A 60,948-nucleotide genomic window follows, 5' to 3' on the forward strand; every position below is an offset into this window, starting at 1 on the left:
CAACTACGCGCGAATAGCGCGATTTATTCGCGCCATTCGCGTTTGGTCTGAACACAACATTAGAGAAACAATATTAAACGCATATTTAAAACATGACATGGTGACATAGGCTTTAAAATCGAACTGATAAAAAAATCATATTTAACAAACAACATAGATGAAGAATGCTGAGTAAAAATGACATTAATATATGAAGCTGGTGTACATATATATGATAGTCAAACTTTTTTTCTCAGTGTAAAACATATTTTTAAATTCAAGGTAGAAATGGAGTTTTAAACAAAACAACACTAAAAAAGTCAAGCTTATATCAAGCTTATTTTATATCCACTGATGCACACATTGTGTATATCAAAAAGAAACAATTCACAACCACAACAGAAGATAAACATAAGTCTATGTCGTTGAAAACAATATAAACAAAACAACAGCAATAAAAAAGCTTTATTACTGCAGTGTATTAGACAAAGAAAAAGAGAAATGTTTTTAAAAAATACACTGCAACATGACCAGAAACTCATTAAACAATCCAATTAAAATATAGTTTTGCATGCCATATAACAAAGGATTTTACGACTGTAACCAAATCTTGCCAATGATGGACAGAAACACAATAATTGTGATTATGTACAAAACAATGTAGGCCACATCTATAATTTTTGCGGCTCTGGTCCACAGTGATGACTTTTTTCCAATGTCAATCATACATGTTGGCTCCTCATTTTCACTGGTTTCCAGAGAGTTATTCACGTCATTTACATGATCTGTGGAAACCAACACAAACCATGGCTCTTCATTAATGCCTATATTTCTGTTGGTATATTTCTTTAAATGTCACCCCGAACCACATAAGTAGCACAGATATAACTTTAGCAAAAGTTCAACAATTCATTGTATGGGTCAAAATTATAGATCTTTCTTTGATGCCAAAAATCATTTGGATATTAAGTTAAGATCACGTTCCATAAAGATATTTTGTAAATTTACTACCATAAATATATTAAAAAAAATGTTTGAGTGAGTGGATGCAGCAAATTGAGAACAAAATCACCAGAAACACGCCTACAAACTTCACTTGCAGCTGCCTGCTCTATGGGAATTAACAACTCAAGTTTGGTATCTATGTAAAGTTTGGAATTTCAGCTTTTGGGTTCATCTATTCTTCACAACACCCTTAAGCCAGTTAAGAGCATTTATTTCCCTCCATAAGTAATATACATTGCAATAGGTTGTATTTCGACAAATTAAAAGGAAATTTTCTCTATATTTTTATTTATTTTGCATCTTCAGATTCCAGATTTTCAAATAATAATATCTCTGCTAAAAATGTCCAATCCAGGTAAACCCTACATCAATGGAAATCTTATTAATTCAGCTTTCCGATGATGTATAAATCACTTTTTTTTTGCTGTCCAGGGTCACATTAGATTCTAGATATAAACTCATTAAAAATAAAACCTTTTTAACTTTAACTGACCTATTTGATAATTTTTTTCCAATTGAATTGTATTTTTCAATAGTAGGCGTCTATTATGATATGCAAGGTGAAATTGTAGGTGGTTTTACTTTTGTATGTTGTGTGGTTGCTACTATAATCCATAGTTGTAGCTGTTGATGTCTCCACTGACTTCTGTCCCCGTCAGATTTATTTTATTATTTACTACAGTATGAATATTAATTTGAGAAGACAAAAGAAAATGCTCGTCCATATTCAAATACTGAGAAGACACTTACCATTTTGACCAGTTTCAGCAGCTCTATTTTCCAATGGTGTTGCTGATTTGGCCTTTTTTCCTTTAGCAATCAGAATATTCACTAAAATGGTTTCAAGAATGCTAAAGCCAATAAGTGTGAAAATTACACCGCAATAAACCCCTGTAAAAACAGCAAACAAAATTAGCAACAAATACATTTATAAACCAATTATAGTAGGGTCTGTTTGAATACTCGATTGTGATTGGAAGGTGGGTATTAAAACTGTTTAATTCATAGGTAGTTCCAGTCAGTTTGATCAATCTTGGAAATTAATTTACAAAAAGGACACTGTAAATGTCAGTGACAGCTTTAACATGGCAATTGTCCATGGTATAAGTAGAAAAATCCAAGGCTAGCCTTGCATTAAAGGATTTTATACTCTTCGCAGAGTGTGGTTCTTGCCCTCCACGTAGTGCATTAAGATCCTTTAAGAGATAGTCCATGGCTAGCCTTGCATTACTTATACCACAGGGCCTTGGAATGCTACATTCTGATTGGCTGACGAACGTTCAACGTGTGTGCATTATTTTGCAGTAAAATGCACAAATATGAAGTAGCTCCAGATTTGTCGACCTAATACAGTTCCATATCACTGCGCCAAGTATAACTGAATAAGGTTACACTGTATCCTACTGTCCTCCACTGAATCAAGACTAAATGAATAAAGACTAAGAACAAATAAAATGACAGGTAATTTCCATCTGAAATAACTAGTAAAATGTATGGACGAAGTGTACATCAAAGGCAATCCACATGACACAACCAGCGGGTTAAAGATAACTCTTAAAATATAAAAAACAACAGCTTTACTTGTTTAATGATTCGCCTAAAATCAAACATACATATGTGGAAGAGATAAATGGCCTTTAAATACACATCAGCAAGCTTTCTATGGCACTGTGAGAACCATAGCTGGCACAGAGAACTTCACTGATATGTCCAGGTTGTTGAATACGGCAAAAACAAAAATCGATACTTGGCTTTTCAAAATGAAGCAAACGCATGGGCATATGCGCCGTGTTGGCTGTCTTCCATTTGCTCGCTCTCTGATAATGGCATACAGGCATAAGCAACAGCTTGAGATGAGACGCGTAATAAAAATAAGCCCAATTAGAAATAAGTACATTCCAGGATTTATACCTTAAAAATGTATTGACTGCAAAATTCAGAACAAATTGTAACCGTAGAGGAATAATTGGTCCGTTAAATTCTTCAAGGACCAGGATTAAACGCTAGACTATGTTTATGTTTGCTAATATAGTGAAATGTGCTTGTAACGGGGTTCAATAAAAGGAAGGAAGGAGGCAGGAACCGGCAGACATTTAAAATAAAGTTTTAATATAAATAATAACAGCTGGCGGCCCCTCACGGACGACCGCCGGCGAAATAACATAAATACAAATATAAACACAGACGTAAAACATGGTCGGGCCCGGTCCTCTCTCATCGACGGTCCGGTCGCTCGTTCCTTTAAATAGTCCCAATCTCCTACGTGATTGGAGACCGGTGCGCGCACAACTGGCGCTCACTAACAATTACTCACCGGCCTCGAACCACGGTCTCGCCCCGCCTACTCCACTTCATAACCCCATCACTCCTCACAAGCCGGGGGGTAACCCCGAGACTGTAGATGCTCCCTTCCCCTCCCTCGGGGGGGTGGGGGTTGGGGGGTATGCAGCAACGAGACGAGACTACGGAGACGGGAGCCCTCGGAGCGACCGGAAAGAGAGAGGGGAGAGAGGAAAAATAATTATAGTCCGGTTCCCCGACATGCTGTCGCTCAGTACTCAGCCCAGCCGAGAGGCTCTTCCTCGCGGTGCTATGCGGTGGTGCTGGACGTCCGGTGGACGGCCCGATCCGCCTCCTGGCGGTTGGCGATGGCTCCTCCGTGTGAGGGCAGCGAGTCAGTCCGCCGTTTCCTGCTCATCACCTTCATGGCTGTTGGCTGCAGGATTCCGGCTCGCAGCCAACGGCGCTGACTCCTCCGCTCCCTCTTGGACGGCCGCCACCCCACCTCGGCCCAGGAGCACGCCAGCGAGCTCTCCGTCCCAGCCGAATTCTCGCTCCAGAACCACCGCCTCGGGCAGCCACTGGTGGACGTCGCTCGTCCGGGCTGCCCGAACTCCTCAGCACCGCGATGCCCCTCAGCAGTTAGGGCTCTCTGACAGCATGTTTCTCCTTCCTCCCGGGTTTCGGCACCAGTGTAACGGGGTTCAATAAAAGGAAGGAAGGAGGCGGGAACCGGCAGACATTTAAGATAAAGTTTTAATTAAAATTATAGCAGCCGGCGGCCCCTCACGAACGACCGCCTGCGATAGGGTGACCACCCGTCCCGCGTAGCGCGTGCGCGCACAGCGTTTGAAGCCCAATTCATGCGTCCCGCAAATTGAGACCGTGTCACGCATAATCAAAGCTTGCTCAAAAAAAAGTTGGTCGCTCTATATCCTCGAGCCCCAAGCAGCCAAGCGAACATCCCTTGACAGTTCAGCATGCTACTGTTGCCACACCCACCCCTCAGTTGAACTGCTGACTAGGTTGTTCCGTTGTTGTTGTCATGATAGCGAGCGCACATTCACATACTGGGAAGGAACTTTAAAATGCGCGCTCCAATTTGAAAAATGGAGAAAGAGAGTCTGAGCCAGGGCCGATTCTAGGTTTTCAATATAAGGGGGGCTCAGCCTCCAATGAGGATATATATAGAGAGAGAGCCACACTCTAATCACCACATATTGTATACGGTACTAAAATAAATAATTAAGAAAGAATATGCAGAAAAGCATAAATACAAGTTATCGTTATTCAAATGAATATCACATTAATCGGTCAATCTGCAACATTTATATTTCAAAGTGACAACAACAGCCACAATCCATAAAATAAATGTCACAATCAACTGCTGAATCATTATTTAGGAAGAATAACTTATGGTGCTTTCATTTCGCTTGAGGTAACGTTAACAAATAGTTAACGAGAGGTGAACGCACATAAAACTTTTAAACAGTGGAAGGGAAAAGGGTCTTGTATCGCTTCCACATCATATTAAGATGCATTTATAACAAAGAATGGCAAAAATGCAGATGTCATGTTAATGAACACACCTTTTAAAGTTACTCTGCTAATGACGTTAACTCCAATGTGCTACTGTGTGGACTGAAGAATGCGCTAAATAACGCAGCCTAACGCCGTTTTCATAATAAGAGTTTTAAAGGGGGCTATAAAGCGATCTCGAATTCTTGTACAGATTACATTACACACAATATTTTAGGGGGGCTGAGCTAGAACTTTAGGGAGGCTTTAGCTCCCCTAAAAAGGGCCTAGCAACGCCACTGGTCTGAGCCATTAATTAAAAAGAGAAGGTGTGGGTACAAGAAAGACTGGGAAAATAAAATAGCTAAAGTAAATCGTAAGTGGAAGTGCATTTGTCAATTCATTGAATGTTCAAAATATTGTGAATCTTTATTTTAAAAAAATATACATTGGCTGGCCTATTCAAGAGCATACATCAGCAATTACACATGTTTAGGGGAATAGGGCATTATTAATATACCATGTAAGGTGGTATGTGCTAGAAATGGGTAAACCACTAGTGAGTCTGTCCGGGGGGTGGGGGCACCGCCGCGCCAGGCAGTGTCCCACATTGTCCCTCAGAAACATACCCCTTGTCCCCCCTTGGGCTTATTAGCAGGTGGTCACCCTAGCCAGCGAAATAACATAAATTCAAATATAAACACAAATGTAAAACATGTTCGGGCCCGGTCCTCTCTCATCGACGGTCCGGTCGCTCGTTCCTTTATATGCTCCCAATCTCCTACGTGATTGGAGACCGGTTCGCACAACTGGCGCTCATTAACAATTAATCACCGGCCTCGAACCACAGTCTCGCATCGCTTCCTCCACTACAGTGCTGTATACAGGTGAATACATTTTATAAATAGATAGAAACCTAATGAAATGGCTTTATACTTATACATACGACCCCCTCATTTACAGTCATGTCCCCTCAAAAATAAAATTCTGGTAATACGCTACTGGTTAGATCAGTATGTTGGCTATGCCAAAGTTTTGGTTATTGACAATCAGGACTTACCAATTAATGGGATATCACTGGATGAAGCGGTCAGTCTGTCATTAAGAACTTGCAGCAGCACAGATATGGACAGGAGTAAAGTCACTTTAAAGGTCAGCTTGTCTGCTTCAGCTGCCTTTATGAAGAAGGAGGCCACATCCAGCACCAGGAAACAAAATACTGGAAAAATTAAGTTGATGACATACACTAGAGGTTTCCTCCTGATGGTCATCTGAAATGTAGAAATAAATAACTTTTACGATATAATATTATATATTATTAGTTTATTTTTCTTAGGCTAATGGAAAAAAATATACATGACTTGTGGGTGAGTTTAATATGTTTTTTATTGTGAAATTATAAGTTTCTTAAAGGGTAAAGTCACTCACAACTGGTATTTTTCAACGACAGGCAGGACCAAGCACTCAGACTGTATAAGTGTCTTCAGATTAAATACGACACTTTGTCTATTCACTTTCGATGGTGTTTCATGATATTTGTTTAGTTTTCTTGTGCGATTTCAGCAAGACAAAAATGTGAAATGATTACCAGTGAGTGAGATTATTGGGGCTGAATTCAAGAAACTCTTCCTAAAACAAAATAAGACTGTCCTTTGGATAGGATAGGATAGGATAGGATAGAATAGGAAGTTTGTAAGAATGTTCATCAGTGCTATTTCTCAAATATTTTTTAAAGAACATCTAAATTTTGGTTGTAACATAAAATGATATGTTTATTCAATGATAACACTCCCGCTTGTGTTGTAATGCAATGAATCTGGGCTGTAATTGAGATGAGATGCAACTTGATCTGGAGATTATAACGCCACAGTCATAATAATTCCCATGTAGAGACAAAGTGCTTTGTTAACCAAACCTGGACCATGTCTGATGCACGAGGAGTAAATGTTAAACTCCCATACACTGTATGCGAGCAGTGCAACAAATGACCATAGAAATCATAAATAGCAAGGCGTTTATTCTATAGCATCGCATCCAGGGACAGAATTTCTGTTTATAATGGGTTCTAGTCTTTTGCCACTGCTTGTGGTGTGATGTTAAACAGGGTGTTAATGGAAATGGATTGCAGGAAGCTTTCCTGGCAGAATTAAAATGTCAACCTGACATTCATCCTCGTCTCTAATACATCCCTGAGTCACGGCCATGCGATTTTGTTTTTTGACATCCACAAAAAACTATTAACACATTCTGGACTTTTTGTGGATAGTTTCAATGCCGAGGCCATTTTTGGTACAGCTTAAGCAGCACACAGTTTATAACTTTGTTTCTGTGTGGATCTCCAGCTCTGTCTCTCGCCATATCGCGACAATGCCTCTCACGCGCTGAACTTTCGATCATTCTCTGCTGGAGTTTGTGTGTAGATTGATGAAGGGTAATTTGGGTTTTCGTCTGCTTGTTCACATATATGCAGTGTCCGAGATTACTTCTGCCATGTTATGATTTTATGGCGTATTTAAGTCTTTCTTGCTGGCCAGGGAAATTCCACCTTACTTTGTATGACATATGGGAGAAGGGGTGTGTCCTAAAACAGAGCCGATTCGAAAGCTGATTCGTGCCTCCACGTGTGTGCATTTTTTGACTCAAGTGACAAATGAATAAAGCAAAGCATTTGGCAAATTGACAAAGAAAAGCAACTGGCAAATAGTTTGAAAAAAACATTTGTGCATTAAATGTATATATTTATTTATATATTTAAAAAAAAAAAATCATTTAACTTTTTATTGTTCAATTAAACTACATTTTAAAACACAAATTAAATAAACCATATTAAATAATTATATTAATTTCTCAATTTAAAAAATGTATTTATTTGTTTACATGTTTATGTTTTAATTATTAAATTGATCAATTGATTCATCATTTTATTTCTAATCGTCACTCCCGGTCCTCCATACTAAAGAATTGTCCGACTTGATTAAGCCGTATGCTCCACTGAGAGTTCGGGCAGTGGTGGCCCCGATGCTCTGGAATAGCTTGCCCCTCTACATTAGACAGGCGCAGACACTTGTTGTTTCTAAATCTAGTCTTAAAACCTATTTGTATAGTTTAGCATTTGACACTATGTCTGAGCTGCTTCCACGTATTGATTTATTGTTTTTTTCTATTGACCGGTTTTATTATTGATATTTATATTCCTATATGCATGTACAGCACTTTGTTAAACACTTGGTGTTTTTTAAAAAGTATTTTATAAATAAACTTTGACTTTAAACTTTAATTTGAAGATTAAATGGGAAATTATTAGATTGTAAAGTACATTTTAAAACATTAATGTCATGTGCGATTAATGGTGATTAATCACAGAAAAATTTGATGTTTAATCAGATTGATTTTTTTAATTGATTGACAACACAATTTTTTATTAAAAGTAAAAAGGCCTAAATACACTAGCACATCTTTTTATTATATAGATATTTATTGATCTTTTTAACTCTAGCGTGTTATTAGTTTAATTGAATGTTTATATATTATTAGGGATCCAATGAATATGTCAGAAGAACTGCCTCAACTTCATACACATCCAGAAGTTGACCTCAATACCCAGATAAAACAAAAAGCGTGAGATGTTTGTCCCTTCATGCACTCCGTAGTTCGCGGTACATTGTTTTCAAGTGATATTTTAAAAAGTTAGCAGCCTGCCCTGTATATTCAATTCCAACAATTTTTTGGATTATCTGCTTAATAAAACTCTAATAATCTTTTGAAGGCCAATGGGACTGCAACAACTAATCAATGAAATCGATAATTATCGATAATGTAAATAGTTGTCAACGAATTTCATTGTCGATAAGTTGGTCTGTGATGTCACTTGCGGGCTGCACAATTTTGAAGTCAAACGTGTTTCTCTGTGTACGCGTCTCACCGTGCAGAGCGAGTTGCGCTGTTTTAAAGTCTAATCGATTATCAAAATATAAAAAAAATACTGAAATAAAACAATAGATTTCCGACACAAATACAAAAAAAAACTAACCAAATATTGCTTTCATTGGATCAAGCACTAGGTGAAATTTACATCATCTACCTGTCGATGAGACTATCCATCATCTGCTGTGAGCGGAGTCAGTGAACCCAGACTATGAGCGGTAAATGGAAAACCCGAAGCGGAGTACACGGATCTCTTGCAGAGTGAAAACAAAATGCTTTCAGCAGAGATTTAAGTCCATTCCACTTAACTCATCAGTCTATCATGCAGTTCTCAGTGAGGCAAGACAGATATCTGCCAAAACGTTGCACAGAAGCACAGTATAGGCGCACAATTGTAAAATAATAATAATATATTTTCAGGAACTTCAAGGCCCCTTATATGCCATGATCGAATGTACTCAGTTACCCTAGAGCAACTTTATGGCACAGGCCTGCACAAAATGGGCCTCAATAATGAAACAAGCCGAAAACATGCATATGGTTGTTTCCAACAAAACTCTGCATTTATCAAATTGGACATGAGCGGTTGCTCCGATCTAATCTCACGACAGGTCTCAGCTAGTGTATGCGAGTTTTTAGAAAAGCGGAAGGTCAGTATATGCTTTACTCTTTTGATAACTGATATCCCTTCTCAGGCAGCCCCCAATGGAGGACATCACTTAAGAAAGCATCGACTCGCCATCAGCAGACCAAGAAGAAGCAGCCCTGATTGCTGCAACATTCCTATCGGATCCAATATTCACGACACAGCACTGCTTTTAAGTTTTAGTCCTTTAACAAATCAATCGATCTCTGCCTTGTTCACGAAGGAATCGTCTGAGAAATGAAATGAACAAATGCTTCATGTTTTTCCCACATGAGCTGGAACGTCTTTAAAAATAAACTTTAACCCTGCATTACTAATGTTGAAATCTGAAGGAAGGTTATGCAGCGACTGAATTCTTCCAGAACCGGAGGTGGCACAATATTTAGCTATCTTTAAAGGCATGTTTGTATATCGCTTGCTCGCTCAATCAAGTTCCGTGCCATTTCAGAATTGTAATGCTCGAACCAGTGGGCGGGGCTAGAGAAGTAGTTGTTGATATTTTTCTACGGAGGCGGTGTTCAACCTATCATAGATAGATGCATTCCAGAACCTGCCATTCGCTGGCCTGGTGTGAATAACAGACTTTATCTCAGTAACAAGGGCATTTTCAGTTCTAACACTTACATGATGTTCCCGTGAATACAATTCCCTCTTATATATCAAAAACTCAGGTTAAAATTGTGATTTTAATTTATCACTCCTTAAAGAGTGCTTTCCTGTAGCTCAGTGGTTAGAGCATTGAGTGGGTTTGATCCCAGGGGATAGCAAATACCTATGTATAAATGTATAGGATAATGCGATGTAAGTTGCTTTGGATAAAAGCGTCTGCCAAATGCATGAATGTAAATGTAAGAAAATAAAGAATTATTTTCATTAAGAAAAACTGAATAAATCATTATATTTGTTCAATTTTACAAGGACAGTAATTTTATTAATGAATAATCAATGATTGTAAGCAAATGCACACAAAGAACATGGAAAAATTAAATGTAAAGCAATCGCGAGCGGATGAAGGGGGACAACTGTAATGGTATGTAGACTTGGGACCAGTGTTGGGCGTAACCCGTGTGTTACGTAATCTGATTTTTTTTTAAGTAATGAGTGATGTAACGCAGTTACTTTATAAATTTACATATCAACAATCAGGTTGTTTTTTAAAGTAACTCGAGTAACTTTTTGGTCTAATCATTGATTTATATAAAAAATCTTTAAACTGCAGAAATGAAATTCTGAATTAAAAGTTGTGTAGACATGATCGCGCGGATGCTTGCGCAGAAACAGTCGCTTGTCAGACATAGGCAGTGTTGCCATGTCTCCAATGCTGCAGTGTTTTCCGGCTTGATTTTTGGTACGCAAATCTGGCAACCCTTGACACAGCGATGGGAGGCCAGAGCTCAGATGTCCACCATGGACACTATGCCTGCAAATGGGGTCATGCTCAATAGATTACTTTCATATCGTGAAATTAGCGTGTCACAAGACGCAACAGTAATCAATTGTCCTGCAAATAACAATTTGTAGGACAATTTTGTCCAGTTTGGAAGATAACTTTCAGATCACTAAATTAGCGCAAGTCATGACACAGCAGCAATCAATGGTCTCATGCCTCGGGAATGTAAACATAAGCTGTGTTCGACTGTTTGTGGCTCTGCATGCACAGACAGATCTGCAGATTTAAATGGGCATTGTCACTGTTAGAAGAAGGGTTGGGGAGTCGGCACGCTAGCACGGGAGAATGAGAGGAAACAACTGTCATCTGTTAGTTTCCTCACCAAATACCAGCATATATACAACATATGTTATATATGTCATTTCCCTCTCAAAATAATCGTACTAATATATGATATATATTAATCAGCTCTCCTGTAGCTCAGTGATAAGAGCATTGCGTCACCAACGCAAGGTCGTGGATTCGATCCCAGGTGATTTCACCTACCTATGTATAAATGTATATGTATTTTGGATAAAAGCGTCTGTCAAATGCATAAATGTTAATGTAATTATAATTTCGGTAAACACTATCAAGTTGTTTTGGCTCAACAAAGTGCTAAGCAATGCAAAATGATAGTCTTGGTTACGGATGTAACCTCAGTTCACTGATGGAGGGATCGAGACGTATTGGGGTTCGTCTCAAGAACCTATCAACATCTAAGAAGTTTAGAAAAGGCCAATGAAACTGTCGAATGACATTTGCATGCCAGACTCCGCCCCCACATATTCTGGTATAAAAGGGAGATGGAGTGCTGCATTCATTCACCTTTGGGCTGAGCCGCCAGAGACCTCTCTCGACCTTGCAGCAGGCGGCACTCATTGTGGCATTAAGGACACAAAGACGATCCCTTTCTGTCTGTTTCTCGACGTTGTGTCGAAAATAGCACGTGACCCACCTAGGAGGGTGGGTGCCGGCCGCCAGCCTTACCCTGAAAGACTCAACCTGTGGTCGGATTTAAGTGGAGGCTGTAGAACCTTGCAAAAGTGTTGGGCATGGCCCAACCTGCAGCTCTGCAGATGTCTGCAAGAGAGGCACCCTGAGCCAGTGCCCACGAGGAGACTATACTCCAGGTGGAGTGAGCTCTCACTGCCAGTTGGCACGGGCGATCTTGGGACCGGTAAGTTGTAGTCATGGCATCCATGATCCAGTGCTCCAATCTCTATTTTGAAACAGCCCTCCCCTTCTGGTGACCTCCAAAACAAACAAAGAGCTGCTCAGAGCTCCTGAAGCTCTGTGTGCGCTCCAAGTAGAGGCGCAATGCGCTAACTGGACACAACACGGATGATGTTGGGTCGTCCTCCCCAGTGGGGAACGCCTGCAAGTTCACCACCTGGTCTCGTGTGGGGGGTGGTGGGAACCTAGGACACGTAGCAATAGGCAATCAGTGGACGTAGGCAATCAGTGGACACGCAGAATGCTTGTGGGTCCCCTACCCTCTTGTTGGAGAAGAGCACCATCAGTAGAGCCGTCTTCATGGTGATGTGAGAAAGAGTGGCATCCACGAGGGGCCCGCCAGGACCACATCAAGGTCCCAAGAGGGTAAGGAGGGCGGACGATGTGGATTCAGCATTCTAGCGCCCCTTTGGAATCTAATGATCAGGTTGTGCTGTCCTAGAGACTTAACAGCGACTGGGTCGTGATAAGCGGTACTCGCGTCTACATACACTTTCAGTGTGGGAGGGGAAAGATTACTCTCTACTCTCTCTGAAAAAATAGCACGTTCCCGCTCGAAAAACTCTGTGGGAGAGGGAGGAAAATGTATACTTCAGCGCAAGTTCCGTCGGGAAGACTTAATATCATATCACTTACTACGTGTAGACCAATAATCAATCATCACCTGACACTTGGAGTATATAAGATCGCCACTTATCCTTTGTTAGAGTTCGCAGTTGAAGCAGCTGATATTAACACACTCCGACCAGTCATGACCAAGGACGTTACAGAGGATAATCATGACTACACTGCTTTTGATTATCATGCTAGGCTTACTCGACTGCAACCTTTTTAGCTCATATAGGACTTGCTTTCCAGAACTTCTGGGTTGTTTAATACATTCCGTCACTCAACTCTCATATAGTGATGGCAGGTGTTTCGTTCAAAAGTCTCAAACACTGCAACGCTGTCTCAAACTCCGAGATGCGTTCATGTTAAAGGTTTCAAAGTACTTTAATATGATCAACTTCTTATGCAGCGCTTGTTCCTTAAAGTTACCACAATTTCGACTTGATTTAAGCATCCATAAGACCCAATCACAATGGTCTCGATGGGACTATAGTGCATGGTTACATCGGATCCCTTTCTGGCGGATGTTCAGCAAAGGTCAGCATGATGATTTCGACAACTGATCCCAGTTTCCAAACTCTTTTCCGAAATGTCATAGTGTTTTAGCATTCATCATGTCATGTTGTTCTATCGGAGGATCGGTCATACTTCCCTTTCAATAACTGCAGAGTTTAATTATGATGCAAACTCAAGTCACGTTTAAGGTATTTTCATGCATGTACTGGAGGCGTGGTCCTTTTTCTCAATTATTAGTCTCGATCACATTCTATCAGCACTGTAGTTTCGCTCTTGGGCGTGGCGGCTTTATCTTCATGCTGTGGCATATCATGGTTTTCATTTATTTTTGCGGCCGATCAAGGCTTTCGTCTATTTGCTCCGGCCTGTCAAGGGCTTCGTTCATATTGTGGCCTACAGAGGCTTTCGTACTGTGATAGGTATCGAGGCCTTCACACCTTCGTTGCAGACTATTGAGGCCTTTGTCCCATGTAGTGGCCTATCGTCATTCATTTTCCACAGGATATTCAACAGTCCTCATTTACAACCGTATCTCCCTACGGTTCACCCATACAATTTTATGGACACAATGAAGTGCTCTTTCACAAGTATCATGGTTATATGTAGCTTCGCTAATGATTTGGCTGGTTTTCATAATTATCAAGTATTTTCATGCATCTACTGGTGGTGGTGGTGTCTTGTTTTCTCTTTCATTATTCTACAATCACGTTCCTACTAGTCCGTGCAGTCGTTCATATGCAGGTTGAGGCTCCATCTTCAAATCTTCATGGGATAATTTGAGCAGACCTCTATTGGCTACAGTATTAGTTCACAGGGTTCGACAGCAGCTGGAGATAACTGGGGAGAGCAGGCAGTGGGCCAAACCACTGTAAAACTTAAAACATTCTTTGAGTTTGTATTTTCTTCTAATTACAAAATTAGTTTAGGTAAACATAAATATATTTATGACAAAAGAGAATACGAGTTTAATTGATTTAAGTTTAATTGTCCCCCCGGGATTAACTCCTATGCCCATATGTACGACCCTCAAGAGATCATCATTCCACAGTTCTTTGTGTTCAAGGGTGTTAATGGAATCTGACTCCTTCCACATTGCAGCATAGCTCAGTCTGACCACTGGAAGATGTGTCTCCACTGGACTGCTCACACGAGCTTACGGAACGTAATTATCACTAATACAGCCTCCTTCCAGATAACTTGGCATTAGAGTATTCCAGGGGTGTCTGAAGTTGAAGATGGATCAAAACTCACCGGCCCTCCAGGACCAAATTTTGACTTCTGTACTTTGTATTTTGTCAGTTTATGTGGATATTGGTTGCCTTTGGTATTATATAGCTGTTTATCAAGTAGATAGCAGATAACCAGTGTTGGGAGTAATGCGTTACAAAAGTAATGTATTACGGCAGCGTATTACTTTTTGCTGTAACACAGTAGTGTAAGGCATTACTAATTAATTTTCATTAATATTTTACTCTGTAAATGTCCAGTAACGCATGCGTTACAACAAACGTGACACTAACAAATCAAAAATCTGTGAAAGTAAGTTCTATTTCCTGTTTGTGCATAGACGAGTGTGGTGTCATTCACCTCCCTCTGGGTGGTGGAACTTTGTATTTTGTATCTTAATGTGTATTTATACTCGGATGATTACCTGGCAACTCCAGGACCGGAGCCGTTTAAAAAAATGTGGGGAACGAGTGTCTGACAAGCAGGCTACAGGGAGGGACGCGGGATCTCAGCTCTTAAGCAAATTTATGAAGAGAAAACACGTTTCTCCACAATTTCCGTGCAGGGCCTCAAGCACACATGGTATCTTTTAAAAAGGGACACTCCACCCAAAAATGAAAATTCTGTTATGGATAACTCACCCTCTAATTGTTCCAAACCTGTATACATTTCTTTGTTAAATTCAACACAAAGATATTTGGTAGAATGTTAGCAACTGAAATAATTTCTTGATTTCCTAAATCCCCCTAAACATATTTTGAGTTCAACAGAGCAAAACATATATATAATACCTCGGAAACCCTTCAGATAAGTAAATATAGTAATAGAAACTTCTTTTGGCAGTTGTTCATTTTGATTTGACACCAGAATATAATTGGGCTAGTTTTCATTCCTTTTGGGCGGGTTTCAGGGGGCATTGGGGTGCTTTCAGGAAGCTACTTAGAAAGATCCCTGTGACCAGCAGCAATGACAAGGTAAGCTAACGTTTACATTATGACTTGCTAGAATTCTATATATTCTAGATCAGTGATGGGATGGGACTATTTTGTATTGAAATACCTATTACTTTTTTATTGTATTTTGTATTTAAATATGTTTAATCTTCGTATTTTTTCCAAACTAAAATTCTTTTTACCAATCAACTCCTTATTAGACTGCATCGATGGGCAGTGTTTCAAATGCATCCATTTGAAATACAAAATACTATTTTAATATTTGATTGCATTTAATCTTTGTATTATTTTGTATTATTTTTTGTATAGCCTAGTTAATAAAAAAATCAGCAGTCAAATAATGGGTTGATTGGCAGAAATTTTTTTTTATTTTGAAAATACAAAAATACAAAGACATTTTTTAAAATGTTAAATTCTACTTCTGTAGTTATCTTGGTGAAAGTAAATCAAAAGTAAAACAGGAGTCATTTAACGTTTTAGAATTCGGAGACAGTAATATTGCAAGGTAAGTGATTACTTTTGAATTACAGTAACAAGTAATCTATAAGGTATTACAGTTTGTAAATAACGTGCACAACACTGCAGATAACCCAGGTAATTAACTCTCTCCAGTTTACATATTTCTTATTGTATCTTATCGATTTGTATTGGTAAAGTGAAATTGCCCAAATTTAAATGGAGGGAGATGTCATCTGATACACATATACACTCATTCACTCATTAAAAATGAAGCATTGTATTATGTATGGTGACTAGCAGGCCAAGGACCAATCAGCGTTGCCATGGCAACGACTCAATCAAGCCGCCACACCTGCCAGTCGTCAGCACCTGAACCCCATCATGCTCACGCTATATAAACAAAAGAGAAAGAAGAGACGCAGGGCTTGTTCTCTTAAATGACACTTCTTGATTAACATTGTGTTATCTTCTTTAATACAGAGTCTAGTGGCTGACGAATGGCAGACACTTCTAGCTACCCACACAGCACCAAACTTTTACACTCCCGGAGCCTCACCAAGCACGACCACACATGGGAACTGGATGAGCTAATTCCCCTACAACTAACACCACCTGTTTCAACCTCTTCCATATTCAATAAATCTCCCTCCGGGCCTGTAAAATTGAAGTACTGTGTCTGCTTTGCTTTCTGCCCGCTACAGTACAAATATTATTAGCATCATGAATGATTATGATGAATTGTCTGCACAGTACCTTATAAACGACATTGCCTCGGTAATTGAGTAATTGTGTTATATCGAGAAGTTGCCACTCTCCTGGGATCTTAAAAGACTGCGTGTATGCAGAAGTACTGTCTGAATAGCCGTACATGTTTATCTCGAAGTCTGTGGGCAAATATTAACAAAGGAATAACATTTCAATTTGAATATTTATTTATGTTACATTGAAGTTAAACACTTCTAAATGTCACTTATAACAATTATATTTCATATACAAGTACACATGTATGCTTTCAACCCATGGTCGTACCTCCAAATTTACTGTTTTTCACACAACGAAAAAAGCTTTATCTTTTATGAATGGATAATTATTGTGTGTGTGTGTGTGTGTTTGCACTGATTTCAGGGTTTTAGATTTACCTCTATAAGTGTAGGGTCGAAAGGTTAGATTGCAGACTTGTGTATCAAAGGGAAACCTGTACAGATCCATGCTACAGGCAGTGGTCAGAGATAAAATTTCCTCCATGCTTACAGAACCCGAAGAGTGAACCTCGACATATTGAGACTCTGCTGCTGCAAATTCTGTCTTGATACTAAAAGATCAAAACGAGATATGAGGCTGGATTTTTGAAACTGTTCTTAAGACAAAATATAAATTAATATAAAATATAGGAAGTTCCAAAAAAAGGTTCCTAAGTGTGATTGTCAAACATCATTTAAGAAGTTCTAAAATTGAATATCTTCATTTTTTTCTTAGAATAAATAACATGTTTTGTTAATCATGATACTGAGGTTACTATCCAATAAACTTTGTTTGTAACCAGCGCCTTACATTCTTATGTATATACATATTAGTGTGTGCTGTGTTAAAAGGCATTTACAAACGCATGCTTAATTGTTAGCTAGCATTATAATATATGCATTAATATGCTTTTGTGTGTTACGGCGTCATAGCATTTGTGATCCTCTGCCGTTATCCTAGAATAAATGTAAAATAATGTAAGGTTTAAGACAACTGTGAGGTATCCTTTAACTTTAAGATGTTACTTATCACAGCATTTGTTTTGAGAACTGGGATTCATTCTAAATTTTTAGAATTTCATTCTGAAATAACGAAGTTTACAACAACAAGAAAAAAGAAAAGCCAAAGTTAACAACACACCAAAATTAAGAAACCAACGAAAAAAGCTCAATCAGATGGAGGCAGATGCTCCAGTGAACATAACAATCTATACACATGTTTCCATAGGCGAGGTGAATTGCTGCACTGTCAATATATAATTAAATCAAATCCACATGCTTTGTACAAGTGCACAACTTGCAGTAGGTATGCCTATAAAATCAAAAACATAATGGTCCGCTGCACAGTCACATTGCTTATATTTTTGTTGATGTGCTGTGTCCTAATGTTGTGCACTTTGTTTTGCTTTGTACATTTCATTGGGCTGTGCACCTCTGAATGACTGTAACTATCCATATTACTCAAAGTTGTCATTAATTGCCAAAAACACTTTGAAAGTTCTTACCTTTCTTGAACGGCAATGTTTGGAGTCCAAAACAAATCTTTTCTTGTTGCAAATGTATAAATGCCACAATATTTTGAGCTGTCCCAATTCATCCTCATATCACTCCAACCCTAGAAAAGTGTTTGAAGATACAATTGACAATAAAATAAAGTGTAATATCATACAGTACATGGTGAAAGTTTATCAATCTGAGTAAAACTTATTAAATAGTTTTAAAACACTTACAGTGTACATTTTTAGTTGTGTTGTGATGCTCTGTGATTTTTCATTCTGTGGTTAAAAGCAAACGTTTAGTGGTGAAACTTTTTGACATTTCATGTTCATACTGCAATGATTAGTATGAGAAGGTAAATCATGTATCATACCACATCTGTGATGGAGGTCACAAACAGGAGTATATACATGCTAATAGGACCATTATTTTGAGTTACGGGCCGAATGTACTTCACCAGACTTTTGTCATTAAACAGGCCAAGATTTTCAAAAAGTGCAGCATGAGCATTATTATATTCTGAAGAGTTGCATCCTTGACCATCAGACACCCAACCTGTAGAAGTCACACATTATTTAATACAGTTCATCATATTCTGTAAGCAAAAATTAGTACAAAAAAATCTGGTAAAAACTTATTTGTTAACATTTCAAATGAAGCAGACATTTAAGATTGATAACAGTTAAAACATATTATATTGTTGATGTAAGAAATTCATCTCTAATGAGTTTCTAATTAGGGCTGATGCCACTAAGTGTTGAATCCATTAGTTCCCTTTCTGTCGGTCTCTCGACGTTGTGTCGAACCGACAGATAGGGTTCGCCCTTGAGAACCTATCACTTCGTGCCGAATGAAATGGAGATGGCGGTCTAGAGGGTTAAACCACTGAACTGCTAAATCAAAAGGTCGCTGGTTCGATCCCAGCAGCCACCACCAGTGTGTCCTTGAGCAAGACACTTTACTCCATGTTGCTCTAGGGGGATTGTCCCTGTAATAAGTGCACTGTAAGTCGCTTTGGATAAAAGCGTCTGCCAAATGACTAAATGTAAATGTATGTAAAATGAAATTTGCATGCCAGACTCCGCCCCCGGATATGAACTCTAAGCCGAATTACTGCTGGATTCTCGCCACTTGATGCAGCGGACTCTCCCTTTCGTGCGGCGTCTCTGCAGTTCCAGAAGTGTTTGAGTTTTTTCTCTAAAAGAGCAAATTTCTATTCTCATGGGTGCAATACACTCATCGAGGAGGGGGATGGAGACGATGGCTGCCTCAAATGTTGGGATTCCAGCACGCTGGGGCAGCCGTTGAAGATAATTTCTGTCCGCACTGTGGGCGGTTCATGTTTCAGATGTTGCATCTCAAGGGTTGCGTTGTGTTGTGGGGACTGTTCCCAAGGGACTCAGCCACCACCTTGTCTGCTTCCCGTTCTGTGACAGCAGTACCTACGTCCCTGCCGTCCACTACGGCGAGCAGCGACGGTGATGTGAGGATTACTGTGAGCGTTAAATCCGTCACACACTGGCTCGCGGACTGTCGGCACCTCGTCTCGCCTGACCGTTCCCCAAGAGAAGGTCTCACCGTCTTGTTCCTCAACCACGTATCTGAAATGCTGCGTGATGATGAAATGTCCCTTGCAGCATCGGGGGGTGACTTACTGGCATCTGAATCCGACGATTCCTTGCAGCTCCCTCCTCCGGGAACAAGCTCAGGAAGAAGCGGATGTCAGAATGTCAGCTATGCTTTCCCAGGCCTTTCTTTCTTTGATGGTGGGGCAGGTGGAACGTGCCGTCGGCAGACGGCAACCACCTGGGGGGCTCGATCTAGACTCCCGTCCAAATCGTGTAGGTTTTCTCCGGTGACCTCCTCTCATGAAGCCAACAACAGCCCACTTCAAGGAGTTTTTCTATCCCTCTGGTTGTTTTTCACAGCGGCTCTCACCCTCTTCACGACAGTGTTTTTGCAACTCGAAGTTTCGTCATGACCAGATGCAACGTCGAGTATACTCAGCAGCCCTCAGCACTCGCGTTGAGCTGTATCGCCAGGCAGGTAAGTCAGCAGAGCCGATCTCATCCACGGGGGCATCCCCACGGCCAGAGATCTGCACTGCCAGCCATCGAACCACCCCCATGGCAAACAATGAAGCAGATCGTACCCCTAGTCCCCCTGTCACGGTCCCTGGGTGCTTGGCTCAAGCTTCCAACATCGTCAAGGTGGCTACGACAAATGGTCCTTCTCGGCTACTCGATCAAATTCACCAGACCTCCGCTCAAGTTGCGAGGCAACCACTAAACCTTGATCAGAGGCTGGGATGCTCCCGTCATACGGGACAAGGTCACCATCCTATTGGCGAATCTGATTGAGACCTTCCCTCCAGCAGAGATGTTCAACGGGTTTTAAAGCCTGTACTTCATCATCCCCAAATAAGGCTGAGTTTTGTGCCCCATCCTAGATCTGTGTACCCCGAAAAGGCACCTGCACAAGCTGCCTTTCAGGATGCTCACGCAGAAGCGCATCCTGGAGTCTATCAGATGTCAGGATTGGCTCATGGCAATCGCTGAAGGACTCTTACTTTCGTGTCTCAATTCTACCTCGTCATCCAGAGAAGACCCACGGAGTTGCACGACCGGGAACGTGTTGTCCTTTCTACAAGAGAGACTCGAGACTAACCTCTCCCCTTCCACACTGAAAGTGTATTTATTCGCTATTGCCGCTCATCACAACTTAGTTGCTGGAAAGTCTCTGGGACAGCTTGACCTGATCATAAGGTTCCTAAAGTGCGCGAGAAGATGGAATCCACCTCTTCCACGCTCAGTACCCTCTTGGGACCTTGCCTTTAGAGGCCCCCCTTCGAGACCCTAGGAGACGCAGCTCTTCCTCAATTAACGATGAAGACCGTTCTCCTGATAGCGCTCGCTTCCATCAAGAGGGGAGGCGACCAACAAGCATTTTCTGTGTCCCCTGATTGCCTAGAATTTGGGCCCGGCGATTCTCAAGTGATCCTGAGACCCCGGCCTGGCTACGTGCCCAAAGTTCCCACCACTCTCTTTCGGGACCTGGTGGTTTACTTGCAGGCGCTCCCCACTGGGGATGAAGACCCAACCCCATCTGTGTTGTGTCCAGTACGCGCACTGCGCCTCTACTTGAACTGCATGCAAAGCTTCAGGACCATTTGGCTGTTTCCAAACAGAGAGTAGCGCACTGGATTGTGGACGCTGTCACAACAATGTACCAATCCCAGAATCGCCCGTGCCCACAGTGAGAGCTCACTCCAACCGGGGTATAGCCTCCTCATGGGCAATGGCGAAGGTCGTCTCTCTGGCAGACATCTGCAGAGATGCGGGTCGGGCTACGTCCGACTGTCAGCCCGCGCCTTGCATGGCAAACATATAGGACCGACAGCCGGTAGGGCGTGTGCATGCGAAAGGACCCCCCCATAGGTGGGTCAGTGTAATACTTGGCCTCCGTTCTTCCCCCCACGTGGCAAAAAGAACAGGCATTCCATCCATCACTAAGCAAGCACCCCTGCGGGCGCGCAGGCAGATTAGCCCTGCCCCTAAGGCCGGGTACCTTCTGAGTTATCGACATATAGCTCTAACCGGACCTAGTCCTACCAGACGTTGTAAATCCCCCACTCGGGTGGTTCCTTCTGATGTATCCTCAAGATTGGTTTCCACCTTGACAACGCATGACCTTCCCTAGGTGGACCTCCACCTCTTAGTTAACTACTTCAGTCTGCATATTTTTCCCATGAGCTCTCCCCTGACGTCGAGACCATGCAGGTGTCTCCACTAGAACTCCTCCCTATGGTAGGAAGTGGTCTCTGTAGAGCATTCCCCATTCGAGGAGTGCATTTACCCAGTGGACTTATGGCTCTACCTTCGGTCCTCACGGGCGGCGGCCTTTGTTTCTCTTACAGCGAGAAGCCGCCTGTGAGGACCGAAGGTAGAGCTTTCCCAGCTTTTCTAAAAGCTCTGGGACCCTCTGCCTACAAATCCCATAAATTTTCATTCTCTCTAATTTTGAGTGTTATTTATGCAAGACATAATGTATCTGCCAAGGTGAATTCTGCTATAAAAACTGTCTGGAATCCAAAAAAAAATCACATAAAGAACTTTCATGAGAAAAGCCCAGTTTTCTTTCAGTTTTAAATATGTTCATACGGGATGAACTCGCAATTTGGCTAAATTATTTGTATATTTAATATCATACTGTTCATGTAAATATTAGGCTGATGTTATGTCCCAATTCAGGGACAAAAGAGTTTGTGGGTGACCAAGTTGAAATTCAATTTAGGGGTTAATTGTAAGTTAACAGGACTTGTAGTACCCGAAATACAGTGTTTTGTTTCAGCAGTCATGGGGATTGGACACACCTCGGAATGTTGCGACTAAAACCGTGTCTACACCTGACGCGACATTACATGACAAAAGACATTAGAAACGCATTTTAAACGCACCCATTTTAATATTACATTTGTCCACACTGAATTTGGCTGTCCCGTCCGGTGTAGACACGATGTAACAATTAGAATCAAGTATTCCAAAGTGCTTCATAAAAGACAATGCAATATATAAGATTTTTGATCGGACATTATAACGCATTAAGAATTTAGGCTACATAGAAAGTAGCTACATATTCTTTAAAATTAACCCAACACAGACACATACTACACAGAGAGGTAATAAGGACAAGACTCTATTCTCGTTTTGTAGTACTTTCAAATTAATGTGTTTTATCTGAGACAATGAAAAAATACAAACATTATTCAAAGTATAATTATTTTTAAAAGACTTACAGACTAATGAAAGAGACAAAATGAGCCATTGTAGGTACATGGTCAGCAGTTCTGCAAAATCTGCCCGAGAATGAAGATTGACTCCCACTGTCATTTGCACATATTTATACACTGTTAGTGCAAAACACGCCCCACTTGCTGCTGTTGTTCTTTTGTTTTTCCCCTAACAGAAATACAATTTCTATTTTTGTGTGCTTCAGAACTATATTCTTTGGTTCTAACCATTGTGATGAATGTTTAAGGGGGTTTGGGTGTGTAACTTACATTTATTCTCCTGTTCAAAAAGGAGTTATAACTGGACATCAACATATTTCTAGTCACCTGGTGTGCTCATAAAATGTAAATATTAAGGGGAATAAACTTGGTACATATTTTAGAGATATTTTAAAATAATTGTGGCCAGCGGGTATGAGGGAATCTTTTTTTCACAATGTTATATCTTTACCCACTTCCAATTGTTTTTATTTAATGAAATGTTGGATTTTGTAGATTTTTTAAATAAAAAGAGTCTTTAGATTATGGAACAAAATGTACCGCATAATTAAACAGAATTTACAATAGTAACTAATTGTAACAATAATGTACCTCTACAGTAAACACCTCTAGGTAATGGGCAACAAAATGCAAGGTTTGGGTAATAAAGGGGTAAGAGTAATTAAAATTTTAAAAATATGTATTTATGAGGAAACTGCATGTCATATAAACATCAAAATCAAACCACTCTTGAAATACTTGATAATAGTCTCAAAAACATTGATATTGCACATTTTACACATTAAAGGGACAGTTCATCCAAAAATAGAAATTCTGTCATCATTTAATCACCTTCAAGTTGTTCCAAACCTGTATAAATTTCTTTGTTCTGGTGAACAAAGAAAAAAGATATTTGGAAGAATGCCTTTACCAAACAGTTCTCGGAATACTTTGACTACAATAGGAAAATTGCTGAATCATTTTTTTTCTGTTGAACACAATTGAAGATATTTAGTAGGACAGCAAACAGTTCTGGGACACTTTTGACTATTTTATTTTTTCCTGTTATGGGAGTCAATGGGGTCCAAGATCTTTTTGGTTACTAGCATTCGTAAAAATATCTTTCTCTAGTTTGGAACAACTAGAGAGTTATTCATGACAGAATTTAAATTTTTGGGTGAACTATCCCTTTTAAACTCATGAAAATAACTCGTAAGTAAAAGACATACCTTGTGGCCAAAAATCCTAAAACCAATCAAATTGAAATTAATCCTAAAGTCAAAATGTAAAGAAATTGTGCAAAACTTAACACATCATTTCCCCATAGTTCATGTTTGCTGTCATAATAAAATAAGAAGCCTACAGTTAATTATTATCCACAGTAGTTTATTTATTGTTACACCGTGATAAGTATCGTTTTATAGCAGACTGCCGGTCATGCATTGCATGTAATATTAAAATAGTAACCCCTTATTTACTTACCCCTTTATTCCCCAAACTTTATTCTCCTTACAGATGTGTACATTATTGTTACAATTAGTTACACAGTAAAATGTGTTTAATTATGCACTACATTTTGGGACATAATCTAAAGCGTTACCAAAAGATTGAAAGGAGAAACAATTTAGAAATATTATGCAGATATATGAGCCTTATTTGCTCATATTTAAAAAGGGTACCAACAATTTATCAGACTTTTTAAAATAAGTTATAGATTTATACTGTGGGTCCTTCCTTCGAGGTCCTGACTCTCTGTGCCCATTAAAATTTCGATTTAGGGTAGGGGTGTAACATTATTGGCCTCCTTATCATCCCCATATGTACTAATTGGATTCGTAAATCTGTCTCCTCTCCACCAATAAACTGGTCTGTGGTGGGCATTCTGGTGCAATATTGCTGGCATCGCATCGTTGAGGTGGATGCTGCATATTGGTGGTGGTTGAGGAGATTCCCCCCTTCCATAAAGCGCTTTGAGTGTCCAGAAAAGCGCTATATAAATGTAATGAATTATTAATTATTATTATTATTACTGTACTGTATCTGTAAAAGTCTGCTACTTTTGTGTGATTTAATTGGCTGACCCAAATCTTAAAGAGACACCCTGTGGTTTTCCTTATTTAAAGGTCTAGTCTCAGTGCATATAGATGTAATAAGAATCTTTTCTTGGGTCAGTCAGGACTTGTGAGGGATTGCTGAGTTGTTGACAATAAACAAAAACAGCACTTGTCATTAGTGAAAAATGTCTGAGAGAAAAAAAATCTTCTGTTGATTTCAATATGCAACGTTAATAAAAAACTGAGAACAATGACCGAAAAAGATGACTGGATGACTTTTAATGGACCCACCATTTTGTTAGCACCTGCCAAATCAGCCTAACGTTCCTCTTAATTTACCAACGTATCAACACCTGCGGGATTTTTCCTAAAGTAACACGAGTTTAACAAACCCCTAAAGTAAAGAAAATCCTTCTTTGTAATTGCAAAATGCATGCAAAATTGCACCACCAATGACTAAAATAAATATGTATTTAGGGTGAAATGCTGCAGAGTCTTTACAATTAGTGCTGCAGAAAAAGACAAACAATTATTGTGTTGAATTAGAATGCATCAAGTGATGGACCCTATAATTTTAATGTATTGTGTCAGTTTGTTTACTAGCAAACAATTTCTGGGCATTAAGGGATTAGTTTAAGATTAGTCTGAAAAATAAATAATGCAAAACATTTTATACACACGCATAGTCAAATTCACAAGAACGAATCGATTTAGAAATATAGTCCATTGCATAAGTCAACAAATGCTCAATGGTTGAAATAGTCACGCATACTGTCTATACATTTCTATTGGACTTTTATTGGGCCTTTGTACAGCTACTCTTTTGCCGCCCTATTTTTTTTATATACAATAAAATTGTCTTTTAATATCATTTTAACTTACTTAACTTCGAAAATTAGTTGAAATGGAACGTGGGTTCTGTTAATGTTGGATATTTTAAACTGTATTCTGTGTGTTTACTCTTTACTCTTTTTCTTTTTACCCATTATGTAAGCACTAAAAATATATTTAGTAGCATAAAGAAATATCTTACTTGTAATCAAATATCTTTTTTTAAATAGAATAAAAATTATTACTGAATGTTCTTTAACATATTGCAAGAAATCACTTTACATGTTCAATGTCAATTTAAATTTTAAAATAAATTTAAAAGACATGGACCCTCATTCATGTGGGTGAAAAGACAAGGAAATTCCATTCACATTTAAATCAATGTAAATCAGCTCCCAAATGAGATATAAATGAACTCAAAACACTTTCAATAGACCAAAAGCTTGGGTGGCCATGGAATCCAGCTGTTCAAAAGGTACCACAGAGCTAGTTTTGGGTGTTATTGTTCAACTTTTCATGCAGGCTTCTGTAACTGGTCTGACTCACTGATATGAGTGTGCCTTGATCCGGATGTTTACAAGAGGACAGGAACAATGACAAGACCGGAAAGAGAGAGTATGGCGAGCCATAAGTCCCAAAATAGTCTCTCTCCAAATGAAACATGGGGTCCTGTCATGATCCCGCCACTAGGCCAAGAGAAACATGACCTTCTGTGACACTGACTGTGAAGCTTACCCTTAATATTTATATTAATTAAGTATGCAGTGTTATGAATAACAAAAACAATATATTGATTAGTATTTACGGGGAGGATAAAATTGTTTTTATGTAGTCAAATTTTCTAGACCTTGTGTGAACTCTAGCAGCTGCATTTTGAACTTACTGTAATTTGTTTAATGATGATTTAGGACAACCACTAATTAGTGCATTACAATAATCTAGTATTGAAGTCATACATGCATTAATTACATTTCTGCATCAGAAAAACACAAATTTGGGAGTCATTGGGAGTCGAATTTCGGTACAACATCGGAAGGAACCGATGAGCATAGTTGCCTTTATGAAGAAGCCTGTGAACACAGCCAACGTGGAATTGAAGTCAGTCTCGCGATGATCGACTCGCTTTGCCTCCGGACAGATTTTTCCTCTGGAGCTCATATTTCAGTTCAGCGTCAACACGACGAGGAGAAATTCTAATAAGTCACTTATCTATGCTGATTTTCCACAGAGTTCAGGCCCAATCCGATTGCGCGTCCTTATTATACATTATTTTATTGGTCAGCTCAAACTGTGACGGTGGGGTATGAGAGCCATCCACAAGTCTTCTAAACATAATTTCCACCCATCGTCTAAAAAATCACCGCTTCTTTTTTTTCTTACTTTCTCGCTCCTCCACATCTCGCAAAGTAAAATAACTATCTGTTATTATGCAACATTTTCAACAAAAATGATGAGATATAGTAGCCTTCTCTTAGTTATAATAATGATTATTTTGTTTAAAAAGGAATTAATTGATGATCAATATTATACAGATAATACTGTAAACACACCGCAGCTCTTGTGTTTCTCATCATTTGAGTGCAGATATTATGTAAAATTAATTTTGTATTGTGCAGTGTAAACAGCTTTATTCATTAGACGTTTTTTTTTTGCGAAATGAAACAGAAGTCAGGCATCGTTTAGTGAGGAATGTTCTCAGGCCGCTTTCATTATAGGCTTTTATTTGTGTCAAGTTGAAATAAATAGTTTAATAATGTGTAAAGCATAAATAAAATCAAACGCACACACATACTATATAAAAGGCAATAATCAACAATCATTTTTTGTTTTAATCTTGCAGTCTTCTGTAATGAATGGCTGTTTTTTTATTTATAGAATCATAAATCATTTAAATACTGCATGTATTGCAGTCATATATTGCAGTGTTTGTTGAATTTCAAAAAATCAAACCTCAAGAGTGAAAGTCAACATTATGAAAGACTGAGAGCATGACGATGTATTCATTTAAAAAATCTAAAAATAAAAAAAAATTAACTGAAAACAATTAAAATTAATTTTAATTATTTTTTAAAGATGTTTCATATGTTTGTCAAATTTAAATTGTGAATCAAAAACGATGCCTAAAAATATAGATATTCTTTCCATTTGTTCATTTAAAAGTTCAGCAACCTAAGCTGATGACTTGGCACATATTACTATCATCTGCATAGAGCTGACATTCAACATCAGGACAACAGAATGGAAGATCATAAACAAGCAAAAAAGTAAGGGACCTAAAATTGAGCCTTGTTGTATGCCCATTTTATCACTCATAAACCCTGATTTTGTATCCTCAAATTTTGCACACTGCTCCCTTTGATTTTAGAATAAACCACTCTATTGATTGTTTGCTAAAATCAAATGTACTTCCCTTTGATAAAAGAAAATTGTGGTTGACTGTGTCAAGGGCTTTTTATAGGTCGATAAACACATCACCGATCACATGCCCCTTATCCAAATAGTCCCTAGCCTTTTCTAATAAATAACAAATAGCCATTTCAAACTGATGTTGATGAATGAGATTAGTTTCTAAATAATTTGTTATAACAACTTTCTCTAAAAATACTAAAATTGATTTTAGACAATAATTAGAAATCTCAATAATTGGAGTCTTCGGACTTATAAAGTGGTGTAACTACTGCCTTTGTCCAAGCTTTTGGAAAAACACCTTCCCTGATTGATAAATGTATCGGATAACGGTGTCATCAAGGAACTATATATTTTATTTAAATTCATATCTAAATTTATAAACCTCAGTTTCGGTTGAATTTGGAAATATCTTTATGATTTTTGATATTTTATTTTCATCACAGAACAAATTTAATGGGACAACCTCCACCCTATTTGCTAATGCTCCAAATTTAAAACGTTGAGCTAATAAATCTACTGATCGAATAAAATATACAACAAACTCAGGTGGCTTTATTATTTATTACTTTGCCATCTAATTCTAACCTTTAATCACTTGTTGGTTTTGAGTCTTATTTGTTGAATTGTTTCCTTAGAACTATACCTTGTCCTCTAGCACTCTCAGTGATATAGCAAATCTCAGTGTTGAGTGGTGGTCATGTTTCTGTTCTAATTTGTGTAATAAGTGAGTCAGTATTGTTATGATTCCGAGTAAAACAGGACTGAAGCGCTGGATCAGTTGACAGAGGATTCATTTTCTTCACTCAATTTATTTTTCAAGGCTTAACAATGATATTTTAGTTTGACATGTTTCTCGAACTTGATTGCTCTTTTTTGTATCTTAATGACAAGCGGAGATTTGTGTGCCAATTAACACTGCAATATTCCATGAAATGGTCAGTTTTGATTTTAAGTTAACTAAAACTATAATGTACCAATCTAAAACGTTCTAGAAATGCCAGCCAGAATGTTAATTTAATTTAATTACACTACTTATTTTAAATAGCAAAAGCACAAAAATTGACATTAATCATTATTTGTGTTTGGATAAATATGCCAGATAATATTCAATATAATAATTAAACATTTGTCTGATTTATTTCTTCATTAGTACCATCCTATCCAATGTCATGTGCATATGCAAAAGTGTTTATTGACGTTATCCCTATACAGCAATATCTAGGAAACAGAAACAGACTCTTGAAATTGCAGTGCTTTTCTATCCAATTTGCAAAACGTAGATGAAGTGAATTCGGAAACAGAACACCCCTCCCTGAGGATCTTTTTTGTGACTTGGATAAATGAGTTACTCAAAAAAAGAAAGACAAAAAAATCAGACACTATTAACAGTAATAATCATGGCTAAATTAAGTTTATTAAGTGAAGATTATACCATGCAGATACAAATGTCAAGCTGTCATAATAATAGTGCAAAGGTAACCTGCTTTATATGAGTATATATATGCCAAGTCTAGCATCTTTTTTGGTATAATACGACAAAGATCGTTTTGTATATTGAAACATTCTTTTCCTGATTCCCTTTAGGTTGATGTGTATTATTCAGTGTTGAATGGTGAGCTCCGCTTCTCCATACACATATCTGAGTGCAGCACAGTCCAGACTGGCCATCAGTTTAGTCGAGCCCGCCCGTCGGGGACTGAACGCCTCAGTCCACGTTATAGATGTGCCTGGAGCGATCAGACTGAAAATACACAACATACACACATGCATATCTTGACAATGTAACACATTCTTCCTTAAAGATTGTGTAGGAAATCTTTACTTATATTAAAAATAATTGATGATTTGTGGGTGAACTATTATTAGAGACACACAGAGAAAGCAATATTAAAGGGTGAAGGTGTGTGTGTTCACCTGTAGTGCTTGTGTTTGAATGGCAGGATTCCGGAACCTTCCATACGTACATCAACATTCTCCAGATTGAACTGAAATGGGTTGCTGAACTCAAGAGTCACATACATCTCCTCACTCACTCGAGGAGAACCTGTCACCTACACACACACACACACACACACACACACACAAAATGAAAGAGAGACACTAACATATGGTCAGTGTAGGGCAATTTACTTTGAAAAGGCAATAAATTACTAGTTACTATTTACATATTCAATAATGTAATGAGATTATTGTACAAATTACTCCAAAAAGTATTTAATTACTGATTACTAATTACTTTCTATATCCTACATCAAACTTGATATTAAGTGATTCAAGGATAGACATGAAACAGCTCTTTTAATTCATTCAAATAAATAATATGAAACTTCATTAAGCTGAATTATTATCTGACCAAAGTATAACAAATGTGAGAATATTACATTAAAGCTCGGATTTTAAATTTAGACTATTAATTTTGATGTCAATTCCACTATTGCGCACACGTATATTACACAGAGGGGCGGTTTCCCGAAAAGGGGTTATCTTAAGCCAGGACTACAACAGGACATTAAAGTTGTTTATAAAAACATACTTTACAAATAACATTACTGGAGGGCATCTTGAGACAAAACAATCGCACTGATATATTTGAAGATATGTCAGTACAAGTTGTTTTAAATTAAGACACTTCTAACATTTAAGTTGGTCTGGGACCAGGCTTAAGCCATGTCTAGGAAACTGCCAAAAAGTATTTTGTTTAATTACATCAGAAGGAACTGTAATTCAATTAATTGAAAAACATGAAAAGTAAGGTAATCCATTAACTGACATTAAAAACATTAAAGCTCATTCAAAATAATAAAAACACAACTAAAAATAAACTGAAAACAAAACTATAATAACTCTTGGTTGTGTTGAGTTTGGATGGAAACTACACAACATGATATGGAAAATGACGTCCTATTATAGTAATTGTTAGCCCGTGATTTTCTAAGCCTATGGTGAAGAAGTGCTGATGACACCCACAAGTGTTGATTGTCATGTCAATAATGGTCCTGCTAAAATAAAATATGGTGAGATATGTACTGAGGGTGAATCATGTCAGACCTTCACGATGAGTTTGGGTTTGTGCGTGTGGATTAACTTCATGGCGGTGATGATCTGTCCGGTCTGTTTCACCTTCCCGGTAGTGATGATGTTGATGTTTCCCTGTTCCACCAGTTTGTGCATGTAGTCCTCACCACGCACGGACACTTTTTCTTCTTTGCCTGACAACAATAGAATGTTCTATAATTTTCAGGTATTTTTTAAAACAATCTCTCGTACATCATGTACTCACTTTGTTGTGGCTCTAGTTTGACTTTGAGAGTTTTATACACGATCTCGCTGCTCGGGACTCCTGTGTAATACACCACAGTCCCGCTGATGTACACATCTGCAGTGCGCTGCTGATCGCTGCGATTGTTGAACAGCAATATCAGGTCAAATTTATCCCCAACCCGAACTTCCACAAGGGGGATCTCCACATCCACGTCACACTCAGGAATAGAGGCTTTCTCCCTCTGACAGCCGAACGCTTCGGCCTTCTCCAGCACCTGACGCTCCTCCGGGCTTCCTGAAAGATTACACGCGAAGATTTCTAAAGATTTCTTCTTTTTTAAGAAGAAGAAGAACCCCATTGACTTGCATTTTACGAACACAAAACCACTGAGACATTTCTCAAAATATCTTCTTTTGTTTTCCACTAAACAAAGAGTCACAACCACACGAGGGAGAATATTTTAGCAGTTAAAGGACAACTCTGGTGAAAAATGAACCTAGGGGTAATTAACACATCATTACAGAGTAGATCGCTCTCTGGGATGCGTTTTCATCAAAATCGAATGTAAAGAGTTTTATCTCTAAAAACAGATTAGCTTATAGCGCTAGTATATGGGGCACAGAGTAAGTAAAATTAAATCGCTTTAATTTTACTTTATATAGACAGTAAATCACGCGTATACAGACATCCGCCATCTTGAAAAACAGTCTCGAACAAATCGATCCACAAACATTGAGATTAAATGAGATTCCAAGTCACAGTTCATCACTTAGCACAGCGTTAGTGGATCGACTTGTCGAGACTGTTTTCCAGGTTGGCGGATGTCTGTATATGCGTAATGTAATGTATTTATAAAGTATCTTCTTATTAAACTGTTTGTACACTTACAAAGTTCTCAATGCTTTGGTTTGCATGTAGGGACCCTCATTATGCTACCGTGTTAGTGTGAGGCTATTTTGAGCCTTGTTAGTGGTATTAACTAGCGATTTAATTTTACTTACTCTGTGCCCCATATACTAGCGCTATAAGCTAATCTGTTTTTAGAGATAAAACTCTTTACATTCGATTTTAATGAAGACGCATCCCAGAGAACGATCTACTCGGTAATGATGTGTTAATTACCCCTAGGTTCATTTGTCACCGGATTTGTCCAACAATAAAACCACAAAAACACATCTGTCACCTTCAGGGAATTTGTAATCACTGGTGATATCTCGACGTCCGTCGTGTAGCACGGCTTTAGTCAGCACCATGCGACCCACATGGGTTTGATTCACCCTTACCGGCTCTAGAGTGCCGTCCTTCTGTCTACGATAGAAGACCACATCACTGTTCACCTGCGACAACACAACACAAAAAATCAGAAAGGATCCTTATAAGCACTTTCCTGACACCTTTGAAAATAAAAAGGAGAGTGCTTAAAATGATCCTCGCAATAAACCCTAAAACGTGAAACCGAAATATTGGCAGCCTGCTGGCTAGCTGCAGTATAGGTGTAAGATGTCAATTTTGGGGATGTTTTGGCCTTGTTTTTTTCTACAGAGGTGCATTATAATCTATAATAATAGATCACTGAACTATATTCAAAACCCGTAGACTTTCATATGAAAAACTATAACATATAATACTCAGAGACAGAGTGAAACATACTCTTAAAACATTCCACGCCGAATGCTTGACTTTACCTCAGCAAACACGAAAGGTGCATCAAAAGGGAAGCAGATCTGTCCATGTTTGATAGCAGCGACAGACGCAGGTCCACACCTGTACATACCTGACAGACGACAACGCTCACAAACACACATCAGAGAACAACACAAAGGTAACACTGCATGTGTGCGAGCATGTTTGTGCTACCATCACTCGTCTCCTGTGGAGTTGCGTCAACGACCTGCCAGCCTCCGAATCCAGCAGGTAGATCAGGTCTGACCATGTAACACTCATTCCAGCAATGATAATTCCTGTTGATGAACATACAGCCACTTACTCACACCTCTCATTGGATGATGTCATATAATATAAGGCAACTACTTTTCAAATAAAATATAATAGGGTGTCCATATGAGCCATTTCTTGAAATACTACAATGAACTACAATGATTATACGTCTTAAGCAAAGTTAAAAGATAATTTTACTATGCAATTTTTTTTAACTGAAATGTGAGAACCTCAACTACATATGCTGTTGACGAATGCAACTTCCGGAAGACGTACCCAAAATCTGGCAAGGACGTGTCCGGGATAAATGGCTCATATGGTCACCCAAGACAATAATAACTTTCCTGATTCAAACTAGAGCTTTTACGGTATGTTCTACAGGTATTGTCAATAACCGTGCTATTAAAAAACATGATTATTGATATTGTGTTAATCTACATATGTAATTCAGCGCCATTTTAAAGCTGTGCATCAAGAACCACTCGTATTATGAGTGTGATTTATTGAGCAACATAAACAATGATGAATTTGACTGATGAGACATTTCAATATATACCGTGATAAAACAGTTATCGTGAATTATTTTGGCCATGAAAATCCTGTTGTGAAATCTGATTGAACCTGATTTTTGCTCTATTTTAAAGATCCTGTAGAAATATCAAACGTAATTTTTTTGTTTCAATAAGACAACACATACCAGATGGAATCCTTGGTGCGATCTCTGTCCACTTTTCCATTTTCATCCAGAATGATGTCCATCTTCAAGTTGCCGTCGTTGTCGTGAGCTGAGAAGAAGTTTGTCACGACCCTGCCGGGGATCCCGAGACAACGCAAGACTGGAAAGCCAGCGAAGGGTAAATGAACCACCCATGATGGTACAGAGCAATAAATCATGTATGTAGCCGGAGGTGCAGTGAGCTCTCACATGTGTTGAAGACGGCAGCATAGACCCAGCACTGAGCATAACACACCGGCGTGCCTTTGCTGTGGATGTAATCCAGGAGAATCTCAACACTACCTGTCCATGATGTTGGAGGAACGCCGTCCATATAATCCCCACTCCAGTTTCCCACCAACACGCCATAATCATCGCGAGAGTTTATCTGGAACAGAACACACGCAAAGCAAAATTCTCATGGAAACACATCTAATGTTTAATATATGGTCACGTGATACCAGGATTTCCAGTCGTGATAATGCTGGATAGAATAAAGATATTGAAGAGACACATGTGTTTTTCTGTATGCAGTATTTCATGAGCTCACCATGGCAGAAGCTACGCGGGCAACTTTGACAACATCACCACGATTGGACAGCGGCATTTCTGCTTTATCCAGAATGAACAAACAGGCATCCAGTACACCATATTCAAACTAGAAGTGTGGGAAAAACGGTCAGTTAAATTATCAAATCGCTATGTTTCCTGTAGAAATCAAACTTATTTTAGCTCATGTTTCCTAAATAATTTTCATATACGCTTTCAAAAGTTAACATCATCACTCAGTAAAACTCCGCTGCTGGATATCCGGGTAAAAAAGGGGGACGGCATGCTGTATTCATTCACCTTTATAGAGACCACTTCCTACTGTTGGGAGGAGTTTAGTGGAGACACCATGTGGAGTGGAGAGCTCATGGGAAAATCTGCGGACTGAAGTAGTCGCGCTCTGACCCCAGGTACCATGTGTCCAGCCACGAGTGTTGGGGAAGAGCCGGTGCGATGCACTGCAGCCCAATGCTCACGGCGGCCCAGGAAAGCATGGCTGACCTCAATATCCGCTTCCTCCTGAGCTTAACCCCCGTGGGAGGGAGCTGCAAGGAATTGTCGGATTGGATGCCAGTAAATCGTCCTCCGATACTGCGATTGACATCTTATCATACACCGTTTCCCATTGCGTGGCTGAGGATCCAGACTTCTGTCTTCTGGCTTCCGCCTTCTGGGGAACTGTCACACGATCGAGATGGGGTGCGTGCGGTCCACGAGCGCTTGGCTGACAGATTTATGTTCGCAATAGCCCCCATATTACCCTTGCTTCTGGTGCTGGCGGACAGCAGGGCTTTAGCCACTGTCTTCACGGCCCGGGAAGCAAGCGAGGAGTCGGCTGGTCCTCGGAAGAAGACAGCCACCCGTGACCGCATCGTCTGGATCGCCATCCGTCCGCAGTGCGGTTAAGATGTGTGCATGAAGGCTGCCTCAGCGTGCTGGAGACCCAAACACTTGAGATAGACATTGTGTCCGATCCCCTCCTCGATGAGAGTACCACGCCCACGAGAACAGCGGGACATGCCATGTTGGAGAAAATGCTCAAACACCTCTGGAACTGCCGAGTCCAGGGGAAGTGGCTGCAGGAAGGGACAGTCCGCTGCACCACATCATAAGAATCTGGCAGTCTTGTAGAGATCAGTAGTCTCAAAGTTTGTTCAGTCATGAAGCGAAGGCTTCGAAGAACAAAAGGTGAATGAATGCAGCTCGCCAATGATGGGCGCTCGAGTTAGTGACACGGACTCGAGTCGCACTCGAGTCACATTTTTAAAGACTTCAGACTCGACTTCAGACATGTACTGAAATTACTTCAGACTTGACTAGACTCGACAAAAATGACTCTTTTATCCTTGACTTACTGATATCATACGGAAAGAATGTCTATATCGGTAAATAGAACTTGTATCATAGAATTTCATGAATGATGTTTCACTGCGTATTCCATGTAAACTTCAGTCACATGAAATGGGAGCCTTGTACTTTTCACGTTCGGTTTTATTAAAGGGGTCATTTGATGCGGCTAAAACAAATATTATTGTTTGCTTTAGATATAATACAATGTGTATACACGATTTAAGGTTAAAAAACACTGTATTTTCCACATTCCGTGCATGTTTGTATCTCCTCTTTGCACTGCCTCTCTGAAACGTGCTGATATTTTACAAAGCTCATCGCTCTGAAAAGCTAGGTGTGATATGACTGGCCAGTTCAATATTGTGTAGTGATTGGTCAAATACTGCATGGAAATGTAAAACCTCTTACAATATTTGGAACATCAGGTTCCAAAGCAATTGAACTTTCAGGTATACATTTGGGCGGTCTTAGTCAAATCGTGATATGAAATGAACTGACATAGAATCGCCAGGGTGTGGTTACACGAGGCGTTTTAGGAAGGTCAGGGTGAGCATTCGCTTCTAGATAAAATACATCTTTTGTTCCGACACCTCAATTTTTGAAATTTTACGTGTCCAATACATGCATGAGCAACTTATAACACTCCGAAGAGAAAGAAAAACACGTATTTCCGGCAAACCACCCCTTACATGTGTTTTAGAAACTTGGGGAAGATCGACTAAATGTGGAAGAATATGGGAATCTAGGAAACTAATTAAAGACACGAAACGATGAGACTCAAAACGAAGTCTGAAACGATCAGACTTTATTAGGCATCTAAGAATGCATACACAATCAGAAGTCAAGTATAGCAAGCTATTATAGTGTGATGTGATGGCATTGGTATTTAGCATATAAAAAATGTAGCCTTTAAAACTAACTCTGTTTTTATCAATATTTTTGTAGAATGTGAATGTGGCTTTTTCTTAGCGAGTTGTATGAGAGATAATAAAAGCTATTAATACTTGCAATTTGTCCGGTATTTTATTGATTTATGTAACGTTAATCAGCATGCATAGTACAATTTTCTGCTAACTTAAATCAACTGGAATATTTTCTGATAAAGCGTAACTGGTGTCATCTTGTGTCTCACTTAGCAACTGTGTCCCTGGTTTTTAAAACATTATATGTTTTCTCTATATAAAACTACTTTGCAAATAGGATTTTAGACAATGAGAATTTTTTCAATAAGGCATGAAATGTCTTGAGACTTAACTCGGACTCTAGCTTAAAGACTTCAGACTTGACTCAGACTCTAGCTGAAAGACTGGTGAACATCTCTGCACCACGCCGTCTCCGTTTTATACCCGGATATCCGGGGACGGAGTCCGGCATTCAAATTTAATTCGCCAATTTCATTGGCCTTTTCTAAACTAGTCAGAAGTTGATAGGTTCTCAAGGGCGAAGCCCATCTGTCGGTTCGACACAATGTTGAGAGACCAACAGAAAGAGAACCACAAACTTGTACGTATTCACATTATATAAAAAACATCAAAAACTTCTGTTTGTTACAGAAAAGGCAGGAAAAGCACTTTTCAATTAAAACTTTTTAATTTAAATAAAACATTGAATCTTTTTTCGAAAACTAATCAAATTTGAAAATGTTATTGCTGTCAAATGTTAAAGGAACAAGTTAAACCTACATTTTCACATACACAGTGTACATTAAATATGGGTGTTTCCGTGCTGGTTGGGTTTATACCTGACCAAAGTTCCAAGCCCGTTCAGACACATCATCATACGCTCCATGATAGATGATTCCCAGCTCATTCATAACACACTCCTCCCGTTCCTCCTCATCATCCAAAAACACAGCATCAGCTTCAAGACAAACATGAGAAATTAGGGCTAACTCGATTATGACAATAATCATAATCACGGTTATTTAACATGATAACTCACTAACTTTCAAAAGAACACAGGAAAAAAAAGGGGTTTGTGCTCTGGATTTATACCGCAAGAAAAGAGAGGATGCTTGCTTCACGTTTACAACAGTGGAGGAGGAATGTCGTACAGAAGAAAATTTTTGTTTTGTAGACTTCCAGTTTGTGACCGACCTTTCAGACTGACTTTTAAAACTCGACCTCACCGTGGTATTTTAACATAAAAAGAAGTATTTGGCCGTCATCCATAGTAGACACATGTAGACACTGCTTTACCAGCAAACATTGTCATAAAAATGTCACAAAAAGGTGATGTAAACAACTCTAATAAAACATTCTAGATTAACAATGTAAAATGAAAGCGATTACACTTTACATGCAAGTAATTGTTGACTAAAAATTTTTCTTTTTTTAGTTTAAACTTCAGACCTTGTGACCATGGGTTGAAGAGGATGTAGACGTCTTTGCTGGGGTCCCTCCTGGTCCTGCGGATCCCATAGGGGGTCACCACGCCAATGAATATCATGTATTTTCCCACAATGCACTCTGGTGAAGGAATGATGCCCATGGTGACAACGTTGTCATTGGTCTCCATGATCCGACCTCGCCAAGTGCTCTTACGTTCCTCATTGGGGAAGACGGGAATATAGGTGCCCTTGCTGTACTGAGGACTGGACCCTAATGCACACAATAACAAAACGGCAACATTTGAGAGTGAGACAGGGATAAATTTTACTTCCTTGTTAAGTCGAAAAATCTGATGTCATTTGACTTCAACACACATATAAAAAAAGATTGTAGAGTAACCGGCTATTTTTTGTTTCAAACAGAGAGGGAACAGTTACTGATAGTAGTTTTAACAGATACATATTATCGGGAAAAAAGAGAAGTACTGAAGGAAGTTTTGGCATTAAAGGGAAGTGTGTCAGAGAGAAGGGAAAGTGATGCAAGTTTTTTACTATTGCAGAAAGATTGCACATCTTGTGTAATTCATGTGTCAAATATACACTGAAAACGCAAAATCCATGATTCGTATTGCTGTGCTTGACAATTTATCTCTTGAAATAGTTCTTGTATATTGCGAAAGAGGGAAGTTGATCATTCAAGTGAAACAAACATGTTTCGAAAACATCGAGAGTGAGCAAGATATCCTGACAGTATAAACTGTTTTACAAGGAACCAGATTTATACAACGTACAAATGACAAAAGGACAGCTCACCCATAATGAACTCAACAGCAAACTTGTCTTCCTTCGGTTTGTAGGGTCGATCAAATGTGATCTTGATCTGGAACTCCTGAGCCCGACGTACGATAAGGAAATCACTGGAATATAAGTGTGTGTGATGTCCACGTTTATTCTCCTCCTGAGGACTTTTCAGCACATCAACATCCCAGATATCGAGAAAGTCTGAGGGATGAAAACAAGGATTTTCTAAATAAGATAATACACTAAAACATTAAAGCATCAGTTTTACAGCTCAACTGGTAGAGCATCAAAATTTAAGAGACCACTCCAATATTTCATTTCAAATCATCATTTCTAGGTGTATTGTGGTCCAGTGTGTGTTGAATTTCAGCAAAATCAAACCTCAGGACATGAGTGACAAAGTCATCCAACAGCAATGTGAAGGACAGCATGACAAGACACATGAAAACTGTGATAAAAATCCAGTTCATTACACAAAAATACATTTTAAACTTCTCTTAAATACAAATATTACTGTTCTATTGCTTTAAAGTGTATCTGAACTTTGTTTTCTTTGTATATTTAAGATAAAAATACAGAGCATCTTTTCAGTTATTTTCACCTGTTTCTCCAGTCTTCCTTTTCTGCATAGAAAGGCATTTACAAACTGTATTTTTGTTTGAAATTTGGGAGAAATATTATTAGTAGTTGACACAAAACATACAAAAACAACCTAAACACATTCAAATAAATAATCAATTTAAAAATCAGAAAAAGTCTCCTGAAATCATCTCTAGGATTTCTGTATATATGGGCATTTCCATGAACATTTCCACCTTACCATGAACAAATAAAGCGCACATATTAACATTTGGTGGTTCAAATACCCATGTGAGGTCTCTCTTCAAGTTTTTTAGGCATTTGTTTTATTTTTAGTAAATTATTTTTAATTGTCACGTAAGTGTCATTTTCCGGATTGTCACATCTAAAACCCTACATATTCCTCATAAACAGGCACATGAAAATGAAAATAAAGTAACTATTTTATGTTCTATTTAAAATGCATCCCTTCTCCATTTATTTGGTATGGCTTCTGGTTTGTGCATTTTAATTCGAAGAAATACAAAAGAAAAACAATGTTCCCTTTTTTAAAACAGAAAACGTGTGCATGGACTGCTATTTTTATGATGTGTGTATAGTTTATAAAAATATTTTTTGCATTTATAAAAAAAAACACACACATAGATACACATATAAAACATATACACAATTAAAATTATTGGAAAAAATAAATAAAAACATGCAAACATTTCCGTAATATATAAACATGTACGTATATGTGTACATGTTTATAAATACAAAATTAATATGCACAGTACACAGATATACTGTATATTATATAAAGCATTTAATTTTGATTAATTGTCCGCCCTCTTATAAGAAATATATATATACACTCTGTATATATGATCTCATGTATTTAAAGCTGCAGTCCAGAAGTTTGGCCTCTTTGTTGCCATCTCAGTTTGAAACATAAAATTGCAGTTGATTTCTTTAAGTGTGTTGTGCTTTGCTGCACGGCGCGGATGAATCGGAGTTCTGTGAGGAGTGCATCTGTACATCAAAGTGACAGTAACAGATGACCAGATACAATGCAAAACGTTATAAAATATCACTAATATAGAATCAATTGTACCGTTGGTTATCACTCCGTGCCTGATATAGAGAAAAACTTGAAATAAGATGGAATGTCCTACAAGTAATACATCTGAAATATGTCATCTGAACACATACCATATGTGCATACAAACAATGAATTTACAAAATAAATCACAATAGTGACATCCTAACTGTTAATGTAATCCTTTCAGATGTCGGAGTTAACTCTCAAAAGAATTAACTCAACATCGCTTTTAAACATCCAAATAGATGATGATGATGATTCTGAGATACTTATAGAAGAAAGACCAAAAGTTTTAATAATCTGGCAGGGGTGCATTTCTCGGAACAACACCGGTTTCTCTCCTTTGTGTTTAAGACCATGTACAGAAAACATGTACAGAAACAGTAAGCATGTCTTTCATTGTTTCTCTGGGCATGTTTGAGGTTTATCTCAGTATATGTCCTTACAAACATTGTTTTTCCTGCAATAAATGTTATCAGAGTGTGTTGAATGGAGCTCTGTGCTATCTGCTGGAAACAGTAACCTCACAGGAAACTGTCCTTTCTTCTGCTTTTGCACTTCAGAACTTTGTTTGGATATGTCCTAACAAGTGAATATATTGAAGTAAACAAAACATCTTTGTCTTCTGCTCTTCACTCTGTGCCCGTGCATTACAACAGATACTGATTTCAGTCATTGTTTGACACACACACAAACACATCTCACCCTTGAGTGGCGGTGGTCCTCTGGGAAGAAGCATGAAGGGCTCAAATTCTTCCATCTTGCCCTCTTCTTTATTAGAGCTGGCTTTGGGTCCGGCGCTGCGTCCACGGTGGGACACTCTCTTGGGCCGTACAGCTGCTGATGTGACAGCGGGGCTCGGGTTCTCTTGAGTCTCTTGATCTCCCATCGCTGATACTGATGATGATGTTCACCGCTGATTCTAAACATCATAACAGAGACAGAAACAACACCTTTACCGCTAAAATCATATCATGTTAATAATGATACTTATAATAAAACAATGATCAAGAAAAACCTCTTTGTTTCTGTACATGATTACCATTAGTTAAAATCAACAAAGACAAACCAATGATAAATTACTTTTCTTTCTTACAGTCCTTCCTTATTTCTTTCTTTCTTATTTATTTATTTATTTGTTTGTTTTCTTAGTCCTTTTTTCTCTTTCTTTCTCTCTCTCTCTCTCTCTCTCTCTCTCTCTCTCTCTCTCTCTCTTTCTTTCTTTCTTTCTTTCTTTCTTTCTTTCTCTAACATTCTTAGTTTGTTCTCAAATTCCTTCCTTCTTTCTCTCTCTTTCTTTCTTTCTTTCTTTCTTTCTTTCTTTCTTTCTTTCTTTCTTTCGTCAGTTCTTTTCCTTCTTTCTTTCTTTCTTTCTTTTAGCCACATTCTTAGTTTGTTCTCAAATTCCTTCCTTCTTTCTCTTTCTTTCTTTCTTTCTTTCTTTCGTCAGTTCTTTTCCTTCTTTCTTTCTTCTTTCTTCTTCTTTCTTTCTTTCTTTCTTTCTTTCTTCTTTCTTTCTTTCTTTCGTCAGTTCTTTTACTTCTTTCTTTCTTTCTTTCTTTTAGCCACATTCTTAGTTTGTTCTCAAATTCCTTCCTTCTTTCTCTTTCTTTCTTTCTTTCTTTCTTTCGTCAGTTCTTTTCCTTCTTTCTTTCTTCTTTCTTCTTCTTCTTCTTTCTTTCTTTCTTTCTTTCTTCTTTCTTTCTTTCTTTCGTCAGTTCTTTTCCTTCTTTCTTTCTTTCTTTCTTTTAGCCACATTCTTAGTTTGTTCTCAAATTCCTTCCTTCTTTCTCTTTCTTTCTTTCTTTCTTTCTTTCTTTCTTTCGTCAGTTCTTTTCCTTCTTTCTTTCTTCTTTCTTCTTCTTTCTTTCTTTCTTTCTTTCTTCTTTCTTTCTTTCTTTCGTCAGTTCTTTTACTTCTTTCTTTCTTTCTTTCTTTTAGCCACATTCTAAGTTTGTTCTCAAATTCCTTCCTTCCTTCTTTCTCTTTCTTCTTTCTTTCTTTCGTCAATTATTTTCTTTCTTTCTTTCTTTCTTTTAGCCACATTCTTAGTTTGTTCTCAAATTCCTTCCTTCTTTCTCTTTCTTTCTTTCTTTCATTCTTTCTTTCGTCAGTTCTTTTACTTCTTTCTTCTTTCTTTCGTTCTTTCTTTCTTTTAGCCACATTCTTAGTTTGTTCTCAAATTCCTTCCTTCTTTCTCTTTCTTCTTTCTTTCTTTCTTTCTTTCTTTCTTTCTTTCTTTCTTTCTTTCGTCAGTTCTTTTCCTTCTTTCTTTCTTTCTTTCTTTCTTTTAGCCACATTCTTAGTTTGTTCTCAAATTCCTTCCTTCTTTCTCTTTCTTTCTTTCTTTCTTTCTTTCTTTCTTTCGTCAGTTCTTTTCCTTCTTTCTTTCATTCTTTCTTTCTTCTTTCTTTCGTCAGTTCTTTTACTTCTTTCTTCTTTCTTTCGTTCTTTCTTTCAGCCACATTCTTAGTTTGTTCTCAAATTCCTTCCTTCTTTCTCTTTCTTCTTTCTTTCTTTCTTTCTTTCTTTCTTTCGTCAGTTCTTTTCCTTCTTTCTTTCTTTCTTTCTTTTAGCCACATTCTTAGTTTGTTCTCAAATTCCTTCCTTCTTTCTCTTTCTTTCTTTCTTTCTTTCTTTCTTTCGTCAGTTCTTTTCCTTCTTTCTTTCTTCTTTCTTCTTCTTTCTTTCTTTCTTTCTTTCTTCTTTCTTTCTTTCTTTCGTCAGTTCTTTTACTTCTTTCTTTCTTTCTTTCTTTTAGCCACATTCTAAGTTTGTTCTCAAATTCCTTCCTTCCTTCTTTCTCTTTCTTCTTTCTTTCTTTCGTCAATTATTTTCTTTCTTTCTTTCTTTCTTTTAGCCACATTCTTAGTTTGTTCTCAAATTCCTTCCTTCTTTCTCTTTCTTTCTTTCTTTCTTTCTTTCGTCAGTTCTTTTCCTTCTTTCTTTCTTCTTTCTTCTTTCTTTCTTCTTTCTTCGTCTTTCTTTTTTTAGCCACATTCTTAGTTTGTTCTCAAATTCCTTCCTTCTTTCTTTCTTTCTTCTTTCTTTCTTTCTTTCTTTCTTTCGTCAGTTCTTTTCCTTCTTTCTTTCTTTCTATAATCTTTAAGTCTTTCTATCTTCTTTTCCTTGATATCTTCCTTCTTTCTTTCTTTTTTTGTTTATTTCTTTCTTCAGTCATTTATTCTTTTAGTGTTTCATTCTTCTTTTCCTTCTTTCTTTCTTTCTTTCTTTCTTTCTTTTCTTAGTCCTTAATTCTTTCTTAGTCTTTCTTCCTTTTCTTCTTTCTTTCTCTATGTTTTTTTTTTTCTTTATCTCTTTTATCCGTCTATGAAGGAGGTAGGATCGTTTGAAGATTTTAGGAGTGTAGAAAATTTGTTGTGTTGAAAATTTTGATTGTATATTGCGGAGAACGTTGCATAATCCAATAAGATGTCTTTCTATATAATGTGTTTTTTTTAACTTTGTATTAAATAACTAAAATTTCTATCTCTTTTCTTTCTTTCTGTATTGTTACGTAAATTGTTTGATTTTGGTCCTTGCACGCATCTGTGATGTCTCTCCACTGGACCACACCCAAGAGTTTCCCTGACAAATATGTAGTGTTAATGTAATTTAAAGCATATATGATCTGTCAACTCTTTCATCCTTTAAACTGTCTTTGGGTCATTACCTGGGTCATCTATAATAAAGGTGTTATGTACAAACCAGAAGAGGGTGTTTTTATTATTTGTGGGACTGCAATGCAATTGAAAAGTAAACTCAACTGCCATTTGTTTCCTGGCCATTACCTTGCTCCTTTTTTGCTACTTAAATGTGAAATTATTTATATTACAGGCTACACAATTGCAACTTGTATTCAAGCAAAATATGGCGCAAACTGTGTCACCACCTTCACCAACATCTGATTGATGGATTACGTAAGAGGCGTCTGTAAAACAGAGCTGTTATATTTGGAGAGATGTTATACCCCACCATACAAGTGAGTAATCCACGAACACACTGACACCTTTGTGTTCTTTAGACACCTAACCACTGATGTTTACACACTTTCCACCCCGAATCTTGGCAAGTGCGAGACAGAAAATATATTACAGCTGTTTTTTATGGATGTGGACATAAAACAGATGGAAGTTTTCAAACTTCACACAATTTGGATGTGCATGCAAAACAATCAGACTTCTCTTTCAAACATACAAAGCAATGCGTTTATGCGCTTAAAGCCAAACAAAAAATACACAATAACATATTTAATAAATAAACTGAAAGTCTAATAATGAGCAACTTAGTCAATGCTAAACGTGAAAAACAATGTGTAAAGATCAATATAATGATTGATAATCATTCTACTGTATAAATAATGTCACTGCAAACAAACCTGATTTATTGTCCGTTAGAAAGTCGTCAATTGTCCTTCAGGATAACTCCAGCCTGCTGTCTTCATCTATATGTGGCAGAAAAAGCCCATCACACATGAAGTATAACAGTGGGAGTGTCTTTATATGCAAATTAGATGCATGTTGTAAAAGTAAGAGGGCGTGTCCACCTCAATCATCCCTCATCGGTATACGCCTGGGTGTGTATGTGTGAGATTAGAGTGGAAGTGCAAAATACTACAATGTCTGTGTGATAGAGGGCGTGTGTCTAACGAAGAAAAAAAATATGAAGAAATAAAGAGACGAGTGTGTCACAAATGGGAGAATACATTTTAAGGCTTGGTTGTGAGGGTTTGAGCTGATCTTGTGTCCTGTAATGTAATGTATTCCTATGAACTAGATTTTTCTTTACTATGGGGGCAAAATCGTATAACAAAACAGAATGAACACAGTCTTGCATAGACGTCTGGTGGAAACAAGTAATGCAAACGCATGCTTATGATGATCTTCTCAACATATCATGAGCTTCACGGCAGTTCATGGCTTGGGCACTAAATTTGGTTTCTATTGAATCGTGTTCGTGAACACAAATTTCCCTTTTTGTTGTGTCAGTCAGTGTGACCTTAAATATGTGTAAACGGCATTTACTCAAGATGCCAAATTTAAAAATATTATAATCAATCAATAAGACTTGTTTTCAGGACTGTCATTAAAATGATCAATGTGTTATCAATGGACACTAAATTAATAAATGACATCATGAATTTTAACTATATCGGTATACTGCAGCACTCCTAAAAGGTTAGATAATCATATTTTGTTGTAAAAACTTTTAAGTAACAGTAACCCTCTGTACTTCAGTATGGGTCTCCTGGGCGGTTCATAGCTCCTATATGGATATTTTTTCCAATGTTTTAATAGAGTAAATGCTTTAGGAGACTGTGAGTCACAGGTTTGAGCTCAACTTTAGATGACAGCAGTGGTGGAGAACAGGGAACGTTCTTTCATCGTGAACTTTAATGCAGAACGTGTAATGCCACGGTACAATATAAGTGCTTGTCATACGACAGCAGTTGACGCCGTGCACATTGAATTTGATTTCAGAAAACAGGGTGTGTGTAGTCCTATGAATGAGCCTTTCATGAAACACCTGCGGTCAGAAAGCTGGACATATGACAGATGTTTACTAAAATATGGTTTGCTGGGTCAGAACTCAGCAAATGTTATTCAGTACATTTCTATAATTCAATAAAAGATCACATTTGTATTACTGCAAATTTTGAGTGAATGCTAGAAGATATACATTTTATCTGAAAGTTCATATTCAACACAAATAAATAATTCCAAATAAAAGGGATATTTTCAATTCAGCATTGGGTCAAATGGAGACAAACCCGTTGGGTTGATTGCTGGTTGTTTTAACATATTGTTGGATAAAATATAAAAATAAATTTGGGTTAATCCCTTTTTGACCCAACTCGGTGTTGAAATTAACCCAACATTTTTAGAGTGTAATGATGGTGATGTGCCTACACAAAACGAACAACTTCTTGACCACAGAGTTTTCTTTTGATTTCCGTTATACCCATGCACAAGAGTTTGTGATGTTTCCTGTGTGAGTTACAGAAAAAACCACAGGTTAGTCATGTGACCAGACTTCCACATTCACAATAATGTTCTGCTCTGCCGTTGTGCTGTGCATTAGTAGGAAATGAGCAGATACATTTAGAAGTTACTGAAGGCATTATGATGTGGTCAAAAAAATATTCACAAAAAGAAACGAAGCGAGACTGAAACCAAAAGGAAAAGATGGAAACACAGAGAGGAAGTGCTTCCCTCTCCGGTAAGCGTTCATGATTTTTAATCTTCAAGTTGCTGAATGATGGAACAATCTACATGAATTTTATTCATTTGTGTCTTCTGTGTTGATCAAACCCATGAGTTTATGTTGCTAGCGCAATGCTCTAGCAATTTTCTGAGATATTGTGTCCAATTCAAAGTCAAGTGACTACATTACCTACTTATTATATGGCTAGTATAACCCAACAATAAACAACGCAAGAGCATAAATTAATGATTGATTTTAGATTTTTAGATTTAGAAAACGATACATGAAAATTGTTACACTAACCTACATTGCTACAAACTGTTCAGTTGTTTCAACCATGGTTGGGTCAAATATGGACAAATACAACATTGATTTTACCCTCCAACTAACCAAGAAAACGTCCTTACATGCAACAACAATGTTCATTATTCATAACTATTGGAACACCAAATTCATGTTCACGATGGCTAAGATGTCCAAATACATTTTTGGCTCATTGCATAAGAACTTCCTATAAGGACAACGTCAGACCGATTGAACATTAATTTCCTCTCTAGTCTTTTTCATAGATATTTCATGTACATTTAGAGATGTTAAAAGCTTGACATACACAAGACATGAATCTTGTATGAATTTGTACAACATAAATATCAGAAAAAATGAAGACTGAAGCCACACCTCATCGTTATATTTAAAGTCACTCGAGCGAAAGAAAAGCACATTGTTTTACAACATACAAATGTGATCATACAAATTCAAACCAATTAGCCACTTTTTAAAACAGATATGAATCGCCTCGAGATTGTCTCTAATCAATGCAGTAAAACGTTTCTATTACTATTTTCTATTACAGATGGTGTTGAAATACTTAGTCCCCGCCCTGCATCTCTGCCAGAACTTCGAGTGGTTTTACTAGGCCGCAAAGGAGCTGGAAAGAGCTCTGCTGGAAATACCATTCTCTGCCTGCCGGGCGGGTTCGAGACCGGAAAACCAACTGAGGAGTGCGTTAAGAGACGTGCTGAAGTAGCAGGAAAACGTATTACTGTCGTGGACACGCCCGGTTGGGAATGGTACTATCCGGTGAACGGCACTCCAGGATGGGTAAGACGAGAGACCATGCGAAGCATGTCTTTATGTCCACCTGGACCTCACGCCATCCTCCTAGTGGTCCGATCCTGTACCTCGGTGACAGCGGAATACCATCGGCAAATAGAGGAGCACCTGGAACTGTTGGGCAAGAAGGTGTGGGAGCAAACATTTGTGCTGTTCACACGAGGAGATGAAATGGGCTCGATTTCCATCGAGGAGAGGATTAAAAACGGTGGCAGGGACTTCCAAAGTCTTCTGAAAAGGTGTGGAAATAGGTTCCACGTTCTGGAAAACAAACGGCGTGGTGAGGATGGGACTCAAGTGAAGGAACTGATGAGGAAGATTGACAAACTGGTGGATGACAGAGGAGGGAGATATTATGAGATTGACCTTCTACATCTGGAACTGGAGGATGATGGCAAAAGAAGAGCAAGGGAAAGAAGGAAGAAACAGAGATTGATGGAGGCGCAAACCCAAAGAGGAAGCATGAGATCAGTGCTGATGAGTGAGCACACATATGTCAGACATTACATACAGAAACACTTAAATGTTAAATGTTTATTACTTTTAAAAATGAAAAAGAGGCGTGTGACACGAGTGTGTGATTTGACATATTCTTGTTCGACCATTATCAACTTTTTTGGCCATAAAAAACATTTCAATACACAGTTTTCATGAATTGTGAATATATGTAAATAAAGTAAAGATTTGTTTGTTGGTTTGGATACATACAGTAGAATAAGTTTAAGAAAAGTAATCGTAAATTTCCTTCAACGGTATCTCAAATTTTCACAAATAACATATTTTGTTTGGTTTCGTCTCTGTTAGATGTCAATCCTCAAGTTGAAGATCTGGACGAGAAAAATCTTTTCTCCAGGGGATCACGGCGTCTCCCGGAGCTGAGACTGGTTCTGATGGGAGAGAGGGAGACAGGAAAGAGCTCCGCTGGGAATGCCATCCTCGGAGGACCGGGATACTTCAAATGTGGAGAAGCAACGGAGGAATGCTTAAGACAGCAGGCAGAAGTTTCAAACAGGCTACTCACGGTGATAGACGTGCCTGGATGGGAGGGCGGACCGGAGGGAACGACTCCGGAGAGAGTGAAGCGAGAGATCGGATTGAGCGTGACACTCTGCCCTCCCGGACCTCATGCCATTCTACTGGCGTTGAGAGTGGATGCTCTCGTTCAAGCTCCGTCAGTCCGGGACCACCTGGAGCTTCTTGAAGAGACGGTTTGGAGACATACGCTTCTCCTCTTCACGAGAGGAGACCAACTACGGCAAGGAGTAACCATCGAGCAGCACATCCAAGGTGGAGGCAAGGATCTCCACTGGTTGATGGAAAAATGTTCAAATAGGTTCCACGTCATTATCAGCAACCCGTGTTTGCAAGGTCGTAGTTCCTCCGAACAGATAACTGGACTTCTCGAGAAGATCGAAAAAATGGCTGCGGGGAACCGGTGCGAGGCCTTCTCACCGCTCGTCCACGAGATTCAAGAGCTGGGAAGACAAAAGAACGAGAAATTCCAGCTGAAGGTCAAGGAGTTCAATGAGAAGCTTCAACGGCAAGAAGTGGAACTGAAGAAGATGAAGGAGAGGGAGGTCAAGAGTATTCGGTGGTTTTTTGAAAGACGTAAAAAAGACAAAGTCCAATTCCCCGGGAAGACGGAGAGGGAGGAGGCACCATACAGAGGCGAGGACGACAGAAAGAGCATGATGGGCGAGCTTGAGGAGAGGATGGCGTGGTTGACTGACGACAGGGAACGAGAGATACAAGAGCTGACCACAGAAATGAGCAGAGTTATGGCATCCCTCCATCGGGAACAACGAGAAAAAGAGCGAATGGAAAGGCGGTCAGAAGAACGAGAGAGAGAGATGGAAGAATTTAAAGAGAAGGCGGAAGAACTTCAACTAAAACTGCTGGAACTGGAGCAAAAGTGTGTCATGAAAGGGCAAGAACGAAAAGAGAGAGACACCGAATTTCAACGTGTTCACCAGAATGAGCTCGATGAGATGAGAAACAAACTAGCAGATGCGGAAAACAAGCTTGAGGCAACAAGAAGAAAATCTGAAGAAACTCAGAAAGAAATGGAGGAAGGGGCCAGAGAGAAACTTCAGGAGGTGGAGAGCAAGCTGAAAGAAAAGGACAAGACGATCCAGAGTATCCTAATAGAAATTCAGGAGGTCACTTTAAAGGGCGAGAGCAACGAAAGAGAAAAGCAAGAAGAGATGGACAAACTGAGAGATGTGATAGAGATGATGACCGAAGAGATGGAACAGCTTCAGACGTCATATCGAGAGCAAGTGAAACTGACGGAAAAGGAGAGAGAAACGCATGCAAGTGTCATAGAGAAATACAACACGCTCGTAGATAAACTTGAAGGGAAAGATGAGGAAATAGTTGTCATGCGGCGGGAACAAAAACAGACCAAAAAAGAGAAAGAGGAAGAGCTGTGTCGAAATGATGCGACGCAAGAAAAACTGCGGCAAAAGCAAAAGGAAATAAATACACTGAAACAAAGACTCGCCGAGCAAGATGATGAAATAAATGCATTGAGACAAAGCATCAACGATAATCAGAAAGACATCGAAAAGATGAAAGACACCATGCAGATTAATAATAAAGAAAGTAATTTCAAACTAAAGCAATTACACAAAGAACTCAAAGTAAAAGAGGACGAAATACACAAATTAAAACAAAGAAAAGTGGAGAAGGACAAAGAAATGCACACACTTCAGCAAACTATGGTTGACGAGCGGAGTGAGATAGAAAAGTTGACAGACATCATTCATACAAACAGTCAAGAAATGACCAAATTAAGACAAACAGAAATGGAGAAAGACAGAGAAATGGACATATTGAGACGAAAAATCTGTGAAAAACAAAAAGACATAGAAAAGCTGAAAGACATCATGCAGGTTAATGACGAAGAAAGTGCATCCAAACTAAAACATTTACATGAAGAACTCAACATAAAAGAGGATGAAATACTTATATTAAAACAAAAAGACACAGAGAAAGAAAACGAAATCTACATTTTCAGACAAAACATCAACGGAAAACAGAGGGACATAGAAAAGTTAAAAGATGCCATTCAGGCAAATATGGAGGAAGGCACAGCTCAACTAAAACATTTACAGGATGAACTCAAAGTAAAAGTTGATGAAATACATCAAATAAAACAGAGAGATCTGGAGAAAGACAGAAAAATGGACATGTTGAGAAAAAACACAGACGAAAAACAGAAAGCTATTAACTACTTAAGAGACAACATTCAGACAAACGCAGAAAAACATGCCGCTCAACTACAACATCTAGAGAAAGAACTTGAAGTAAAGATGGAGGACCACAGAAGAAAGAACAAGATGAAAGAAGACGAGCTGAGTCAAAACAAAGAAAAAATGCGACAAACCGAAGACGAGACTGAGAAGAAAGAGAACATCATCAATTGTTTAAAGCAACAACACACAAACATTGAACGAAACTTGGAGGAGTTTAAACAGCAAAGCAAAGATGATCGCGAAAAAAACAGCATCTTACAAAACACAAACGCAGAACTGGAAAAGAAAAACCAAGAGCTGATGTTTAAATGCGAGCGTCTTGAGAAGGATTTGCAAACTCTCAAAGAGACGCAGGATGAGATGAAAGAGATGCTTTGTCGCTGCGAGACACAGAAGGAAAAAGACGCTCGATCTCTAGAGCACATGAAAGAGCAACAGCGTCAGATGGATGAGTTAAAACAAGTGTTAGAAGAGAAACAGAGAGAGATGAAAGAGATCACAATATCTTATGAAAATAAACTGATGGGACAAAACAAAAAAGACATCGAAGCGTTGGAGAGAGAACGGCAAATTCAAAGGAGAGAGGAAGAGGCCATAAACGCAGAAGAGAATTTGGCAGAAAGCTGGAAGGAACTAGAACAAAACAAACATGACTTGGCAAAAAGGGAAGACGGCATTAACAGAAGAGAAAAATTGCTTACAGATGAACGGAAGAATTTGGAGAAAAAAATGGAAAACCAGAGTCAGAAGTACATACGTATGGCGGCAGATCTTGAAGGAATGAAAGAAGAGCTTGAGAAAAGACAACGTGAGCTTATAGATACGGAGAAAAAGATCAAAGTTAGAGAGCAAGAGATAAAGCAAAAGAAAGAAGAACTAGATGCAGCTTGGGAGAAAATGGAGGCCGAGCGAAAGGAGATGAAAGACATGAACGAAAAGCACGAGAAACATCTGGAAAACATAAAACGACGGCTGGAGGCGAGAGACCAAGAACTAATAGAAACCGAGACGAAGTTAGTAAAAGAGCGTCATGAGCTTAAAGAAGAAGAGAAGGCTTTAGGGTTGCTCAAAGTGAGTTTGGAAACGAGAAACATTGAACTTAACAAACGTGAAACGCAACTAACAGATGCCCAACAGATGTGGGAAGTAAAAATCCAAGAACTTGAAAACAACAAACATGAGGTAGAAAAATGGCAAGCAGAGCTGGAAAATAAAGAACACGAGCTCCTGCAACAAACAAATGAACTGCAGAAAAGTGAGCAGAGAAACAAAACACTTACAGAGCAAAGTCAAGATCGAGAGAAAGCATTGCTTCAGAGCATTAAAGAGGAATTGGAAAGGAGGGAGCAAGAGCTAAAAAATTGTGAAGAAGCGATTTGTCAAAGAGAGCATAAACTGAAAAGTGAAGAAATCCATTTGGAGAAAAGACAGCAAGCACTGCAAAACAGGGAGGAGCAGAATGAAAACACATTGCACAGTCTTGAAAAACAGCAGTATGATTTGAAAGACAAAGAGAAGTGTTTGGATGCCAAAGAAACACATCTGCGCCACCTCGAAGCAGAGCTCAACAGCCGAGGCCATGACGTGACCCAGAAAGAGCGATTCCTGCAGGGCCGAGAATGCGAACTACAGAACAAAGAAAATGGTATTGAAAGCAAAACAGAAATGCTGGAGCGAAAAGAAAAAGAATTGGAGGAAAGTAAACAACAGCTGGGGAGCAACGAGAGAGGTTTGAGTGAAGATTTGCAAAAGAAGCGAGAAGAACTTGAAAAGTGGGAGAAATATTTATATAACGCAGAGCTCAAATTGATACACAAAGAGCCCTTCTCAGAGTATAGACGGCGGACAAGCGGTTCTGATTTTGATGGAAAAGAAGAGGAGATAGTTGAGGTAGACACTTGTGAAAGAGACGCAACAAACTCAAAAATCAGGCATGAGAATAAGAGACCGGTGAAGACTTGGAACGGCAATGGGCCGCTGAAAGACAAGCAGCGAGAAAATTGCGAAATCCGTGCTGAGAAAGAGTCTTCAGATGAAGACTTCTTTGAATCTTCCATCGTCTTACAAAGTAGCCCGACATTGGAGTTGAAACTGATGCTTCTCACGGACACGTGGTCTTCGCGGCACACAGCAAGACACGCATTACTGGGGCCGGATGCCGACGGAGGAGACCCTTGGAGAGGAGAGATAGCCGGCAGGAGACTTACTGTCGTAACTCCAGAAGGTCTGAAATGGCGATCTGAGGCCAACAGCGACGTCGCGTTTGAAAAACATCTCTCTCAAAGTTTGTCCCTGTGTCATCCAGGCCCACACGCCTTCATTCTGTTGATACCTGCTTACGTGTCCTTCACCGCTCAGTACAGACGTGGGGTGGAACGGACCGTGGCGGCACTTGGAGAGGGGGCGTGGCAGCGTGCTATCGTTCTACTCACCTGGGGGGAGACGATGGGAGAAAGCGGCCGGCAGCACGTCAGGAGAAACGGGGACCTGGAGTGGCTGGTTAGAAAGTGTGGAAACAGATGTCACGTGCTTGACAACAGACACCGGGAGACTCACGTTGAAAAGCTGCTTGAGAAAGTCGAGCTGATGTTGACGGAGAAAAAGGATTGTTACTACATTAAGGAAGAGTTTAACTGAACCGTAGCCTACCATCTGTGAATATTTATATTTAATTTATGATTTGTTTAATTTTGTTGGCTTTGAATTTGATTGAATTATATGTGAGTGTTCATCCAATATGTTCTTCTGATTTTCTTAACACAAATACACAAACCGTTGTATACTATAAGAAATCATCTAAAACATCTAAAACATTTACCATTATGTTCTTATGAAATGCACAGATATGTTATGCACTAATTATGTAAAATACATTAACATAATCATAACTTTATAAAATTATAAAGATAAACTCATTAGGAAAATTAATCATGCTTTTAGTATAGTCAACATGATATAGTAAACCATATTTGAGGAAAATGGTTACCATTTACTATAAAATAATACCATAGTTTTAATACAAATAACATATTTAAACTGTTATCACTGAACCAAAAACACGTTTGCAGAACCATGATTCTTCTAACCATAACTTACCCATTGAACCAGAAGGATTTCATTGGTTGATAATAATGGAACACTAGACCTTAACCCGGTTCAAAGCCTAGCATTGACCCTAAACCTAACATTGACCTGATAGAAATGTTGCTTCAGGATCAACCACTAAAATGACACATTTAAGCCATAGATTGACATATGAGTATAAAAATATTTGATAGACGTTGTTATTACATTATGTAGAACAACTGAGTTTTAACATTTAACCCAATGGAGTAGCAGAATTATAGCTCTATTCGTTCTTACCACACGATGGCGCACTTGTATAAACTGCCCAAATAGGCAAGACTGGGCAAGTTTATTTCAATAGCACATTTCATACAGAAGGGCAATTCAAAGTGCTTTTACATAAAATGATTTACAAAGTGAAATAAGAAGTATCTTTAAAATGCAAATGGTTTAAGATCACAAATACAACTTTAGATTTTAAGAAACAATAAAACCGCAGTAAAATTGTGGTGGGTGTTAAAAATGAATAAGAACAAAAGAACAATTCTGTTTGGTTTATATTCAATAAGCATATCTGAAATGTATTTACATACAACTGTATACAACAAAATATAAACAACTGTTTGACAAACGTTCACCTCAGTTTAATTTTGGTTGATGTCATGTGTCGTTCATATGAATAGGCCTATGGGTGCACCGGTGTAGGCCTCCGCTGGGTTAATAGTTAATATTTTCATATTTAGACAATAATGAATTTATCCAGGGATCTGAAAATGTGTGTTGATACCGGTGAGATATAAAGACGTTAAATGAATCGGGACTCGAGTTTATCAGTCGACCTTGTGAAGCACAAACAGAAGGAAACTGAAGGAATTTTCCATTATTGTCTCAATGAAGCGGCGTCCTTAATCCTGATAGGTAGGAGAAGTTTTTTGCAACCATTGAATAAATCCCTTCCACAATTTGTGCAAAGCTGAAAAAATCGTCCCAAGTCCTTTATAACGGGGTCTTTTAAAATAATCCATAATTAATCGCTTCAAGTAAAGTTTTTTAGACCACATTAGATTGTATAAATACCTGCACTCTATTATAAAGTCCATTAGCTCTGTAATGTCCATTAATGTTTGTTTTGGGTCTCTCTGGTCATCATCTGGCTTTAATGATCATGCACAGCCATGCTAACATCAGTTCAGCATCTCTTCTGCCTGAAAAGTCAATTACTATTTCACTAAACATAAATGTGCAATTCTTTGCATGCTTGTAGTTGCCTTGTGTTATGTGTAATGGATTGGAAAACCTCTTCACAATTCTAATGAGACTAAATTCACTATAATTACCACAACCACATTTGCCCACCTCTCATCTTTTTCTTTTTCCTTCAAAGTCCCAGTGACATTAAAAATGACAATTCTTATTTTTTCATGAAATATAGCAGCGTTAATACTAAATAGTTCATAATAATTCAGTCTTGTGGACCTCCTCTGAGTCCACACTTGGTGAGGTCAGGCACTAGGCACGAGTCCACAAGGGTACAACGGAGTGCATTTTGGAACAGACTTGGTCACCATGCCCGAAAGAGAAAGCGGTGCTTTCTAATCATTCTCGTGGTACTTTGTTGTCAAATGCTGGTCAGTCTGCGTACCGACGCGTGAAATCGACAACACTTTTGTCCCATTGTTGTTATTTGGGACTGGAGCTGCCGGTTATTGTTGTTCTGTACTTCATATGTCGATGTGTGTACGAAAGCCCATATAATGCCCCCTACTGCTGGCACAAGTATTTATGTTGCCTTCACAAGGGGAGGAGTCCAGACATGCGCGGGCAGGTGGGCGGGGCTAACTTATTCTTACCGGAACACACAGAATTAGCTGTTTTAAAACAAGTTGACCTGATGCGTGTTTGCACGTGTGAATGAATGATTAAAAAGTAAGTAATGTCCTTATATTGTTATGCTTATGTTTAAATACAAACCTGAGTGAGTTAATAACTTTTGCTGATGCTAGCTGTAGCTTTTACGTAAGCAGTTAAATACAACCAGCAACCCGGTTTTGTTAATTTCCTTATATAGTTGTAATACTTGATAATGTTAGTTTATAATAAATAACTTGTTGTGATCTGTTTTTTCTGTTTGTCATAGACCACACAATGTAAGCAAATACCTAATCTCAATAAAGCCTTCAACTGGGAAATCTCTCTTGTTCTCTTTTCTCTAATCGGAAACCCCTCTCACCATTTCTACTAGTTCCCCACTGAACCCCCCTAAGTGTTCCATACGCTTGTGTTATATGCAACCCGAGCATCATGTAATAGATACTTATGTTTGTAATGCATTGATTTGGCATGACGTAAATGAAACTGCCTATGTTTATTTAATGATGTGTATATACTAATGTGCATAATTTGTTCTTAATATGCATGTATATTGTTATATAATATTTCTCTATAAAACATAAGCTATGTTGTTAAGCTTTACAGAGCCCAGAGACAACTAGATATAAATCTACAACAAGGAAATACACTGCACTAAAAGTTTTTTTATTCTTAAATAGATGGCTTAATAGAAAATAATTAAGCAGTAATGTGAACAAATTCTAAATTAATTATTTAGTTTCTACATACATTTAATATTTATCCATCATGTATACGTAAAGAGATTGCGATGCGTTCTGCGATTGCGCTTTCACAAGGATTCCTGGGCAGGTAACTTCAGTCTGCGTCAATGCGGGCTGCGCAGAAGACCTCATCGAGGGCACCAAGGGGGCGCTCGCGGGGAGACTTCTGAGCACTCGTAGACTTGGCGAGCATGCGCAATTTAAGTTCACGAGAACGCAAGTCCACATGAAGTGCGCTATTTGGGACAGAACCTTAACCGCTTGGCTGGAGCAGAGCCATGAGACAGACAGTAGAGATCTGCAAGCAAGACACGGCGAGTCCACGGGACGTTTTTTTAGTTCTTCAAGTGTATGTACCAAGATTGGTATGCAAAACACACCAAGTGTATTTGCCCTGCCCTTGTGCCAACCTGTGCGATGATTCTGACATGCGTGCCAACGTGCAGAATTTTTATAATCAAATACAATTTGTAAACGAAATGTGACCATGCAGATTTTCTCTTAAATTTAGCTGTGCAACTTTCTTCTTGCAAAACATCAGATGGCGCTATGGGTCAATTTACACTGAATCCTGAAAAATTTGGAGAGGCTTGGTCATGCTGCCTGTAGGACACTGTGGTAGTTAAGTTTTGATATGAAAAGAGCTGCGTTGTATGCTCAAGGTAGAAAACATCCTTCTGAAGTTGTAAAGTCTGATGTGGGTCTTTAAAAGTTGTCTCATAGATCTCTTCAAGTTAGCAGATATGTTCTAGCAGTAACGTTGTTACATTGTTAGTTGAATGTTAAAAAATACTTTCAGAAACACATTTTTGTAACTTAATGGGAACAGTAGCAGAAATCGTTCTGTTTGCTGATGTAATGGGTTTAGTATGTTTTACAGATGAAGTGTTAAATATTTAAATAATCTCCAACCTATGATTGGCTGTGATATAGAAAAGAAAGGCAGAGCACATGCTATCCTACTGGCTGAAAATCGGATAACCTATTGAAACACGCAAAGAGCAATGTATCACTTGAAACTAGAATTGTTGTGAAAATGATATGCAGAGGAAAACAAAATAAGACATGCATTGATGTAGCAGTGATGAAGTAGTCAAATCAAGCTTGAATAGAGATGTTAAGTTCCCTGTATGATACACTATGTTTGTTGATGCATTCTGCTGAGATTAAAGGCATATTTCACCCCAAATTAAAAAAAATCTGTCATTATTTACTTCTCAGGTTGTTGTAAACCTATATTTGTTCTGCTGAACACAAAAGAAGGTATTTGGAAGAATGTCAGTAACCAAATAGATCTCATCCCCCATTCACTTCCATGGTAGTTGAAATAAATACTAAGGGACTCAATGGGGAATGAGATCTGTTTGGTTACTGACATTTTGTTTCCAAATATCTTCCTTTGTGTTCATCAGAACAGATACATTTATACAGAGAGTCTGAGGGAGAGATTTTTGGGTGAGCAATCACTTTAAATTGAGACTGACTTAATGTACCGATGTTCTCAGAATGATAAAAAAAACAGCGTAGTATGCAAGGGTCTCGATACACGCTTTAAGACAACAGAAACTGCTGTGTCAACTTGCTTCTGTTAACACGTGCATGTTTACATTAAAAAACAATGGGAAAGTACCACAGTGCAATGAGAGTAAGACGTAAATAGCTTAACTGAACTATTTGTCTACAGCAGGGTTGTCCAATGTCGGTCCTGGAGGGCCACAGTCCTGCAGAGTTTAGCTCCACCTTGGCTCAACACACCTGCTAGGAAGTTTCTAGTCTGCTTTGTGAGACCTTGATTAGCTGTTCAGGTCGTTTGATTAGGGTTGAAGCTAAACTTTGCAGGACACCGGCCCTCCAGCACTGACTTTGGACACCCCTGGTCTACAGCATTTGACAGATGTGGTCCAGGTCATTGATTCCAACGATTTGGATCAGGTGTGTTAAATGAAGGAGACGTCCAAAATGTGCAGTTTGTGTGTCTTCGGTACCTGTGTATTGTGTGAAGTGTTCACCCACTGGTCTCAGGTGAAGTACTCAAAAATCATCATTTCCAATATCACATGACTTCTAACTGATTTTGACATGGCCAACTGTGTCTGCGTGTGTGACTTGAGGTTTGAAAAAAAGTGTTGAAGATCTGAGGAGCACAAGTTCAGGTGAGATGGAGGCATTTAGAGTTCATGGTCAAACTGTCAAGGGCATGTTGTGTCATTGTTTGATTATAACAGCTTTTGTCATTGTACTCAACTCATGCTACATCAGACCTGCTTTTCCCCGGCCAAATGATCAGAATACCTTGTCAAATTGATGCTATAAAAAACAGTGTGTGCGCAAGCAGTTGTGATTCACAACATTATAAACGAAATTTCCAACAAAGCATGTCAGTGTTTGTTGGCATTTGTGGCTTTGGATTTATGCGAAATATAATCGTCGTTTTCGCTCCTTGTGGATCACAAGTTTCTGGTGAAGCTCTTGTTACAGTCGCTGTATAGAAGAGCAGTAAAATTATTGTCTATTTAAAATGTTTGTTACGACATGTACCTCCAGGTTTACTCAATCCTGTGTGTGTAAACTAAGTTTATTAACATTTTTGTTGTTTGTCTCAAAAGATAAATATTATTTAAGTGCAATGCTAAAACAAAAACAAGCATATTTGAGCAAAAGAACATTTTTATTTATTTAGTTAAACCATATTTTTAATTAAATCATTTAAGTATCAACAAATTTTTCATAGTGCACACATAATACAATGTACTATACACTACACATATCATAAACTAACATCACAAAATCAAACAAACGTTTTAGAATAGAAGGCACACAATTAAAGGGATCACATGACACGGCTCAAACTAATATTATCGTTTGTTTTAGATGTAATGCAACGTGTATAAACGTTTTAAGGTTCAAAAACACTGTATTTTCCACATACCGTTTATGTTTGTATCTCCTCTTTGCCCCGCCTCTGTGAAACTTGAATTTTTTTACAAAACGCATCGAAATGATAGGTGAGGTGTGCTATGATTGGTCAGTTAACCACTGCATAGTGATTGGTCGAATAATGCAAGCGTGTGACGGAAATGTAACGCCTATCATCATATTTGGATATCAGGTTCCAAAGCAATTTTACTTACTTGCGTATACATTTGGGCATACTTACTTAAATCATTACACAAACTGACGCAGATTTGTGGGGCTATGGTTACACGAGGTAATTATTAGTAATTTTAGCAATTTTACGTTTCTAATACATGCATGGGCAACTTAGAACACACCAAAGATACAGAAAAACATGTATTCGTGCCATATGACCCCTTTAACAATAATAATCAAAAATGAAACCTAAATTAGATTTAAATTACTTTAACCAAAAGTAAATGAAAAATTCTTAAAGCATGCAATTAATCCTGAGGCATGTTTTGTCCAGACTCTCATTCATTAAGTAAAATGTCAATATCACCCTTAATTTCAGACTGAAACCTGAAAGGCTCTTTGGCCTGCAGAGTCTCATCATTTGTTTCTTCAGAAGGTTCTTAATCATATATGATCGTACCTGTCAGCATTTGAGACCAGTGATCCCGAAACGGACAAAAATCACCGCGGTTGCGGGTCTCTGATGTTACGAGTGTTTCCATGATAAATAAACAAACGGGAGACTGCTGATAACTTATGGATATCACCCAGCACCCGAAATAATACCAAAACACTTCAAATCAGCCTCCATTATTCACAAACGCTGTATAAAACCTTTAAAAATGATATATGAGCCCGCCAAATCACAGAGATAACGATTCGCACAGACTTAAGATCACAGACAACCTCTGCAAGTATTACAAATGACTAGAGGTCCGAATAGTGCTCAGGCCACATCAAGAGATCTCTAACAAAGCATAGTGACGCATAGTAAAAAATTTTTCCTTGCATAGATTGCTGCACCATTCCTGTCTGTTCCAGTGAAGGCACAGTACTTTTTTTTAAACTCTCCACAAATTCAGTGTCGACCTGTGCCTCC

General features: G+C 38.5%; 2 protein-coding genes and 1 long non-coding RNA gene across 3 annotated transcripts; 1 reads left to right on the top strand and 2 right to left on the bottom strand.

Annotated features, from left to right (window-relative positions):
• Positions 1-18,029: 18,029 nt before the first annotated feature.
• On the bottom strand, positions 18,030-18,479 carry LOC130415527 (uncharacterized). Its single transcript, XR_008905938.1, has 3 exons — positions 18,392-18,479; positions 18,252-18,296; positions 18,030-18,136 (listed from the first exon to the last, which is right to left on the bottom strand). It is a non-coding gene; the product is annotated as an uncharacterized LOC130415527 (long non-coding RNA).
• A 10,983-nt stretch (positions 18,480-29,462) lies between these two features.
• f13a1b (coagulation factor XIII, A1 polypeptide b) lies at positions 29,463-53,487 on the bottom strand. The gene is made up of 16 exons (XM_056737782.1): positions 53,469-53,487; positions 45,066-45,131; positions 41,393-41,609; positions 39,037-39,225; positions 38,246-38,494; positions 37,636-37,754; positions 34,546-34,653; positions 34,206-34,383; positions 33,978-34,116; positions 33,200-33,303; positions 33,028-33,116; positions 32,526-32,679; positions 31,361-31,636; positions 31,129-31,289; positions 29,995-30,131; positions 29,463-29,821 (listed from the first exon to the last, which is right to left on the bottom strand). The coding sequence occupies exons 3-16, from the start codon at positions 41,574-41,576 to the stop codon at positions 29,680-29,682; spliced, it is 2,229 nt and encodes a 742-aa protein (XP_056593760.1). The 5' UTR covers positions 41,577-41,609; positions 45,066-45,131; positions 53,469-53,487; the 3' UTR covers positions 29,463-29,679.
• si:dkey-185m8.2 (putative leucine-rich repeat-containing protein DDB_G0290503) lies at positions 46,769-53,997 on the top strand. The gene is made up of 3 exons (XM_056736457.1): positions 46,769-46,906; positions 47,745-48,485; positions 48,809-53,997. The coding sequence occupies exons 1-3, from the start codon at positions 46,873-46,875 to the stop codon at positions 53,896-53,898; spliced, it is 5,865 nt and encodes a 1,954-aa protein (XP_056592435.1). The 5' UTR covers positions 46,769-46,872; the 3' UTR covers positions 53,899-53,997.
• The last annotated feature ends 6,951 nt before the right edge of the window (positions 53,998-60,948 follow it).

Source organism: Triplophysa dalaica, chromosome 1 (genome assembly GCF_015846415.1).
Source record: "Triplophysa dalaica isolate WHDGS20190420 chromosome 1, ASM1584641v1, whole genome shotgun sequence".
Lineage (NCBI taxonomy): Eukaryota > Metazoa > Chordata > Actinopteri > Cypriniformes > Nemacheilidae > Triplophysa > Triplophysa dalaica.

Excerpts from the sequence above, each read along its gene's own strand:
- si:dkey-185m8.2 (XM_056736457.1), top strand. The coding sequence starts at position 46,873 with ATGGAAACACAGAGAGGAAGTGCTTCCCTCTCCG. Across the intron at positions 46,907-47,744 it reads AGGAAGTGCTTCCCTCTCCG|ATGGTGTTGAAATACTTAGT; the intron begins GTAAGCGTTCAT and ends TTTCTATTACAG. Across the intron at positions 48,486-48,808 it reads CATGAGATCAGTGCTGATGA|ATGTCAATCCTCAAGTTGAA; the intron begins GTGAGCACACAT and ends CGTCTCTGTTAG.
- f13a1b (XM_056737782.1), bottom strand. The coding sequence starts at position 41,576 with ATGGGAGATCAAGAGACTCAAGAGAACCCGAGCCCCGCTGTCACATCA. Across the intron at positions 39,226-41,392 it reads AGGACCACCGCCACTCAAGG|ACTTTCTCGATATCTGGGAT; the intron begins GTGAGATGTGTT and ends TTCATCCCTCAG. Across the intron at positions 32,680-33,027 it reads CACCTTTCGTGTTTGCTGAG|GTGAACAGTGATGTGGTCTT; the intron begins GTAAAGTCAAGC and ends GTGTTGTCGCAG.